Raw genomic sequence first — 72,089 nt, forward strand, 5'->3', positions numbered from 1 at the left:
ACTCGATAGACTCTGGAACGGTACCCATGGATTGGCGGGTAGCTAATGTTACCCCACTATTCAAAAAAGGTGGTAGAGAAAAAGCGGGGAATTATAGACCGGTAAGCCTGACATCGGTAGTGGGGAAAATGCTAGAGTCTATTATAAAAGATGTAATAGCAGAGCACTTGGAAAGCAGTGACAGGATCGGACAAAGTCAACATGGATTTACAAAAGGTAAATCATGCTTGACTAATCTACTGGAATTTTTTGAGGATGTAACTGGTAAAATAGATAAGGGAGAACCAGTGGATGTGGTGTATTTGAACTTTCAGAAGGCTTTCGATAAGGTCCCGCATAAGAGATTAGCGTGCAAAATTAAGGCACATGGGATTGGGGGCAAGGTATTGACTTGGATAGAGAACTGGTTGGCGGACAGAAAGCAAAAAGTTGGAATAAACGGGTCGTTTTCCGAGTGGCAGGCAGTGACTAGTGGGGTACCGCAAGGATCGGTCCTAGGACCCCAGCTGTTCACAATATATATTAATGATCTGGACGAGGGAATTGGATGTAATATCTCCAAATTTGCAGACGACACAAAGCTGGGCGGGAGGGTAAGCTGCGAGGAGGATGTCGGGAAACTCCAGTACGATTTGGACAGGTTGGGTGATTGGGCAGAAACATGGCAAATGCACTATAATGTGGATAAATGTGAGGTTATCCACTTTGGTGGCAAAAACAGGAAGGCAGATTATTATTTGAATGGCAATAGATTGGGAGAAGGGGAAGTGCAAAGAGACCTGGGTGTCCTTGTGCACCAGTCGCTGAAGGTAAGCATGCAGGTGCAGCAGGCGGTTAAGAAGGCAAATGGTATGTTGGCCTTCGTAGCAAGAGGGTTCGAGTACAGGAACAAGGATGTCTTGCTACAGTTGTACAGGGCCTTGGTGAGACCGCACCTTGAGTATTGTGTGCAGTTTTGGTCACCATACCTGAGGAAGGACGTTCTTGCCATGGAGGGAGTGCAGCGAAGATTCACCAGGCTGATACCTGGGATGGCAGGAATGACGTATGAGGAGAGATTGTGTCGATTGGGCTTATACTCACTGGAGTTTAGAAGATTGAGAGGGGATCTCATCGAAACCTATAAAATTCTGTCAGGTCTGGACAGACTAGATGAAGGAAGGATGTTTCTGATGGCCGGGGAGTCCAGAACCAGGGGTCATAGTCTAAGGATAAGGGGTAAGCCATTTAGGACTGAAATGAGGAGGAATTTCTTCACCCAGAGAGTGGTGAACCTGTGGAATTCTCTGCCACAGAGGGCGGTGGAGGCCAGTTCATTAAATATATTCAAGAAAGAGTTGGATATGTTTCTTGAGGCTAAAGGGATCAAGGGATATGGGGAAAAGGCGGGGACAGGGTACTGAATTTGGATGATCCGCCATGATCACATTGAATGGCGGAGCAGGCTCGAAGGGCCGAATGGCCTACTCCTGCTCCTATCTTCTATGTTTCTATGTTTCCGCCATTCAATGAGATCATGGTTGATCATCCAAATTCAATACCCTGTCCCTGCCTTCTCCCCATACCCCTTGATCCCTTTAGCCTTAAGAAATATATCCAACTCCTTCTTGAATATAATGTATTGGCCTCAACTGCCTTCTGTGGTAGAGAATTCCACAGGTTCACCACTCTTTGGGTGAAGAAATTCCTCCTCATCTCTGTCCTAAATGGCTTACCCCTTATCCTTAGACTGTGACCCCTTGGTTCTGGACTCCCCCGCCATCGGGAACATCCTTCCTGCATCTAGTCTGTCTAGTATTGTTAGAATTTTATATGTTTCAATGGGATCCCCTCTCATTCTTCTAAACTCCAGCGAGTATAAGCCCAATCGACCCAATCTCTCTAATCGCTCCTCGTAATCTAACCCTTGGAGTTCGAGTATCATTCTGGTAAATCTAATGGTGTGGTCTAACCAGGGCTTCGTATAGCTGTAGTATAACTTCTAACCCCCTTGTAATACTAGTCCTCTAGATATTAAGGCCGGAAATGTTATCGACCTGAAACGTTCACCCTGTTTTATCCCACCACAGATGCCACCTATTTTTAATTCATTCACGGGATGTGGGCGTCGCTGGCAAGGCCCAGCATTTATTGCCCGTCACTAGTTGCCCCTTGAGAAGATGGTGGTGAGCCGCCTTCTTGAACCGCTGCAGTCCGTGTGGTGAAGGTGCTCCCACAGTGCTGTTAGGGAGGGAGTTCCAGGATTTGGACCCAGCGACGATGAAGGAACGGACGATATATTTCCAAGTCAGGATGGTGTGTGACTTGGAGGGGAACTTGGAGGTGGTGGTGTTCCCACGCGCCTGGTGCCCTTGTCCTTCTAGGTGGAAGACTCTGATCAGCCCGCACTTGGAGCACTGTGCACAGGTCTGGTCTCCATATACCTTGGTTAGACCACACTTGGAGCACTGTGCACAGTTCTGGTCTCCATATACCTTGATTAGACCACACTTGGAGCACTGTGCACAGTTCTGGTCTCCATATACCTTGATTAGACCACACTTGGAGCACTGTGCACAGTTCTGGTCTCCATATACCTTGGTTAGACCACACTTGGAGCACTGTGCACAGTTCTGGTCTCCATATACCTTGGTTAGACCACACTTGGAGCACTGTGCACAGTTCTGGTCTCCATATACCTTGGTTAGACCACACTTGGAGCACTGTGCACAGTTCTGGTCTCCGTATTGTGGTAAACCACTGTTTGTATTCCTGTTTGTCCTGTTTGTATTCCACTGTGTACATGCCTGGACATGCCTCGGCTGACTCCTCCCACAGGTCCTAGTATAAAGGTGACTGCTCCCCAGCCCTTGGTATCCTGGACCGGTCGACCACTCGAGGCAGACCTCCATTCTGTTGTTAATAAAAGCCTTTAGTTACTCTTCTAACTCTCAGTCTTTTATGAGTAATTGATAGCGCATCAATTTTATTAACAACATTTTTATAATGGAGAAGATCCTCACACCAGCATGCCTGGACTTAGATCATCGGGAGGCGGACTCATCCACCAAGTTTACTCACTGGCTTAAGTGTTTCGAAAAATTCCTGACCGCCTCCGAAGCAATCAAATCGGACGAGGACAAACTGGATGTCCTGACCTCCAAAGTGAACCATCGAGTGTACTCGGTCATCCAAGACGCGACCTCGTACGCGGATGCTATCAAGCTCCTCAAGGACCAGTACACGCGCCCAGTGAACGAAGTGTACGCCAGGCACCTCCTGGGGAGTCGTAAACAACAACCTGGGGAATCGACCGTGGAATACCTTCAGGCACTGTCTGTGCTTGGCCGGGCCTGTGGTTGTAAGGATGTAAAGGCCGCCGTGTACACAGAGGAACTTATCCGGGACGCTTTTGTAGCGGGCCACAGATCCAATTACACATGACAGCGACTGTTGGAGCAGAGTAACCTCGACCTCAACAAGGCCTCTGAACTCGCACTATCGTTGGATGCAGCCTACCAGGGCATGGATGCCTACTCCTCTGCACCGTGGACGCCGCGGGGAATGACAGCCTGGGACACGGTAGGACCGCCTCATAGCGCCGTGCCACCCCAGCCACACCCCAACAACGGCCCAACTACCGCAGCAGTGTCCCAAGGCCAGACAGCAGTGCCCCAAGGCCAGAAATGCTACTTCTGTGGCCAGGCAAAACACCCCAGAGCGCGCTGCCCGGCGAAAAACGCGATCTGCTCGGGCTGCGGGAAGAAGGGACACTACGCTAGCGTCTGCAGGGCCAAAGCCACCCCGAACCCCAGCAGCGCCGCGTGTGGGCCATGCGGGCCGCCATTTTGGACCTCCCCGGCCGTGTGCGAATCACCGGTACAGCAGCCATTTTGGACACCTCCAGCCACATGGGGATCATGGATGCCGCCATCTTGGACGACAGCCGGGACGCAGCAGGCCCCCGACACCGCCTCATCTGATACCCGCAGCGACACACCGACCCCTACGCTGGCATCCGTTACACTGGACCAAGCGAGACCGCACCAACTGGCCAGTTCCACAATGGACATTAAGGTAAATGGTCACGATACAATCTGCCTTTTTGACTCTGGGAGCACGGAGAGCTTCATCCACCCCGACACGGTGCAGCGTTGCTCTCTCCCAGTCCTGCCTGCGCAACAGCGGATTTCTATGGCCTCCGAGTCCCAGTCGGCGGACATCAGCGGCTACTGCGTGGTGACACTCGTAGTAGACGGGACCGTGTACGATCATTTTAAACTTCTGGTCCTGCCTGACCTCTGCGCTGCCGTCCTGCTGGGGTTAGATTTTCAGTGCCACCTTAAAAGTGTTACGATGGCGTACGGTGGACCCCTACCCCCACTCACAGTCCGCAGCCAGCAGCTTCCAAATTGCCCGCTGCGCACCAGGTGCAACCTCTCCACACTCAGAGTCACCCCCCCACCACTGTTTGCTAACCTCACCCCCGACTGTAAGCCCATCGCCACAAAGAGCAGGCGATACAGTGCCGGGGACAGGGTTTTCATTAAAACCGAAGTGGAGCGGCTCCTGAAAGAAGGGATTATTGAGGGCAGCACCAGCCCCTGGCGAGCCCAGGCTGTGGTCGTTAAGACCAGCGAGAAGCAGCGCCTGGTCATCGACTACAGCCAGACAATAAATCGCTACACCCTGCTGGACGCCTACCCACTCCCCCGTATAGCTGATATGGTCAACCAGATCGCGCAGTACCGCGTCTTCTCGACCATTGACCTGAAATCAGCGTACCACCAGCTCCCCATCCGCCCTGAGGACCGCCAGTACACTGCCTTTGAGGCAAACGGCCGCCTCTATCACTTCCTTAGGGTTCCCTTTGGCGTCACCAACGGGGTCTCCATCTTCCAAAGGGAGATGGACCGGATGGTAGATCAAAATGCGTTGCAGGCCACTTTCCCATATCTGGACAATGTGACCATCTGCGGCCGTGACTTGCAGGACCATGACGCAAACCTCGAAAAATTCCTCCGCACCGCCCAACTCCTAAACCTGACATATAACAAGGAGAAGTGCATATTCCGCACAAACCGCCTCGCCATCCTTGGCTGTGTTGTGGAACACGGAGTCATCGGCCCCGACCCCGACCGGATGCGTCCCCTTATGGAACTTCCACTGCCCCACTGCCTCAAGGCCCTGAAGAGGTGCCTAGGGTTTTTCTCCTATTACGCCCAGTGGGTCCCCTACTATGCGGACAAGGCCCGTCCGCTGATCAAGTCCACCTCTTTTCCCTTGACGGCAGAGGCCCGCTTAGCCTTCCACCGTATCAAGGAGGACATTGCCAAAGCCACCATGCACGCAGTGGACGAATCCATCCCCTTCCAGGTGGAAAGCGACGCGTCCGACTTTGCCCTGGCCGCTACCCTCAATCAGGCGGGGAGACCCGTGGCCTTCTTTTCACGAACCCTCCAAGGCCCGGAGACCAGACACTCCGCTGTTGAGAAGGAGGCCCAGGCGATTGTGGAGGCTGTGCGTCATTGGAGGCACTACCTGGCCGGAAAACGATTTACCCTGCTCACTGACCAGCGTTCAGTTGCTTTTATGTTTAACAACAAGCAGAGGGGCAAAATCAAAAATGACAAGATCTTGAGGTGGAGAATCGAACTTTCCACCTACAACTACGAGATCTTGTACCGGCCCGGGAAGCTAAATGAACCCCCGGATGCGCTATCGCGTGGCACCTGCGCCAGCGCGCAGATCGATAGACTGCGGGTCCTCCACAATGACCTCTGCCACCCGGGGGTCACCAGGTTCTTCCACCTCATCAAGGCCCGCAACCTGCCTTACTCTATTGAGGAGGTCAGGACCATGACCAGGAACTGCCAAGTCTGCGCTGAGTGCAAACCACACTTTTATAGACCAGACAGGGCCCACCTGATAAAAGCCACTCGCCCCTTCGAGCGCCTGAGCGTTGATTTTAAAGGGCCTCTCCCCTCCTCCGACCGCAATGTGTACTTCCTCAATATTATTGATGAGTACTCCCGTTTCCCGTTCGCCTTCCCCTGCCCGGACATGACCAGTGCCACGGTCATTAAATGTCTGAACAACCTCTTCACCCTGTTCGGCTTCCCCAGCTATATCCATAGCGACCGGGGCTCATCGTTTATGAGCGACGAACTCCGTCAGTACCTGCTAACTAGGGGTATTGCCACAAGCAGGACCACCAGTTACAACCCCTGGGGGAACGGACAGGTGGAAAGAGAAAATGCGACAGTTTGGAAGGCCGTCCTGCTAGCCTTAAAGTCTAGGGGCCTTCCAACCTCCCGCTGGCAGGATGTGCTCCCCGATGCGCTCCACTCTATTCGGTCACTGCTCTGCACTGCCACTAACGCCACCCCTCATGAGAAAATGTTTGTCTTCCCAAGGAAGTCCACATCAGGGACATCGCTACCGCCATGGCTGACGTCCCCAGGGCCGGTCCTACTGAGAAGACACGTGAGGACCCATAAAACGGACCCCCTGGTCGAGAGGGTCGACCTCCTCCACGCCAACCCCCAGTATGCTTACATCGCATACCCGGACGGGCGGGAGGACACAGTCTCCATAAGAGACCTTGCACCCTCGGGGACCACAGTAACCCACTACCCACTACCACCCCCCCCCACGATCCGATATCCAGCCCCAGCAGACGGCAGGCCTGGGCCCCGCGACCCGCTCGACATCTACGAGGACGACACGCCTGTGCCACAGCCTACGCTGGACTCGACGCCGGAAGCTTCACTACCCCTGCCGTCGCCACGCCGACCACAGCGGCAGACAAGACCTCCGGAGAGACTCCAATACACTAACTTTTAATACACTTCACCCCGCCGGACTCAATTTTAAACAAGGGGTGAATGTGGTAAACCACTGTTTGTATTCCTGTTTGTCCTGTTTGTATTCCACTGTGTACATGCCTGGACATGCCTCGGCTGACTCCTCCCACAGGTCCTAGTATAAAGGTGACTGCTCCCCAGCCCTTGGTATCCTGGACCGGTCGACCACTCGAGGCAGACCTCCATTCTGTTGTTAATAAAAGCCTTTAGTTACTCTTCTAACTCTCAGTCTTTTATGAGTAATTGATAGCGCATCACGTATACCTTGGTTAGACCACACTTGGAGCACTGTGCACAGTTCTGGTCTCCATATACCTGGGTTAGACCACACTTGGAGCACTGTGCACAATTCTGGTCTCCGTATACCTTGGTTAGACCACACTTGGAGCACTGTGCACAGTCCTGGTCTCCATATACCTTGGTTAGACCACACTTGGAGCACTGTGCACAGTTTTGGTCTCCATATACCTTGGTTAGACCACACTTGGAGCACTGTGCACAGTTCTGGTCTCCATATCCCTTGGTTAGACCACACTTGGAGCACTGTGCACAGTTCTGGTCTCCATATATCTTGGTTAGACCGCACTTGGAGCACTGTGCACAGTTCTGGTCTCGATATCCCTTGGTTAGACCACACTTGGAGCACTGTGCACATTTCTGGTCTCCGTATACCTTGGTTAGACCACACTTGGAGCACTGTGCACAGTCCTGGTCTCTATATACCTTTGTTAGATCACACTTGGAGCACTGTGCAAAGTTCTGGCCTCCATATACATTGGTTAGACCACACTTGGAGCACTGTGCACAGTTTTGGTCTCCATATACCTTGGTTAGACCACACTTGGGGCACTGTGCACAGTTCTGGTCTCCATATACCTTGGTTAGACCACACTTGGAGCACTGTGCACAGTTATGGTCTCCATATCCCTTGGTTAGACCACACTTGGGGCACTGTGCACAGTTCTGGTCTCCATATACCTTGGTTAGACCACACTTGGAGCACTGCATAGTTCTGGTCTCCATATACCTTAGTTAGACCACACTTGGAGCACTGTGCACAGTTCTGGTCTCCGTATACCTTGGTTAGACTACACTTGGAGCACTGTGCACTGTTCTGGTCTCCGTATACCTTGGTTAGACCACACTTGGAGCATTGTGCACAGTTCTGGTCTCCATTTACATTAGTTAGACCACACTTGGAGCACTGCGCACAGTCCTGGTCTCCATATGCTTGGGTTAGACCACACTTGGAGCACTGTGCACAGTTCTGGTCTCCGTATACCTTGGTTAGACCACACTTGGAGCACTGTGCACAGTTCTGGTCTCCGTATACCTTGGGTAGACCACACTTGGAGCACTGTGCACAGTTCTGGTTCCATATACCTTGATTAGACCACACTTGGAGCACTGTGCACAATTCCGGCCTCCATATACCTTGGTTAGACCACACTTGGAGCACTGTGCACAGCCCTGGTCTCCATATACCTTGGTTAGACCACACTTGGAGCAACGTGCACAGTTCTGGTCTCCGTATCCCTAGGTTAGACCACACTTGGAGCACTGTGCACAGTTTTGGTCTCCATATACCTTGGTTAGACCACACTTGGAGCACTGTGCACAGTTCTGGTCTCCATATACCTTGGTTAGACCACACCTGGAGCATTGTGTACAGATCTGGTCTCCATATACCTTGGTTAGACTACACTTGGAGCACTGTGCACAGTTCTGGTCTCCATATACGTTGGTTAGACCACACTTGGAGCACTGTGCACAGTTCTGGTCTCCATATACCTTGGTTAGACCACACTTGGAGCACTGTGCACAGTTCTGGTCTCCATGTACCTTGGGTAGACCACACCTGGAGCACTGTGCACATTTGTGGTGTCTATATACCTTGGTTAGATCACACTTGGAGCACTGTGCAGATTTCTGGTCTCCGTATACCTTGGTTAGACCACACTTGGAGCACTGCGCACAGTTCTGGTCTCCATATACCTTGGTTGGACCACACTTGGAGCACTGTGCACAGTTCTGGTCTCCATATACCTTGGTTAGACCACACTTGGAGCACTGTGCACAGTTCCGGTCTCCATATACCTTGGTTAGACCACACTTGGAGCACTGTGCACATTTCCGGCCTCCATATGCCTTGGTTAGACCACACTTGGAGCACTGTGCACATTTCTGGTGTCCATATACCTTGGTTAGATCACACTTGGAACATTGTGCAGAGTTCTCGTCTCCGTATACCTTGGTTAGACCACACCTGGAGCATTGTGTACAGATCTGGTCTCCATATACCTTGGTTAGAACACCTGGAGCATTGTGTACAGATCTGGTCTCCATATACCTTGGTTAGACTACACTTGGAGCACTGTGCACAGTTCTGGTCTCCATATACCTTGGTTAGACCACACTTGGAGCACTGTGCACAGTTCTGGTCTCCATATAACTTGGTTAGACCACACTTGGAGCACTGTGCACAGTTCTGGTCTCCATATACCTTGGTTAGACCACACCTGGAGCATTGTGTACAGATCTGGTATCCATATACCTTGGTTAGACTACACTTGGAGCACTGTGCACAGTTCTGGTCTCCATATACTTTGGTTAGACCACACTTGGAGCACTGTGCACATTTGTGGTGTCTATATACCTTGGTTAGATCACACTTGGAGCACTGTGCAGAGTTCTGGTCTCCGTATACCTTGGTTAGACCACACTTGGAGCACTGCGCACAGTTCTGGTCTCCATATACCTTGGTTAGACCACACTTGGAGCACTGTGCACAGTTCTGGTCTCCGTATACCTTGGTTAGACCACACTTGGAGCACTGTGCACAGTTCTGGTTCCATATACCTTAGCTAGACCACACTTGGAGCACTGTGCACAATTCCGGCCTCCATATACCTTGGTAGGACCACACTTGGAGCACTGTGCACAGCCCTGGTCTCCATATACCTTGGTTAGACCACACTTGGAGCACTGTGCACAGTTCTGGTCTCCGTATCCCTAGGTTAGACCACACTTGGAGCACTGTGCACAGTTTTGGTCTCCATATACCTTGGTTAGACCACACTTGGAGCACTGTGCACAGTTCTGGTCTCCATATCCCTTGGTTAAACCACACTTGGAGCACTGTGCACAGTTCTGGTCTCCATATACCTTGGTTAGACCACACCTGCAGCATTGTGTACAGATCTGTTCTCCATATACCTTGGTTAGCCTACACTTGGAGCACTGTGCACTGTTCTGGTCTCCATATACTTTGGTTAGACCACACTTGGAGCACTGTGCACATTTGTGGTGTCTATATACCTTGGTTAGATCACACTTGGAGCACTGTGCAGAATTCTGGTCTACATATACCTTGGTTAGACCACACCTGCAGCATTGTGTACAGATCTGGTCTCCATATACCTTGGTTAGCCTACACTTGGAGCACTGTGCACAGTCCTGGTCTCCATATACCTTGGTTAGACCACCCTTGGAGCACTGCGCACAGTTCTGGTCTCCATATACCTTGGTTAGACCACACCTGGAGCATTGTGTGCAGATCTGGTCTCCATATCCCTTGGTTAGACCACACTTGGAGCACTGTGCACAGCTCTGGTCTCCATATACTTTGGTAAGACCACACTTGGAGCACTGTGCACATTTCTGGTGTCCATATACCTTGGTTAGATCACACTTGGAACATTGTGCAGAGTTCTGGTCTCCGTATACCTTGGTTAGACCACACTTGGAGCACTATGCGCAGTTCCGGCCTCCATATACCTTGGTTAGACCACACTTGGAGCACTGTGCACAGTTCCGGTCTCCATATACCTTGGTTAGACCAAACTTGGAGCACTGTGCACAGTTCTGGCCTCCATATACCTTGGTTCGACCACACTTGGAGCACTTTGCACAGTTCTGGTCTCCGTATACCTTGGTTAGACCACACTTGGAGCACTGTGCACAGTTCTGGTCTCCATATACCTTGGTTGGACCACACTTGGAGCACTATGCACAGTTCTGGTTCATATACCTTGGTTAGACCACACTTGGAACACTGTGCACAGTTCTGGTTTTGATATACCTTGGTTAGACCACACTTGGAGCACTATGCACAGTCCTGGTCTCCATATACCTTGATTAGACCACACTTGGAGCACTGTGCACAGTCCTAGTCTCCATATACCTCAGTTAGGCCACACTGGGAGCACTGTGCACACTTCTGATCTCCATATACCTTGGTTAGACCACACTGGGAGCGCTGTGCACACTTCTGATCTCCATATACCTTGGTTAGACCACACTTGGAGCACTGTGCACAGTTCCGGTCTCCATATCCCTTGGTTAGACCACACTTGGAGCTCTGTGCACATTTCTTGTCTCCGTATAGCTTGGTTAGACCACACTTGGAGCACTGTGCGCAGTTCTGGTCTCCATATACCTTGGTTAGACCACACTTGCAGCACTGTGCACAGTCCTTGTCTCTATATACCTTTGTTAGACCACACTTGGAGCACTGTGCACAGTTCTGGTCTCCATATACCTTGGTTAAACCACACTTGGAGCACTGTGCACAGTTTTGGTCTCCATATACCTTGGTTAGGCCACACTTGGGGCACTGTGCACAGTTCTGGTCTCCATATACGTTGGTTAGACCACACTTGGAGCACTGTGCACAGTTATGGTCTCCATATACCTTTGTTAGACCACACTTGGGGCACTGTGCACAGTTCTGGTCTCCATATACCTTGGTTAGACCACACTTGGAGCACTGCATAGTTCTGGTCTCCATATACCTTGGTTAGACCACACTTGGAGCACTGTGCTCAGTTGTGGTCTCCGTATACCTTGGTTAGACCACATTTGGAGCACTGTGCACAGTTCTGGTCTCCATATACCTTGGTTAGACCACACCTGGAGCATTGTGTACAGATCTGGTCTCCATATACCTTGGTTAGACTACACTTGGAGCACTGTGCACAGTTCTGGTCTCCATATACTTTGGTTAGACCACACTTGGAGCACTGTGCACATTTGTGGTGTCTATATACCTTGGTTAGATCACACTTGGAGCACTGTGCAGAGTTCTGGTCTCCGTATACCTTGGTTAGACCACACTTGGAGCACTGCGCACAGTTCTGGTCTCCATATACCTTGGTTAGACCACACTTGGAGCACTGTGCACAGTTCTGGTCTCCGTATACCTTGGCTAGACCACACTTGGAGCACTGTGCACAGTTCTGGTTCCATATACCTTTGTTAGACCACACTTGGAGCACTGTGCACAGTTCTGGTCTCCATATACCTTGGTTCGACCACACTTGGAGCACTGTGCACAGTTCTGGTCTCCGTATACCTTGGTTAGACCACACTTGGAGCACTGTGCACAGTTCTGGTTCCATATACCTTAGTTAGACCACACTTGGAGCACTGTGCACAATTCCGGCCTCCATATACCTTGGTTGGACCACACTTGGAGCACTGTGCACAGCCCTGGTCTCCATAAACCTTGGTTAGACCACACTTGGAGCACTGTGCACAGGTCTTGGCTCCGTATCCCTAGGTTAGACCACACTTGGAGCACTGTGCACAGTTTTGGTCTCCATATACCTTGGTTAGACCACACTTGGAGCACTGTGCACAGTTCTGGTCTCCATATCCCTTGGTTAAACCACACTTGGAGCACTGTGCACAATTCTGGCCTCCATATACCTTGGTTAGACCACACTTGGAGCACTGTGCACAGTCCTGGTCTCCATATACCTTGGTTAGACCACACTTGGAGCACTGTGCACAGTTCTGGTCTCCATATACCTTGGTTAGACCACACCTGCAGCATTGTGTACAGATCTGGTCTCCATATACCTTGGTTAGCCTACACTTGGAGCACTGTGCACTGTTCTGGTCTCCATATACTTTGGTTAGACCACACTTGGAGCACTGTGCACATTTGTGGTTTCTATATACCTTGGTTAGATCACACTTGGAGCACTGTGCAGAATTCTGGTCTACATATACCTTGGTTAGACCACACCTGCAGCATTGTGTACAGATCTGGTCTCCATATACCTTGGTTAGCCTACACTTGGAGCACTGTGCACAGTCCTGGTCTCCATATACCTTGGTTAGACCACCCTTGGAGCACTGCGCACAGTTCTGGTCTCCATATACCTTGGTTAGACCACACTTGGAGCATTGTGTGCAGATCTGGTCTCAATATACTTTGTTTAGACCACACTTGGAGCACTGTGCACAGTTCTGGTCTCCATATACTTTGGTAAGACCACACTTGGAGCACTGTGCACATTTCTGGTGTCCATATACCTTGGTTAGATCACACTTGGAACATTGTGCAGAGTTCTGGTCTCCGTATACCTTGGTTAGATCACACTTGGAGCACCATGCGCAGTTCCGGCCTCCATATACCTTGGTTAGACCACACTTGGAGCACTGTGCACAGTCCTGGTCTCCATACACCTTGGTTAGACCATACTTGGAGCACTGTGCACAGTCCTGGTCTCCATATACCTTGGTTAGACTACACTTGGAGCACTGTGCACAGTTCCGGTCTCCATATACCTTGGTTAGACCAAACTTGGAGCACTGTGCACAGTTCTGGCCTCCATATACCTTGGTTCGACCACACTTGGAGCACTTTGCACAGTTCTGCTCTCCGTATACCTTGGTTAGACCACACTTGGAGCACTGTGCACAGTTCTGGTCTCCATATACCTTGGTTGGACCACACTTGGAGCACTGTGCACAGTTCTGGTCTACATATACCTTGGTTAGACCACACTTGGAGCACTGTGCACAGTTCTGGTTTCGATATACCTTGGTTAGACCACACTTGGAGCACTATGCACAGTCCTGGTCTCCATATACCTTGATTAGACCACACTTGGAGCACTGTGCACAGTCCTAGTCTCCATATACCTCAGTTAGGCCACACTGGGAGCACTGTGCACACTTCTGATCTCCATATAACTTGGTTAGACCACACTGGGAGCACTGTGCACACTTCTGATCTCCATATACCTTGGTTAGACCACACTTGGAGCACTGTGCACAGTTCTGGTCTCCATATCCCTTGGTTAGACCACACTTGGAGCACTGTGCACATTTCTGGTCTCCGTATAGCTTGGTTAGACCACACTTGGAGCACTGTGCACAGTTCTGGTCTCCATATACCTTGGTTAGACCACACTTGCAGCACTGTGCACAGTCCTGGTCTCTATATACCTTTGTTAGACCACACTTGGAGCACTGTGCACAGTTCTGGTCTCCATATACCTTGGTTAAACCACACTTGGAGCACTGTGCACAGTTTTGGTCTCCATATACCTTGGTTAGGCCACACTTGGGGCACTGTGCACAGTTCTGGTCTCCATATACGTTGGTTAGACCACACTTGGAGCACTGTGCACAGTTATGGTCTCCATATACCTTGGTTGGACCACACTTGGGGCACTGTGCACAGTTCTGGTCTCCATATACCTTGGTTAGACCACACTTGGAGCACTGCATAGTTCTGGTCTCCATATACCTTGGTTAGACCACACTTGGAGCACTGTGCACAGTTCTGGTCTCCATATACCTTGGTTAGACCACACCTGGAGCATTGTGTACAGATCTGGTCTCAATATACCTTGGTTAGACCACACTTGGAGCACTGTGCACAGTTCTGGTCTCCGTATACCTTGGTTAGAGCACACTTGGAGCACTGTGCACAGTTCTGGTCTCCATATACCTTGGTTAGACCACACCTGGAGCATTGTGTACAGATCTGGTCTCAATATACCTTGGTTAGACCACACTTGGAGCACTGTGCACAGTTCTGGTCTCCGTATACCTTGGTCAGACCACACTTGGAGCACTGTGCACAGTTCTGGTCTCCGTATCCCTAGGTTAGACCACACTTGCAGCACTGTGCACAGTTTTGGTCTCCATATACCTTGGTTAGACCACACTTGGAGCACTGTGCACAGTTCTGGTCTCCATATCCCTTGGTTAAACCACACTTGGAGCACTGTGCACAGTTCTGGCCTCCATATCCCTTGGTTAAACCACACTTGGAGCACTGTGCACAATTCTGGCCTCCATATACCTTGGTTAGACCACACTTGGAGCACTGTGCACAGTCCTTGTCTCCATATACCTTGGTTAGACCACACTTGGAGCACTGTGCACAGTTCTGGTCTCCATATACCTTGGTTAGACCACATCTGCAGCATTGTGTACAGATCTGGTCTCCATATACCTTGGTTAGACCTCACTTGGAGCACTGTGCACAGTTCTGGTCTCCATATACTTTGGTTAGACCACACTTGGAGCACTGTGCACATTTGTGGTGTCTATATACCTTGGTTAGATCACACTTGGAGCACTGTGCAGAGTTCTGGTCTCCGTATACCTTGGTTAGACCACACTTGGAGCACTGCGCACAGTTCTGGTCTCCATATACCTTGGTTAGACCACACTTGGAGCACTGTGCACAGTTCTGGTCTCCATATACTTTGGTTAGACCACACTTGGAGCACTGTGCACATTTCTGGTGTCCATATACCTTGGTTAGATCGCACTTGGAACATTGTGCAGAGTTCTGGTCTCCGTATACCTTGGTTAGACCACTCTTGGAGCACTACGCCCAGTTCTGGTCTCCATATACCTTGGTTAGACCACACGTGGAGCACTGTGCACAGTTCTGGTCTCCATATACCTTGGTTAGACCACACCTGGAGCACTGTGCAATGTCCTGGTTTCCATATACCTTGGTTAGACCACACTTGGAGCACTGTGCACAGATCTGGTCTCCATATACCTTGGTTAGACCACACTTGGAGCACTGTGCACAGTTGCGGTCTCCATATACCTTTGTTAGACCACACTTGGAGCACTGTGCACAGTTCCGGCCTCCATATACCTTGGTTAGACCACACTTGGAGCACTGTGCACAGTCCTGGTCTCCATGTACCTTGGTTAGACCACACTTGGAGCTCTGTGCACAGTTCTGGTCTCCATATACCTTGGTTAGACCACACCTGGAGCACTGTGCACAGTTCTGGTCTCCATATACCTTGGTTAGACCACACCAGGAGCATAGTGTACAGATCTGGTCTCCATATACCTTGTTTAGACCTCACTTGGAGCACTGTGCACTGTTCTGGTCTCCATATACCTTGGTTAGACCACACTTGGAGCACTGTGCACATTTCTGGTGTCCATATACCTTGGTTAGATCACACTTGGAGCATTGTGCAGAGTTCTGGTCTCCGTATGCCTTGGTTAGACCACACTTGGAACACTGCGCACCGTTCTGGTCTCCATATACCTCGGTTAGACCACACTTGGAGCACTGTGCACAGTTCTGGTCTCCATATACCTTGGTTAGACCACACTTGGAGCACTGTGCAATGTTCTGGTTTCCATATACCTTGGTTAGACCACACTTGGAGCACTGTGCACATTTCTGGTGTCAATATATATTGGTTAGACCTCACTTGGAGCACTTTGCACATTTCTGGTGTCCATATACCTTGGTTAGATCACACTTGGAACATTGTGCAGAGTTCTGGTCTCCGTATACCTTGGTTAGACCACTCTTGGAGCACTATGCACAGTTCTGGTCTCCATATACCTTGGTTAGACCACACTTGGAGCACTGTGCACAGTTCTGGTCTCCATACACCTTGGTTAGACCACACTTGGAGCACTGTGCACAGTTCTGGTCTCCATATACCTTGGTTAGACCACACCTGGAGCATAGTGTACAGATCTGGTCTTCATATACCTTGTTTAGACCTCACTTGGAGCACTGTGCACAGTTCTGGTCTCCATATACTTTGGTTAGACCACACTTGGAGCACTGTGCACATTTCTGGTGTCCATATACCTTGGTTAGATCACACTTGGAGCATTGTGCAGAGTTCTTGTCTCCGCATGCCTTTGTTAGACCACACTTGGAGCACTGTGCACCGTTCTGGTCTCCATATACCTCGGTTACACCACACTTGGAGCACTGTGCACAGTTCTGGTCTACATATACCTTGGTTAGACCACACTTGGAGCACTGTGCACAGTTCTGGTTTCGATATACCTTGGTTAGACCACACTTGGAGCACTATGCACAGTCCTGGTCTCCATATACCTTGATTAGACCACACTTGGAACACTGTGCACAGTCCTAGTCTCCATATACCTCAGTTAGGCCGCACTGGGAGCACTGTGCACACTTCTGATCTCCATATAACTTGGTTAGACCACACTGGGAGCACTGTGCACACTTCTGATCTCCATATACCTTGGTTAGACCACACTTGGAGCACTGTGCACAGTTCTGGTCTCCATATCCCTTGGTTAGACCACACTTGGAGCACTGTGCACATTTCTGGTCTCCATATACCTTGGTTAGACCACACTTGGGGCACTGTGCACAGTTCTGGTCTCCATATACCTTGGTTAGACCACACTTGGAGCACTGCATAGTTCTGGTCTCCATATACCTTGGTTAGACCACACTTGGAGCAGTGTGCTCAGTTTGGTCTCCGTATACCTTGGTTAGACCACATTTGGAGCACTGTGCACAGTTCTGGTCTCCATATACCTTGGTTAGGCCACACTTGGAGCACTGTGCACAGTTCTGGTCTCCGCATACCTTGGTTAGACCACACTTGGAGCACCGTGCACTGTTCTGGTCTCCGTATACCTTGGTTAGACCACACTTGGAGCATTGTGCACAGTTCTGGTCTCCATTTACATTAGTTAGACCACACTTGGAGCACTGCGCACAGTCCTGGTCTCCATATGCCTGGGTTAGACCACACTTGGAGCACTGTGCACAGTTCTGGTATCCGTATACCCTGGTTAGACCACACTTGGAGCACTGTGCACAGTTCTGGTATCCGTATACCCTGGTTAGACCACACTTGGAGCACCGTGCACTGTTCTGGTCTCCGTATACCTTGGTTAGACCACACTTGGAGCATTGTGCACAGTTCTGGTCTCCATTTACATTAGTTAGACCACACTTGGAGCACTGCGCACAGTCCTGGTCTCCATATACCTTGGTTAGACCACACTTGGAGCACTGTGCACAGTTCTGGTCTCCGTATCCCTAGGTTAGACCGCACTTGGAACACTGCGTACAGTTCTTGTCTCCGTATCCCTAGGTTAGACCACACTTGGAGCACTGTGCACAGTTCTGGTCTCCGTATCCCTAGGTTAGACCACACTTGCAGCACTGTGCACAGTTTTGGTCTCCATATACCTTGGTTAGACCACACTTGGAGCACTGTGCACAGTTCTGGTCTCCATATCCCTTGGTGAAACCACACTTGGAGCACTGTGCACAATTCTGGCCTCCATATACCTTGGTTAGACCACACTTGGAGCACTGTGCACAGTCCTTGTCTCCATATACCTTGGTTAGACCACACTTGGAGCACTGTGCACAGTTCTGGTCTCCATATACCTTGGTTAGACCACACCTGCAGCATTGTGTGCAGATCTGGTCTCCATATACCTTGGTTAGACCACCCTTGGAGCACTGTGCACATTTGTGGTGTCTATATACCTTGGTTAGATCACACTTGGAGCAATGTGCAGAGTTCTGGTCTCCGTATACCTTGGTTAGACCACACTTGGAGCACTGCGCAAAGTTCCGGTCTCCATATACCTTGGTTAGACCACACTTGGAGCACTGTGCACAGTTCTGGTCTCCATATACCTTGGTTAGACCACACTTGGAGCAGTGTGCACAGTTCCGGTCTCCATATAGCTTGGTTAGACCACACTTGGAGCACTGTGCACATTTCCGGCCTCCATATACCTTGGTTAGACCACACTTGGAGCACTGTGCACAGTTCTGGTCTCCATGTACCTTGGTTAGACCACACTTGGAGCACTGTGCACAGTTCTGGTCTCCATATACTTTGGTTAGACCACACTTGGGGCACTGTGCACAGTTCTGGTCTCCATATACCTTGGTTAGACCACACCTGGAGCATTGTGTACAGATCTGGTCTCAATATACCTTGGTTAGACCACACTTGGAGCACTGTGCACAGTTCTGGTCTCCATATACCTTGGTTAGACCACACTTGGAGCACTGTGCACAGTTCTGGTCTCCATATACCTTGGTTAGACCACACCTGGAGCATTGTGTACAGATCTGGTCTCAATATACCTTGGTTAGACCGCACTTGGAGCACTGTGCACAGTTCTGGTCTCCGTATACCTTGGTTAGAGCACACTTGGAGCACTGTGCACAGTTCTGGTCTCCATATACCTTGGTTGGACCACACCTGGAGCATTGTGTACAGATCTGGTCTCAATATACCTTGGTTAGACCACACTTGGAGCACTGTGCACAGTTCTGGTCTCCGTATACCTTGGTCAGACCACACTTGGAGCACTGTGCACAGTTCTGGTCTCCGTATCCCTAGGTTAGACCACACTTGCAGCACTGTGCACAGTTTTGGTCTCCATATACCTTGGTTAGACCACACTTGGAGCACTGTGCACAGTTCTGGTCTCCATATCCCTTGGTTAAACCACACTTGGAGCACTGTGCACAGTTCTGGCCTCCATATCCCTTGGTTAAACCACACTTGGAGCACTGTGCACAATTCTGGCCTCCATATACCTTGGTTAGACCACACTTGGAGCACTGTGCACAGTCCTTGTCTCCATATACCTTGGTTAGACCACACTTGGAGCACTGTGCACAGTTCTGGTCTCCATATACCTTGGTTAGACCACATCTGCAGCATTGTGTACAGATCTGGTCTCCATATACCTTGGTTAGACCTCACTTGGAGCACTGTGCACAGTTCTGGTCTCCATATACTTTGGTTAGACCACACTTGGAGCACTGTGCACATTTGTGGTGTCTATATACCTTGGTTAGATCACACTTGGAGCACTGTGCAGAGTTCTGGTCTCCGTATACCTTGGTTAGACCACACTTGGAGCACTGCGCACAGTTCTGGTCTCCATATACCTTGGTTAGACCACACTTGGAGCACTGTGCACAGTTCTGGTCTCCATATACTTTGGTTAGACCACACTTGGAGCACTGTGCACATTTCTGGTGTCCATATACCTTGGTTAGATCACACTTGGAACATTGTGCAGAGTTCTGGTCTCCGTATACCTTGGTTAGACCACTCTTGGAGCACTACGCCCAGTTCTGGTCTCCATATACCTTGGTTAGACCACACGTGGAGCACTGTGCACAGTTCTGGTCTCCATATACCTTGGTTAGACCACACCTGGAGCACTGTGCAATGTCCTGGTTTCCATATACCTTGGTTAGACCACACTTGGAGCACTGTGCACAGATCTGGTCTCCATATACCTTGGTTAGACCACACTTGGAGCATTGTGCACAGTTCCGGTCTCCATATACCTTTGTTAGACCACACTTGGAGCACTGTGCACAGTTCCGGCCTCCATATACCTTGGTTAGACCACACTTGGAGCACTGTGCACAGTCCTGGTCTCCATGTACCTTGGTTAGACCACACTTGGAGCTCTGTGCACAGTTCTGGTCTCCATATACCTTGGTTAGACCACACCTGGAGCACTGTGCACAGTTCTGGTCTCCATATACCTTGGTTAGACCACACCAGGAGCATAGTGTACAGATCTGGTCTCCATATACCTTGTTTAGACCTCACTTGGAGCACTGTGCACAGTTCTGGTCTCCATATACTTTGGTTAGACCACACTTGGAGCACTGTGCACATTTCTGGTGTCCATATACCTTGGTTAGATCACACTTGGAGCATTGTGCAGAGTTCTGGTCTCCGTATGCCTTGGTTAGACCACACTTGGAACACTGCGCACCGTTCTGGTCTCCATATACCTCGGTTAGACCACACTTGGAGCACTGTGCACAGTTCTGGTCTCCATATACCTTGGTTAGATCACACTTGGAACATTGTGCAGAGTTCTGGTCTCCGTATACCTTGGTTAGACCACTCTTGGAGCACTATGCACAGTTCTGGTCTCCATATACCTTGGTTAGACCACACTTGCAGCACTGTGCACAGTTCTGGTCTCCATACACCTTGGTTAGACCACACTTGGAGCACTGTGCACAGTTCTGGTCTCCATATACCTTGGTTAGACCACACCTGGAGCATAGTGTACAGATCTGGTCTTCATATACCTTGTTTAGACCTCACTTGGAGCACTGTGCACAGTTCTGGTCTCCATATACTTTGGTTAGACCACACTTGGAGCACTGTGCACATTTCTGGTGTCCATATACCTTGGTTAGATCACACTTGGAGCATTGTGCAGAGTTCTTGTCTCCGCATGCCTTTGTTAGACCACACTTGGAGCACTGTGCACCGTTCTGGTCTCCATATACCTCGGTTACACCACACTTGGAGCACTGTGCACAGTTCTGGTCTCCATATACCTTGGTTAGACCACACTTGTAGCACTGTGCACAGTTCTGGTCTCCATATAACTTGGTTAGACCACACTTGGAGCACTGTGCACAGTTCTGGTCTCCATGTACCTTGGTTAGACCACACTTGGAGCACTGTGCACAGTTCTGGTCTCCATATACCTTGGTTAGACCACACTTGGAGCACTGTGCACAGTTCTGGTCTCCATATACCTTGGTTAGACCACACCTGGAGCATAGTGTACAGATCTGGTCTTCATATACCTTGTTTAGACCTCTCTTGGAGCACTGTGCACAGTTCTGGTCTCCATATACTTTGGTTAGACCACACTTGGAGCACTGTGCACATTTCTGGTGTCCATATACCTTGGTTAGATCACACTTGGAGCATTGTGCAGAGTTCTTGTCTCCGCATGCCTTTGTTAGACCACACTTGGAGCACTGTGCACCGTTCTGGTCTCCATATACCTCGGTTACACCACACTTGGAGCACTGTGCACAGTTCTGGTCTCCATATACCTTGGTTAGACCACACTTGTAGCACTGTGCACAGTTCTGGTCTCCATATAACTTGGTTAGACCACACTTGGAGCACTGTGCACAGTTCTGGTCTCCATGTACCTTGGTTAAACCACACTTGGAGCACTGTGCACAGTTCTGGTCTCCATATACCTTGGTTAAACCACACTTGGAGCACTGTGCACAGTTCTGGTCTCCATATACCTTGGTTAGACCACACTTGGAGCACTGTGCAATGTTCTGGTTTCCATATACCTTGGTTAGACCACACTTGGAGCACTGTGCACATTTCTGGTGTCCATAAAACTTGGTTAGACCACATTTGGAGCACTGTGCACAATTCTGGTCTCCATATACCTTGGTTAGATCACACTTGGAGCACTGTGCACAGTTCTGATCTCCATATACCTTGGTTGGACCACACAAGCCCAAAGTTGGAAAAAACAACCCCCATCATCTCCGTGTCCTCGTTTGAGAACTAGCACGTGCCGCTCCACCATTGGCGGCTGTGCCTTCAGCTGCCTGGGGCCCTGAGCTCTGGAATTCCCTCCCTAAACCTCTCCGCCTCTCTCTCCTCCTTTAAGACGCTCCTTAAAACTGACCTCTTTGACCCAGCTTTTAGTCACCTGCCCTAATATCTCCTTATGTGGCTCGGCGTTAAATATTTGTTTGATAATCGCTCCTGTGAAGCGCCTTAGGACGTTTTACTACATTAAAGGTGCTGTGTAAATACAAATTGTCGTGATAAAACAAGACAACTAAAAGAGAATGCGAGGGTTGTCCTATGAGGAGAGATTGAGTAGATTGGGCCGATACTCTCTGGAGTTTAGGAGAATGAGAGGTGATCTCATTGAAACATACAAGATTCTGAGGGGGATTGACAGGGTAGATGTTGAGAGGCTGTTTCCCCCTGGCTGGAGAGTCTCGAACCAGGGGTCACCGTCTCCGGATAAGGGGTCGGCCATTGAGGACTGGGATGAGGAGGAATTTCTTCACTCAGAGGGCGGTGAATCTTTGGAATTCTCTACCCCAGAGGGCTGTGGAGGCTCAGTCGTTGAGTATATTCAAGGCTGCGATCGAGAGATTTTTGGACTCTCGGGGAATCGAGGGATCTGGGGATCGGGCGGGGAAAGAGGAGTTGAGGTCGAAGATCAGCCATGATCTTATTGAATGGCGGAGCAGGCTCGAAACATAGAAACATAGAAACATAGAAGATAGGAGCAGGAATAGACCATTCGGCCCTTCGAGCCTGCTCCGCCATTCAATGAGATCATGGTTGATCATCCAAACTCAGTACCCTGTCCCTGCTTTCTCCCCATATCACTTGATCCCTTTAGCCTTAAGAAATATATCCAACTCCTTCTTGAATATATTTAATGAATTGGCCTCTACTGCCTTCTGTGGTAGAGAATTCCACAGGTTCACCACTCTCTGGGTGAAGAAATTCCTCCTCATCTCAGTCCTAAATGGCTTACCCCTTATCCTCAGACTGTGACTCCTGGTTCTGGACTCCCCGGCCATCGGGAACATCCTTCCTGCATCTAGTCTGTCTAGTCCTGTTAGAATTTTATAAGTTTCAATGAGATCCCCTCGCATTCTTCTAAACTCCAGCGAGTATAAGCCCAATCGACCCAATCTCTCCTCGTACGACATTCCTGCCATCCCAGGTATCAGTCTGGTGAATCTTCGCTGCACTCCCTCCATGGCAAGAACATCCTTCCTCAGATAAGGCGACCAAAACTGCACACAATAGTCAAGGTGTGGTCTCACCAAGGCCCTGTACAACTGCAGCAAGACATACTTGCTCCTGTACTCGAACCCTCTCGCTACCAAGGCCAACATGCCATTTGCCTTCTTAACCGCCTGCTGCACCTGCATGCTTACCTTCAGTGACTGGGGCACAGGGACACCCAGGTCTTGTTGCACTTCGAGGGGCCGAATGGCCCACTCCTGCTCCTAATTCTGGTGTTGTTTGAATAAAAGAAAGTCACGTCACGTTAGTGGTCAAATTGTGTGCTTTAATTCATTGAAAACAACAAGGTATCATAAGACGGAAACAATATCTGCATAAAATCTTCACATACCACCCCTCTCCCCCTCCCCCTCCCCTCCCCCATTCCCTCCCCCCCCGCCCCGGACCCCACCGCCCCACCCCAGCAACCATATTTCAAGTTTAAAAGAACGTCTCGGCGAGCTTAAAAAGCCGCGAGCCGAAATCCCGGTCTTACAAAGATTGAGACGAGAGAGAGAGAGCATAAAACGTAAAGCTTTGTTACAAAAGAATCCCTTCCGGCCGGCGCCACGGGAGGGCTTTTTTTTTTACAAAAAACAGGAAGTTTACCCCCCCCCCCAACCCCGCTCGAACCCGTTCCGCCCCGCTGCCAGGGGTCACAGTCTAAGGATAAGGGGTAAGCCATTTAGGACTGAGATGAGGAGGAATTTCTTCACCCAGAGAGTGGTGAACCTGTGGAATTCTCTACCACAGAAGGCAGTGGAGGCCAATTCATTAAATATATTCAAGAAGGAGTTGGATATATTTCTTAAGGCTAAAGGGATCAAGGGATATGGGGAGAAGGCAGGGACAGGGTACTGAATTTGGATGATCAGCCATGATCGCATTGAATGGCGGAGCAGGCGCGAGGGGCCGAATGGCCGACTCCTGCTCCTATCTTCTATGTTTCTATGTTCTTTGAGATGGGGTCTGCGTTCTGCTGATCGAGGGAGGAGGGCGGGTGGAGGAAGCGAGGTTGGAGGGCAGGCGGGCGAATGGTGTAGCGGAGGGAGCGATTGAGGCGCGGGGTGAGAGGGAGGTGAATCTCGCGGTAGGGTGAGGTTGGTGTCTTGTCCGGAAGCATTGGCGTTGCACCCTACTCCAGTGGTTAAGGTGTGTCGTCTATGCCCTGGTGGGGGTGGTGGGTGGATGGGTGGTGGGGGGCGGTGGTCGGATGTGCTTTGGAGGAGGAAGCGGGCGGGCAGGGGGTTAGTGAGCTATTCGACCGCAGGAGGGTAGAACCGTCACGGCCAAGGCGGCTCAGGAGGGGGCCAGTGTCTTGGAGGGGGCCCCTGGGGCAGGGATCCGGAGCTTCCCAGCCACCCCCCCGCCTTCGACTGAGACAACCGCGGCCCCCATCCAACGCCAATTCCGCTCGGGGGCATTCCTGGAGCTTAGCCACACGTGGGTCTCGCCGACTCCCCCCCGATCCCCACCCCACTGCCCCCCCGCCGCTGGCCCAACGGACCCCCCTCGCCATCACGCGCCCCACCGCCCCGCCCTCTACAGATTGGATAGCCGACTCTGTTACCCTTTTGGCCGATTCTTGGCTATCGGTCAAACAGCCCTTCCCCCCCGGCTCCCCGCCACCCCGCCCCACCAGTCTCCAGTAAGGAATGATGGAAAATGATTTTGGAAAGAAACCTCTCAGATGTTTTGTTTATTTTAATGCCCCCGATTGGTTTTTTTTTGTACCCGATTAATCTTTACATTTTTGAGAGGTTGGCATCCCGACCCCCCGACCCCAGGGCATAGGTCGAATCAAATCCGACTGTCCCCCCTTGTCCTGCTCTAAAATGGCCGACAGAGCCCCCCCCATCCTGCTCTAAAATGGCCGACAGGGCCAGCAACTTCCTCTAAAATGGCCGACAGAGCCGCCATCCAGCTTTAAGATGGCCGCCAGTGCCCCATCCTCCTCCAACTAGTCCAACAGTGCCCTTATCAGCCTCTAAAATGGGCAACAGTGCCCAACTGTGCTCTGAAATGACTGACAGTGCCCCAGCCCGCTCTAAAATGGCCGACAGGACTCCCAACCTCCCATTAAATGGCAGACAGGGGCCACAACCTCCTCTAAAATTACCGACAGGGCCTCCATCCACCTCTAAAATGACCGACGATGCCCCATCCTCCTCTGAAATGGCCGACAGGGCCCCATCCTCCTCTAAAATGGCCGACAGGATCACCATCATCACCTAAAATGGCCGACAGAGCTCCAACCTCAACTGAAATGACCAAAAGTGCCCCATCCTCCTCTGAAATGGCTGACAGGGCCTCCATCCACCTCTACAATGCCCGACAGGGTCCCATCCTGCTCAAAGATGGCTGACGGGGCCCCCTCCTGCTCTAAAATGGCTGACAGAGCCCCATCCTGCTCTAAAATGGCCGACAGAGCCCCATACTGCACTAAAATGGCCGACAGGACCTCCAACCTCTTCTAATATGGTTGACGGGGCCCCACTCCTGCTTTAAAATGGCTGACAGGGCCCCCCTCCTGCTGTAAAATGGCCGACAGGGTTCCCCCTCCTGCTCTAAAATGGCCGACAATGCCCAACTCCGCTCTAAAATGGCCGACAGGGCCCGACCCCCTCTAAAATGACTGATTTCACTCAACTCCTCCAAAATGCCCGACAGAGCCCCTATCCCGCTCCAAAATGGCCGAGAGAGCCGCCAGCCTTCTCTAAAATGGCCGACACTGTCCCCACCCTCTGCTAAAATGGCCGACACTCCCCTTTAAGCCCCTCCAGAAAGCCGACCGTGAGAGGGAAAAAGAAAAAGAAACCAAAAGTATGAAACCAGTGGGTACATGAGCGGAGATGAGGCTCAAATCTCTAGACGCGGTGGGAGGGGGCGGGGGGAGATGGAGAGAGACGGAGAATGGGGTGGCGTTAGCGCGGGGGGGTGGGGACGGACGGGTAGGAGGGCTCGGACGGGCATCAGACGGTCACCTCGGTCTTGGAGCCGGTGCGGATCTGCGGGTTGGGGTGACCGGGGATGAAGTGAAGCTGCTCGACGGTGCTGTGGCGCTTGGCGGCGAAGGCCAGCCGCCGGTCGGCGGTGCCGGCCTCCCCCCAGGCCGAACGGGGCGAGCCGGCCGCCACGGGGTGGGAGTTCATCTTGATGATCTGGTGGCGGTCCAGCCAGGGGGTGGCCCCCACGTTGGTCTGGGACAGGGCCTTCTTGGAGAGGGGCCGCTCGCCGAAGGCCGCCCCTGCCGCCGCTCCGACCGCCGCCACCCCCGCGCCCCAGCCGCCGCGGCGGGCCAGCCGGTCGGGCGAGAGCAGCCGCTCGCGGGAGATGGTGGCATAGGCCGCGTGGGGGGGGCGGGGGGGGAGGGGGGGGAGGCGGGGGGAGGGGCGGCAGGTCCTCGCAGAGCAGGCGGTCCTGGGACATCACGCGCCGGGGGTTGAGGGTCAGGTCGCGGCAGGTGTGATCCTGGTCGGTCTTCATGGCCCGCAGAGGGAGGGTCCCCCTGGCTGTGATCTCGGCCAAGTGACGTCTCTTGCAGTAGTCATCCATGTCCTTGGCAGCTGAGGCGGAGAGAGAGAGACGGAGGGGTGAGAAAAACAGAACCAGTCCCGGTTCCTGCTTGGTGCGCTCGCTAGCACTCCCTGCAAGTCAGAAGGTTCGAGCCCACACTCCAGAGACACAAGCTCCATAATCCAGGCCCACACACTCCCTGGTGCCAGTACTGAGGGAGCGCTACACTGTCGGAGGTAGATGTATATACACTAGGACTCCAGCCCCATAATCCAGGCCCACACTCCCCGGTGCCAGTATTGAGGGAGCGCTGCACTGTTGGAGGTAGATGTATATACTCTAGGACTCGAGCCCCATAATCCAGGCCCACACTCCCCGGTGCCAGTACTGAGGGAGCGCTACACTGTCGGAGGTAGATGTATATACTCTAGGACTCGAGCCCCATAATCCAGGCCCACACTCCCCGGTGCCAGTACTGAGGGAGTGCTGCACTGTCGGAGGTAGATGTATATACTCTAGGACTCGAGCCCCATAATCCAGGCCCACACTCCCCGGTGCCAGTACTGAGGGAGCACTGCACTGTCGGTGGTAGATGTATATACTCTAGGACTCGAGCCCCGTAATCCAGGCCCACACTCCCCGGTGCCAGTACTGAGGGAGCGCTGCACTGTCGGAGATAGATGTATATACTCTAGGACTGGAGCTCCATAATCCAGGCCCACACTCCCCGGTGCCGAACTGAGGGAGCGCTGCACTGTCGGAGGTAGATGTATATACTCTAGGACTCTAGCCCCATAATCCAGGCCCACACTCCCCGGTGCCAGTACTGAGGGAGCGCTGCACTGTCGGAGGTAGATGTATATACTCTAGGACTCGAGCCCCATAATCCAGGCCCACACTCCCCGGTGCCAGTACTGAGGGAGCGCTGCACTGTCGGAGGTAGATGTATATACTCTAGGACTCGAGCCCCATAATCCAGGCCCACACTCCCCGGTGCCAGTACTGAGGGAGCGCTGCACTGTCGGAGGTAGATGTATATACTCTAGGACTCGAGCCCCATAATCCAGGCCCACACTCCCCGGTGCCAGTACTGAGGGAGCGCTGCACTGTCGGAGGTAGATGTATATACTCTAGGACTCGAGCTCCATAATCCAGGCCCACACTCCCCGGTGCCAGTACTGAGGGAGCGCTGCACTGTCGGAGGTAGATGTATATACTCTCGGATTCGAGCCCCATAATCCAGGCCCACCTCCCCGGTGCCAGTACTGAGGGAGCGCTGCACTGTCGGAGGTAGATGTATATACTCTAGGGCTCGAGCTCCGTAAGCCAGGCCGACACTCCCAGGACCGTCTGACAGTCACTCCCCTCACAAGATTTGCGATTCCCCCCCCCGGCCAACCTGCCCCCCAGTTCCTGATTCTCCTCCGAGGTTCCTTCCTGCCAAGGGCCAGCGAGCTGCAATCCCGCCTCCACCCGACACACCTCGAGCCTGGAGGGCAGCTTGAAGGCAGCGCCACCAGGGAGAGAGTGACGCTGACTTGGACAAGGTGGCACTGAGGGTCCGGCAAGCGACGCAAGGAAATGGCGGGCGCGAGCATGCTGCCCATCCCAGCATGCATTGCCCCCCCTCCGCGCACGCCCATCCCAGCATGCATTGCCCCCACGCCCATCCCAGCATGCATCGCACCTGTACCCAGCCTAAAATGCATTGCACAGGTACCCGGTCCAGCATGCATTGCACAGGTGCCCAGTCCAGCATGCATTGCATAGGGGCCTGGTCCAGCATGCATTGCACCTGTACCCGGTCCAGCATGCATTGCTCCTGTACCTGGCCCAAAATGCACTGCAGAGGTGCCTGGTCCAGCATGCATTGCACAGGTGCGGCGGTCCAGCATGCATTGCACAGGTGCCCAGTCCAGCATGCATTGCACAGGTGCCCAGTCCAGCATGCATTGCACAGGTGCCCGGTCCAGCATGCATTGCACAGGTGCGGCGGTCCAGCATGCATTGCACAGGTGTGGCGGTCCAGCATGCATTGCACGGGTGCCTGGTCCAGCATGCATTGCACAGGTGCCCGGTCCAGCATGCATTGCGGTCTCACCTAGCCGTTTCAAGGAGGAATATCTGTTGAGCTCCGGCTTCATGGCGGATTCGTAGGAGGGAGGCAGGTGGGAGAGGTTATGGTAGGACCGGGCAGACAGCATGGCGGTCGGCCGAGTGCCGGGGTTTTGCAGGTTCAGGTTATTCTTCCGGGATCGATCTGGGAGCGAGGTAGAGGGGGGAAGGATTAGAGCGAACCACACAGGGAGACACCCACACACGTCAGCGGGAGGGAGAGGGTTAATCCCCCTCCCAGAAGGAACAGGCTGCCCCGGTGTCTGAATGTAAATGGGGAGAGGTGCGCGAGAGGGTTAATCCCCCTCCCAGAAGGAACAGGCTGCCCCGGTGTCTGAGTGTAAATGGGGAGAGGTGGGTGAGAGGGTTAATCCCCCTCCGATAGGGAACAGGCTGCCCCGGTGTCTGAGTGTAAATGGGGAGAGGTGGGTGAGAGGGTTAATCCCCTCCGATAGGGAACAGGCTGCCCCAGTGTCTGAGTGTAAATGGGGAGAGGTGGGTGAGAGGGTTAATCCCCCTCCGATAGGGAACAGGCTGCCCCGGTGTCTGAGTGTAAACGGGGAGAGGTAGGTGAGAGGGTTAATCCCCCTCCGATAGGGAACAAGCTGCCCCGGTGTCTGAGTGTAAATGGGGAGAGGTGGGTGAGAGGGTTAATCCCCTCCGATAGGGAACAGGCTGCCCCGGTCTGTGAGTGTAAATGGGGAGAGGTGGGTGAGAGGGTTAATCCCCTCCGATAGGGAACAGGCTGCCCCGGTGTCTGAGTGTAAATGGGGAGAGGTGGGTGAGAGGGTTAATCCCCTCCGATAGGGAACAGTCTGCCCTGGTGTCTGAGTGTAAATGGGGAGAGGTGGGTGAGAGGGTTAATCCCCTCTGATAGGGAACAGGCTGCCCCGGTGTCTGAGTGTAAATGGGGAGAGGTGGGTGAGAGGGTTAATCCCCTCCGATAGGGAACAGGCTGCCCCGATGTCTGAGTGTAAATGGGGAGAGGTGGGCGAGAGGGTTAATCCCCTCCGATAGGGAACAGTCTGCCCCGGTGTCTGAGTGTAAATGGGGAGAGGTGGGTGAGAGGGTTAATCCCCCTCCGATAGGGAACAGGCTGCCCCGGTGTCTGAGTGTAAATGGGGAGAGGTGGGTGAGAGGGTTAATCCCCTCCGATAGGGAACAGGCTACCCCGGTGTCTGAGTGTAAATGGGGAGAGGTGGGTGAGAGGGTTAATCCCCCTCCGATAGGGAACAGGCTGCCCCGGTGTCTGAGTGTAAATGGGGAGAGGTGGGTGAGAGGGTTAATCCCCCTCCGATCGGGAACAGGCTGCCCCGGTGTCTGAGTGTAAATGGGGAGAGGTGGGTGAGAGGGTTAATCCCCCTCCGATAGGGAACAGGCTGCCCCGGTGTCTGAGTGTAAATGGGGAGAGGTGGGTGAGAGGTTAATCCCCCTCCGATAGGGAACAGGCTGCCCCGGTGTCTGAGTGTAAATGGGGAGAGGTGGGCGAGAGGGTTAATCCCCTCCGATAGGGAACAGTCTGTCGATGGTGAGAGGTGGATGAAAGCGTTGATTTTATTGGCCCCCAGGGGCTCTGTTTGGTTTAATTGTCGGCGGTCGAATTGTTTCCAAAAGCTCCGCGAGTCACAGACGCGGGAGTGCAATTAGCGCCTCGGCAGGACCGGTCCGGTGGGGCTTTGCGAAACGCTCCGGCGACTGATCCTAAGTGAAATTAATTAGCTTGCCGTCGAATGCATGGCCGATAATCAGCTTGTACAGTCGCCCCTGGGGCTATGAATGTCTTTGGAGGCGCCAAGGTCGATTTCCCCCGATGGATTGCAGGCAACTCGCGGCAGACGCCATCGCAGAACCCAGCACGCGGGGCGAGGGGTGGGGCGGTGGGGCTCGGGACATCCCGTAACCCACCGCGGGAGTGGGAAATCCCAGAATGTACTCGGGTCATGGGTCAGATCGTTAAATTTGGATGACGACACAAAGCTAGGTGGGGACAGTAAGCCTGACATCGGTAGTGGGGAAAATGCTAGAGTCCATTATAAAAGATGTAATAGCAGAGCACTTGGAAAGCAGTGACAGGATCGGACAAAGTCAACATGGGTTTACAAAAGGTAAATCGTGCTTGACTAATCTACTGGAATTTTTTGAGGATGTAGCTGGTAAAATAGATAAGGGAGAACCAGTGGATGTGGTGTATTTGGACTTTCAGAAGGCTTTCGATAAGGTCCCGCATAAGAGATTAGCGTGTAAAGTTGAAGCACATGGGATTGAGGGTAAGGTACTGACTTGGATAGAGAACTGGTTGGCAGACAGAAAGCAAAGAGTTGGAATAAACGGGTCTTTTTCCAAGTGGCAGGCAGTGACTCGTGGGGTACCGCAGGGATCGGTCCTAGGACCCCAGCTATTCACAATATATATAAATGATCTAGACGAGGGAACTAAATGTAATATCTCCAAGTTTGCAGACGACACAAAGCTGGTGGACGTGTGTGCTGTGAGGAGGATGCCGAGAAACTCCAGTATGATTTGGACAGGTTGGGTGATTGGGCAGAAGCATGGCAGATGCAGTATAATGTGGATAAATGCGAGGTTATCCACTTTGGTGGCAAAAACAGGAAGGCAGATTATTATCTGAATGGCAATAGATTGGGAGAAGGGGAAGTGCAATGAGACCTGGGTGTCCTTGTGCACCAGTCGCTGAAGGTAAGCATGCAGGTGCAGCAGGCAGTTAAGAAGGCAAATGGTATGTTGGCCTTCGTAGCGAGAGGGTTCGAGTACAGGAACAAGGATGTCTTGCTGCAGTTGTACAGGGCCTTGGTGAGACCACACCTTGAGTATTGTGTGCCGATTTAGTCGCCTTTTCTGAGGAAGGATGTTCTTGCCATGGAGGGAGTGCAACGAAGATTCACCAGACTGATACCTGGGATGGCAGGAATGACGTATGAGGAGAGATTGGGTCGATTGGGCTTATTCTCGCTGGAGTTTAGAAGAATGAGAGGGGATCTCATTGAAACTTATAAAATTCTAACAGGACTAGACAGACTAGATGCAGGAAGGATGTTCCCGATGGCTGGGGAGTCCAGAACCAGGGGTCACAGTCTAAGGATAAGGGGTAAGCCATTTAGGACTGAGATGAGGAGGAATTTCTTCACCCAGAGAGTGGTGAACCTGTGGAATTCTCTACCGCAGAAGGCAGTGGAGGCCAATTCATTCAATATATTGAAGAAGGAGTTAGATGTATTTCTTAAGGCTAAGGGGATCAAGGGATATGGGGAGAAAGCAGGGACAGGGAACTGAATTTGGATGATCAGCCATGATCGCATTAAATGGTGGAGCAGGCTCGAGGGGCCGAATGGCCGACTCCTGCTCCTATTTTCTATGTTTCTAAGTTAAGCCGTGAGGTGGACACAGAGAGGCTGCAAAGGGATATAGAGAGACTGAGTGAGTGGGCAGTAAGTTGGCAGATGGAGTATAATGTAGGGAAATGTCAGGTTATTCACTTTGGCAGGAAGAATGGTAAAGCAGAATATGTTTTAAAAGGTGAGAGATTGGAAAATGTTGGTGTTCAGAGGTATTTGGGTGTCCTCGTGCAAGAAACACAGAAAGTTAGCATGTAGGTACAGCAAGCAATCAGGAAAGCAAATGGCATGTTGGCCTTTATTGCAAGGGGGTTGGAGTATAAGAGTGAGGAAGTCTTGCTACAATTGTACAGGGCCTTGGTGAGACCACACCTGGAGTACTGTGCACAGATATGGTCTCCTTATCTAAGGAAGGATATACTTGCCATAGAGGGAGTGCAACAAAGGTTCACTAGACTGATTCCTGGGATGAGAGCGTTGTTCTATGAGGAGAGGTTGTGTAGAATGGGCCGATACTCTCTGGAGTTTAGAAGAATGAGAGGTGATTGTGAGGGTGCCGGTTAGTTCCCTCAGTAACCCCTAGATGGCACCTTCACTTGTTTGTTTCCTTTTGCTAAGTTGTTACTAGTTTACTTAACTGCCTTTTATCAGGTTTATTGCTTTCACCTGTTTTTGCTTGTATTTAAGTTCTGTAGTTTCTTCCCTCTGTGCTCAATCTTGACAAGCCGTTTGCCTAGTGGTAGCTTGTCTTGAGCTCCTATGTTTGTAACTGTTTACCTGTGTGATTCTAGTAAAGTACTTTTATTTAAGGCTGCATACCTGCTTCTCGCCTCGTCTGTCTGCACTTGGGTCCAGAACCAGCCCTGACAGTGATCTCATTGAAACATACAAGATTCTGAAGGGGATTGACAGGGTAGATGCTGAGAGGTTGTTCAGTGTGCCAGTGCAGCCTTCGGTCACCTGAGGAAGAGGGTGTTTGAAGACCAGGACCTCAAACCCGGCACTAAGCTCATGGTCTACAGGGCAGCAGTGATACCCGCCCTGCTGTATGCCTCAGAGACATGGACCATGTACAGCAGGCACCTCAAAGCACTGGAGAGGTACCACCAACGCTGGCTCCGCAAGATCCTGCAAATCCATTGGCAGGATAGGCGCACCAACATCAGTGTTCTCGCTCAGACCAACATCCCCAGCATCGAAGCTCTGACCACGCTCGATCAGCTCCGATGGAAGGGTCACATCATCCGCATGCCTGATACGAGACTCTCAAAACAAGCGCTCTACTCGGAGCTCCTGCACGGCAAGAGAGTCCCAGGTGAGCAGAGGAAACGCTTCAAGGACACCCTCAAAGCCTCCTTGAAAAAGTGTAACATCCCCCACCGACACCTGGGAATCCCTGGCCCAAGACCGCACAAAGTGGAGGAGAAGCATCCAGGAAGGCGCCGAACACCTCGAGTCTCTTCGCCGGGAGCAAGCGGAAGCCAAGCGCAAGGAGCGCACGTCAACCCAAGCACCCCACCCACCCGCCCCTTCAACCACCGTCTGCCCCCACCTGTGACAGAGACTGTAGGTCCCGCATTGGACTCATCACTCACCTGAGAACTCATTTTTAATGTGGAAGCAAGTCATCCTCGGTTCCGAGGGACTGCCTAAGAGGAAGAGGAAGTTTCCCCCTGGCTGGAGAGTCTAGAACCAGGGGTCACAGTCTCAGGATAAGGGGTCGGCCATTGAGGACTGAGATGAGAAGGAATTTCTTCACTCAGAGGGCGGTGAATCTTTGGAATTCTCAACCCCAGAGGGCTGTGGAGGCTCAGTCGTTGAGTATATTCAAGGCTGAGATCGATAGATTTTTGGACTCTCGGGGAATCGAGGGATATGGAGATCGAGCGGGAAAGTGGAGTTGAGGTCGATGATCAGCCATGATCTTATTGAATGGCGGAGCAGGCTCGAGGGGCCGTTTGGCCCACTCCTGCTCTTAATTCTTACGTTCTGGGATGTGAAAACTATTAAATAAAACACACGCCCTTATACCTCCCCCCTTCCCACTGTCCAGGGCCCCAAACACCCCTTCCAGGTGAAACAGCGATTTACTTGTACTTCTCGCAATCTAGTATACTGTATTCACTGCTCACATAGAAACATAGAAGATAGGAGCAGGAATAGGCCATTCGGCCCCTCGAGCCTGCTCCGCCATTCGATGAGATCATGGCTGATCATCCAAACTCGGTACCCTGTCCCTGCCTTCTCCCCATATCCCTTGATCCCTTTAGCCTTAAGAAATATATCCAACTCCTTCTTGAATATATTTAATGAATTGGCCTCCACTGCCTTCTGTGGTAGAGAATTCCACAGGTTCACCACTCTCTGGGTGAAAAAATTCCTCCTCATCTCTGTCCTAAATGGCTTACCCCTTATCCTTAGACTGTGACCCCTGGCTCTGGACTCCCTGCCATCGGGAACATCCTTCCTGCATCTAGTCTGTCTAGTCCAGTTAGAATTTTATAAGTTTCAATGAGATCTCCTCTCATTCATCTCCTCTACATTGTGGGGGGGCGGGGGGGGAGACCGAACGCAGATCAGGCGACCGCTTTGCGGAACACCTCCGTTCAGTCCGTAAGGGGGACCCCCCGAGCTTCTGGTCGCCTGTCATTTTAATTCGCCGCCCCATTCCCACTCGGACCTCACCATCCTCGGCCTCTTGCACTGTTCCACGGAAGCTCAGCGTAATCTCGAGGAACAGGATCTCAACTTCCGATGAGGCACTTTACAGCCTTCAGGACTCAGCATATAGTTCAACAATTTCAGATCATAACCTCGGCCCCTATCACATATAAATATATTTTTTATCCACACTTCTTATCTGTGTCTTTTTCTCTTCTCTCCCACATGGCAGCTGTCTTTCATTCTGCCAGCGCAATTTACACTTCATCTAGATCCATCCTTTGCTTTTTAACCTGTTCCATTACCATTTCCTCTCGCCTTGAATATCTCTTAATGGGCCAGAAATCTGGGTCCCCGCGGGGGAGTACGCGCCGGGTACTCACCCGTAAGGCCAATGAAAGTGCCGGTTTCTTGCACGCACTGCGCCTGCGCGGGAAACCGGAACTTCCGTTCCCTTGAAGGAAGGGGTTCGGAGGTCGAACGCGTGCGCCGGAGAGGCAGTGCGTACGCCTGGAACTTCCGATTGTTTTCCCAGGTTTCTCCGGGAGGGTAAGTCTCCAGGAGTTACACATGTAAAAAGCAGGCACAAGGCCTGCTCATAACAAGGTAAGAGGTTAATTAAGTAAAATTAAAACATTTTTTCCCACAGGTTTATCATTTTAAAATACTTTAAACAAAGGTAAGTTTATTTTTAGCCCCGTTAAAAACTTGAATTAATTTTTTCAAAAATTTTAATTTTTGTTTAAAATAGTTCATTTATCACAGAATCACAGAAATCACAGAAACCCCACAGTGCAGATAGAGGCCATTTCGGCCCATCGAGCCTGCACCGACACATATCCCACCCGATCCCCGTAACCCCTACACCAACACATATCCCACCCGATCCCCGTAACCCCTACACCAACACATATCCCACCCTATCCCCGTAACCCCACGTATTTAATCCCCCCTAACACTAAGGGTCAATTTATCATAGCCAATCAACCTAACCTGCACATCTTTGGACTGTGGGAGGAAACCGGAGGACCCGGAGTAAACCCACGCAAACACGGGGAGAATGTGCAAACTCCACACAGACAGTCGCCCGAGGCCGGATTCAAACCCGGGTCCCTGGCGCTGTGAGGCAACAGTGCTAACCACTATGCCACCGTGCTGTAAGATTTAAGTAAAATTAAAACATTTTTTCCCACAGGTTTATCATTTTAAAATACTTTAAACAAAGGTAAGTTTATTTTTAGCCCCGTTAAAAACTTTAATTAATTTTTTCAAAAATTTAAATTTTTGTTTAAAATAGTTCATTTATGTAATTTATAGTTATTTTAAAAATGCGATTAAAAAAAAAATAATTATTTGACGTTTTAGTTATGTTTTGGGGCCGATCTCTATCCATAGATTTGACAGCCCTTCCTGTCAAATTTATGAATGGAGATTCCCTGCTCCGATTGGCTTGCCATGGCCCACGTGATCCCAGGGGACGCTTCGAACTAACTGCGCCCCTGGGATACACAAGCACCGTGCGCCGGCAGCTGGAGGAGGCCCAGGATCGGAATCCCACGCGGGCCCACAGCACAACGGCCGGCGCGCTAGGTAAGTGCAGGTCGGGGGGCTTGCGCCCGCGGGAAGCCCCCCGACCCGAATTTCTGGCCCATTGTCTCTTAATCTCTCCCACCTTCCATCCTATCACAGACCTTCCCTTTTGTTCTTTCGTCACCTACCCCCTTTTCCCAGCCCCCTACACTTGCTTAAAAATCTGTTCCATTTCCTGCTCTTTTCCAGTTCTGCAGAAAGGTCATCGACCTAAAACGTTGTCTCTGTTTCTCACTCTTCACAGATGCTGCCCTGACCTGCTGAGTATCTCCAGCATTCTCTGTTTTTGTTCATTACTAAATGTGGGCATTGAGAGAGACTTGGGAGATCTCGTACACGGAGAGTTAGCGTGCAAGTGCAGCAAGCAGTAAAGAAGGCAAATGGCACGTTGGCCTTTCTTGACCCCAGCTGTTCACAATATATATTAATGATCTAGACGAGGGAACTAGATGTCATATCTCCAAGTTTGCAGACGACACAAAGCTGGGTGGGCGTGTGTGCTGTGAGGAGGATGCCGAGAAACTCCAGTACGATTTGGACAGGATGGGTGATTGGGCAGATGCAGTATAATGGGGATAAATGCGAGGTTATCCACTTTGGTGGCTGAAACAGGAAGGCAGATTATTATCTCAACGGCAATAGATTGGGAAAGGGGGAAGTGCAACGAGACCTGGGTGTCCTTGTGCACCAGTCGCTGAAGGTAAGCATGCAGGTGCAGCAGGCGGTTAAGAAGGCAAATGGTATGTTGGCCTTCGTAGCGAGAGGATTCGAGTACAGGAGCAAGGATGTCTTGCTGCAGTTGTACAGAACCTTGGTGAGACCACACCTTGAGTATTGTGTGCAGTTTTGGTCGCCTTATCTGAGGAAGGATGTTCTTGCCATGGAGGGAGTGCAGCGAAGATTCACCAGACTGATACCTGGGATGGCAGGAATGACGTATGAGGAGAGATTGGGTCGATTGGGCTTATACTCGCTGGAGTTTAGAAGAATGAGAGGGGATCTCATTGAAACTTATAAAATTCTGACAGGACTAGACAGACTAGATGCAGGAAGGATGTTCCCGATGGTCGGGGAGTCCAGAACCAGGGGTCACAGTCTAAGGATAAGGGGTAAGCCATTTAGGACTGAGATGAGGAGGAATCTCTTCACCCAGAGAGTGGTGAACCTGTGGAATTCTCTACCACAGAAGGCAGTTGAGGCCAATTCATTAAATATATTCAAGAAGGAGTTGGATATATTTCTTAAGGCTAAAGGGATCAAGGGATATGGGGAGAAGGCAGGGACCGGGTACTGAATTTGGATGATCAGCCATGATCTCATTAAATGGCGGAGCAGGCTCGAGGGGCCGAATGGCCTACTCCTGCTCCTATCCTCTATGTTTCTATGGGAGGCGCTAAGGCTCCGAATTTCTGGAAGACTTGCTACAATTGTACAGGGCCTTGGTGAGACCACACCTGGAGTACTGGGCACAGTTATGGTCTCCTTATCTAAGGAAGGATATACTTGCCTTGGAGGCGGTGCAACGAAGGTTCACTAGATTGATTCCTGGGATGAGAGGGTTGTCCTATGAGGAGAGATTGAGTAGATTGGGCCGATACTCTCTGGAGTTTAGAAGAATGAGAGGGGATCTCATTGAAACATACAAGATTCTGAGGGGGATTGGAAATCGGGCTGGAAAGTGGAGTTGAGGTCGATGATCAGCCATGATCTTATTGAATGGCGGAGCAGGCTCGAGGGGCCGAATGGACGACTCCTGCTCCTAATTCTCATGTCCTTAGGTTCTTGTGAAAGGTGGTGCGTTGGGCTCAGACGATCTGGCGGACTCACCTAGGGGCAGTGTTCCCGCGTGGGTCGGACTCTTGGTCGGCAGGTGCACGAAGTTCTGCTGAGCATTACCTGGCGGAAGAGCAGAGATGGAAAGAGTCAGCGGGGGGAGGGGAGGGGGGTCCCTAACCAGCCAGATCTCCGCGCCCGCTCCCCGCCCCTGGTTCCCCGAGGCTTTGAGCTAGGAGGTCGTGAGTTCGAGCCCCCACACTCCAGAGACTTGAGCTCCATAATCCAGGCCCACACTCCCCGGTGCCAGTACTGAGGGAGCGCTGCACTGTCGGAGGTAGATGTATATACTCTAGGACTCGAGCTCCATAATCCAGGCCCACACTCCCCGGTGCCAGTACTGAGGGAGTGCTGCACTGTCGGAGGTAGATGTATATACTCTAGGACTCGAGCCCCATAATCCAGGCCCACACTCCCCGGTGCCAGTACTGAGGGAGCGCTGCACTGTCGGAGGTAGATGTATATACTCTAGGACTCGAGCTCCATAATCCAGGCCCACACTCCCCGGTGCCAGTACTGAGGGAGCGCTGCACTGTCGGAGGTAGATATATATACTCTAGGACTCGAGCTCCATAATCCAGGCCCACACTCCCCGGTGCCAGTACTGAGGGAGCGCTGCACTGTCGGAGGTAGATGTATATACTCTAGGACTCGAGCCCCATAATCCAGGCCCACACTCCCTGGTGCCAGTACTGAGGGAACGCTGCACTGTCGGAGGTAGATGTACATACTCTGGGACTTGAGCCCCATAATCCAGGCCCACACTCCCTGGTGCCAGTACTGAGGGAGCGCTGCACTGTCGGAGGTAGATGTACATACTCTAGGACTTGAGCCCCATAATCCAGGCCCACACTCCCCGGTGCCAGTACTAAGGGAGCGCTGCACTGTCGGAGGTAGATGTATATACTCTGGGACTTGAGCCCCATAATCCAGGCCCACACTCCCCGGTGCCAGTACTGAGGGAACGCTGCTCTGTCGGAGGTAGATGTATATACTCAAGGACTTGAGCCCCATAATCCAGGCCGACACTCCCCGGTGCCAGTACTGAGGGAGCGCTGCACTGTCGGAGGTAGATGTATGTACTCTAGGACTCGAGCCCCATAATCCAGGCCCACACTCCCCGGTGCCAGTACTGAGGGAGCGCTGCACTGTCGGAGAAAAATGTATATATTCTAGGACTCGAGCCCCATAATCCAGGCCTGCACTCCAAGGTGCCAGTACTGAGGGAGCGCTGCACTGTCAGAGGTAGATATATATACTCTAGGACTCGAGCTCCATAATCCAGGCCCACACTCACCGGTGCCAGTACTGAGGGAGCGCTGCACTGTCGGAGGTAGATGTATGTACTCTAGGACTCGAGCCCCATAATCCAGGCCCACACTCCCCGGTGCCAGTACTGAGGGAGCGCTGCACTGTCGGAGGTAGATGTATATACTCTAGGACTCGAGCTCCATAATCCAGGCCCACACTCCCCGGGGCCAGTACTGAGGGAGTGCTGCACTGTCGGAGGTAGATGTATATACTCTAGGACTCGAGCTCCATAATCCAGGCCCACACTCCCCGGTGCCAGTACTGAGGGAGCGCTGCACTGTCGGAGGTAGATGTATATACTCTAGGACTCGAGCTCCATAATCCAGGCCCACACTCCCCGGTGCCAGTACTGAGGGAGCGCTGCACTGTCGGAGGAAAATGTATATACTCTAGCACTCGAGCCCCATAATCCAGGCCCACACTCCCCGGTGCCAGTACTGAGGGAGCGCTGCACTGTCGGAGGTAGATGTATATACTCCAGGACTCGAGCCCCATAATCCAGGCCCACTCTCCCCGGTGCCAGTACTGAGGGAGCACTGCACTGTCGGAGGTAGATGTATATACTCTAGGACTCGAGCCCCATAATCCAGGCCCACACTCCCCGCTGCCAATACTGAGGGAGCGCTGCACTGTCGGAGGTAGATGTATATACTCGAGGACTCGAGCCCCATAATCCAGGCCCACACTCCCCGGTGCCAGTACTGAGGGAGCGCTGCACTGTCGGAGGTAGATGTATATACTCTGGGACTCGAGCCCCATAATCCAGGCCCACACTCCCCGGTGCCAGTACTGAGGGAGCGCTGCACTGTCGGAGGTAGATGTATTTTCTCTAGGACTTGAGCCCCATAATCCAGGCCCGCACTCCCCGGTGCCAGTACTGAGGGAGCGCTGCACTATCGGAGGTCGATATAGGTGCACGGGGAACACCACCACCTCCGAGCTCCCCTCGTCGCTGTGTCCAAATCATGAACCTAACAGCTTCACCACACGGGACTGCAGCGGTTCAAGATCGCGGCTCACCACCACCTTCTCCATAGGGAAACTTGGGATGGGCGATAAATGCCGGCTTTGTCAACGACACCCTCATCCCAAGGATTGATTTGAGGTGGGCAAAAATATTCTGGAGGCCGGAGAAGGGTTTTAATATTGCATGAGGCTAGCCAGCAAACAATAACAACAAAAGGTCGCTTTTATATTTCTTTGAATTCCACAGAAACAGGCCATTCGGCCCAACTGGCCCGTGCTGGTGTGTCTGCTCCAAACCAGCCTCCTCCCACCCCTCGTCATCTCACCCCGTCAACACCAGCCTCCTCCCACCCCTCTTCATCTCACCCCGTCAACACCAGCCTCCTCCCATCCCTCTTCATCTCGCCCCATCAACACCAGCCTCCTCCCACCCCTCTTCATCTCACCCCATCAACACCAGCCTCCTCCCACCCCTCTTCATCTCACCCCGTCAACACCAGCCTCCTCCCACCCCTCTTCATCTCACCTCGTCAACACCAGCCTCCTCCCACCCCTCTTCATCTCACCCCGTCAACACCAGCCTCCTCCCACCCCTCTTCATCTCACCCCGTCAACACCAGCCTCCTCCCACCCCTCTTCATCTCACCCCGTCAACACCAGCCTCCTCCCACCCCTCTTCATCTCACCCCGTCAACACCAGCCTCCTCCCACCCCTCTTCATCTCACCCCGTCAAAACCAGCCTCCTCCCACCCCTCTTCATCTCCCCCCATCAACACCAGCGTCCTCCCACCCCTCTTCATCTCACCCCATCAACACCAGCCTCCTCCCACCCCTCTTCATCTCAACCCGTCAACACCAGCCTCCTCCCACCCCTCTTCATCTCACCCCGTCAACACCAACCTCCTCCCACCCCTCTTCATCTCACCCCATCAACACCAGCCTCCTCCCACCCCTCTTCATCTCACCCCATCAACACCAGCCTCCTCCCACCCCTCTTCATCTCACCCCGTCAACACCAGCCTCCTCCCACCCCTCTTCATCTCGCCCCATCAACACCAGCCTCCTCCCACCCCTCTTCATCTCCCCCCGTCAACACCAGCCTCCTCCCACCCCTCTTCATCTCACCCCATCAACACCAGCCTCCTCCCACCCCTCTTCATCTCACCCCGTCAACACCAGCCTCCTCCCACCCCTCTTTATTTCACACCATCAACACCAGCCGCCTCCCACCCCTCTTCATCTCACCCCGTCAACACCAACCTCCTCCCACCCCTCTTCATCTCACCCCGTCAACACCAGCCGCCTCCCACCCCTCTTCATCTCACCCCGTCAACACCAGCCTCCTCCCACCCCTCTTCATCTCACCCCGTCAACACCAGCCTCCTCCCACCCCTCTTCATTTCACCCCATCAACACCGGCCTCCTCCCACCCCATTTCATCTCACCCCTTCAACACCAGCCTCCTCCCACCCCTCTTTATTTCACACCATCAACACCAGCCTCCTCCCACCCCTCTTCATCTCACCCCATCAACACCAGCCTCCTCCCACCCCTCTCCATCTCACCCCATCAACACCAGCCTCCTCCCACCCCTCTTCATCTCAACCCGTCAACACCAGCCTCCTCCCACCCCTCTTCATCTCACCCCGTCAACACCAGCCTCCTCCCACCCCTCTTCATCTCACCCCGTCAACACCAGCCTCCTCCCACCCCTCTTCATCTCGCCCCATCAACACCAGCCTCCTCCCACCCCTCTTCATCTCCCCCCGTCAACACCAGCCTCCTCCCACCCCTCTTCATCTCACCCCATCAACACCAGCCTCCTCCCACCCCTCTTCATCTCACCCCGTCAACACCAGCCTCCTCCCACCCCTCTTTATTTCACACCATCAACACCAGCCGCCTCCCACCCCTCTTCATCTCACCCCGTCAACACCAACCTCCTCCCACCCCTCTTCATCTCACCCCGTCAACACCAGCCGCCTCCCACCCCTCTTCATCTCACCCCGTCAACACCAGCCTCCTCCCACCCCTCTTCATCTCACCCCGTCAACACCAGCCTCCTCCCACCCCTCTTCATTTCACCCCATCAACACCGGCCTCCTCCCACCCCATTTCATCTCACCCCTTCAACACCAGCCTCCTCCCACCCCTCTTTATTTCACACCATCAACACCAGCCTCCTCCCACCCCTCTTCATCTCACCCCATCAACACCAGCCTCCTCCCACCCCTCTCCATCTCACCCCATCAACACCAGCCTCCTCCCACCCCTCTTCATCTCAACCCGTCAACACCAGCCTCCTCCCACCCCTCTTCATCTCACCCCGTCAACACCAGCCTCCTCCCACCCCTCTTCATCTCGCCCCATCAACACCAGCCTCCTCCCACCCCTCTCCATCTCACCCCATCAACACCAGCCTCCTCCCACCCCATTTCATCTCACCCCTTCAACACCAGCCTCCTCCCACCCCTCTTCATCTCACCCCATCAACACCAGCCTCCTCCCACCCCTCTTCATCTCACCCCATCAACACCAGCCTCCTCCCACCCCTCTCCATCTCACCCCGTCAACACCAGCCTCCTCCCACCCCTCTCCATCTCACCCCATCAACACCAGCCTCCTCCTGCCCCTCTTCATCTCACCCCGTCAACACCAGCCTCCTCCCACCCGTCTTCATTTCACCCCATCAACACCAGCCTCCTCCCACCCCTCTTCATCTCACCCCATCAACACCAGCCTCCTCCCACCCCTCTCCATCTCACCCCGTCAACACCAGCCTCCTCCTGCCCCTCTTCATCTCACCCCGTCAACACCAGCCTCCTCCCACCCGTCTTCATCTCACCCCATCAACACCAGCGTCCTCCCACCCCTCTTCATCTCACCCCATCAACACCAGCCTCCCCCCACCCCTCTTCATCTCACCCCATCACCATATCCTTCTATTCCTTTCTCCCTCATGTGTTTATCCAGCTTCCCCTTAAATGCATCTGTGCTCTTCGCCTCAACCACTCCCTGTGGTAGCGAGTTCCACATTCTCCCCACTTTCTGGGTAAAGAAGTTTCTCCTGAATTCCCCATTGGATTTATTAGTGACTATCTTCTATTGATGGCTCCTGGTTCTGGTCTCCCCCACAAGGGGAAGCATCTTTGCTACGTCTACCCTATCGAAACCCCTTCATAACCTTAAAGACCTCTATTATGTCACCCCTCGGCTATCTCTTCTCCAGAGAAAGGAGCCCCAGCCTGTTCAACCTTTCCTGACAGGGATAACCAAGTACCTTTAACATAGTAAAATATCCCAAGGCAATTTGCAGGAGGGTATATCTATTGACTAGGCTTGTATTCCCTTGAATATAGAAGATTAAAGGGTGATCTGATTGTGGTGTTCAAGATGATCAAAGGAGTTGATAGGGTAGAGGGGCTGAATGGGCCTCCTCCTGTTCCTGTGTAACAGGCTCGAGGGGGCTGAATGGGCCTCCTCCTGTTCCTGTGTAACAGGCTCGAGAGGGCTGAATGGGCCTCCTCCTGTTCCTGTGTAACAGGCTCGAGGGGGCTGAATGGGCCTCCTCCTGTTCCTGTGTAACAGGCTCGAGAGGGCTGAATGGGCCTCCTCCTGTTCCTGTGTAACAGGCTCGAGGGGGCTGACTGGGCCTCCTCCTGTTCCTGTGTAACAGGCTCGAGGGGCTGAATGGGCCTCCTCCTGTTCCGCTGTAATAGGCTCGAGGTGGCTGAATGGGCCTCCTCCTGTCCTGTGTAACAGGCTCGAGGGGCTGAATGGCCTCCTCCTGTTCCTGTGTAACAGGCTCGAGGGGACTGAATGGGCCTCCTCCTGTTCCTGTGTAACAGGCTCGAGGGGCTGAATGGGCCTCCTCCTGGTCCTGTGTAACAGGCTCGAGGGACTGAATGGGCCTCCTCCTGTTCCTGTGTAACAGGCTCGATGGGCTGAATGAGCCTCCTCCTGTACCTGTGTAACAGGCTCGATGGGCTGAATGGGCCTCTTCCTGTTCCTGTGTAACAGGCTCGAGGGGCTGAACGTGCCTCCTCCTGTTCCTGTGTAACAGGCTCGAGGGGCTGAACGTGCCTCCTCCTGTTCCTGTGTAACAGGCTCAAGGGGGCTGAATGGGCCTCCTCCTGTTCCTGTGTAACTGGCTCGAGGGGCTGAACGGGCCTCCTCCTCTTCCTGTGTAACAGGCTCGAGGGGCTGAATGGGCCTCCTCCTGTTCCTGTGTAACAGGCTCGAGGGGGCTGAATGGGTCTCCTCCTGTTCCTGTGTAACAGGCTCGAGGGGGCTGAATGGGCCTCCTCCTGTTCCTGTGCAACAGGCTCGAGGGGCTGAACAGGCCTCCTCCTGTTCCTGTGTAACAGGCTTGAGGGGCTGAATGGCCTCCTCCTGTTCCTGTGTAACAGGCTCGAGGGGCTGAATGGGCATCCTCCTGTTCCTGTGTAACAGGCTCGAGGGGCTGAATGGGCCTCCTCCTGTTCCTGTGTAACAGGCTCGAGGGGCTGAATGGGCCTCCTCCTGTTCCTGTGTAACAGGCTCGAGGGGGCTGAATGGGCCTCCTCCTGTTCCTGTGTAACAGGCTCGAGGGGCTGAATGGGCCTCCTCCTGTTCCTGTGTAAGCGAGTCAAAATTTGACACCGAGCCACATAAGGAGATATTAGGACAGGCGACCAAAAGCTGGGTCAAAGAGGTCGGTTTTAAGGAGCATCTTAAAGGAGGAGAGAGAGGCGGAGAGGTTTAGGGAGGGAATTCCAGAGCTCAGGGCCCCAGGCAGCTGAAGACACGGCCACCAATGGTGGAGCGATGGAAATCGGGGATGCGCAAGAGGCCAGAATTGGAGGAGCGCAGAGATCTCGGAAACCGAAAGCGATTATTGGTCTTCAAACCGCCTCGAAGGGTGCGAGATTGGGCGGTTGTCAGTGCCCGCTTCCCTTCGGGTGCACCATGGGTTAACGGAAGCTGGGGCCCGATGCCCTGAAGCAATTTGAGGGCTCTTGGCCAACGGTTGCCACAGCGACACACGCAGACACTTCTCCGAAAAAGCCAAATTTATTCATGTTCCGGGATCTGCTTTAATTATTCATCACAACGGCCCTCCTGTTGGGTTTTTTACTGAAGAGGTTCAGTATCAATCGCTCGAGGTTCTGAAGGACGCCATGTGGCCTGCACTGGCACAGAAGCCTCGGCCTAGTATGATTCCGAAGGCCTGCTTCACCCATCGAATGTCAACATCAATCACTCCCAGGGCAGGTACAGCACGGGTTAGATACAGAGTAAAGCTCCATCTACACTGTCCCATCAAACACTCCCAGGGCAGGTACAGCACGGGTTAGATACAGAGTAAAGCTCCCTCTACACTGTCCCGTCAAACACTCCCAGGGCAGGTACAGCACGGGGTTAGATACAGAGTAAAGCTCCATCTACACTGTCCCATCAAACACTCCCAGGGCAGGTAAAACACGGGTTAGATACAGAGTAAAGCTCCCTCTACACTGTCCCATCAAACACTCCCAGGGCAGGTACAGCACGGGGTTAGATACAGAGTAAAGCTCCCTCTACACTGTCCCATCAAACACTCCCAGGGCAGGTAGAACATGGGTTAGATACAGAGTAAAGCTCCCTCTATACTGTCCCATCAAACACTCCCAGGGCAGGTACAGCACAGGGTTAGATACAAAGTAAAGCTCCGTCTACACTGTCCCATCAAACACTCCCAGGGCAGGTACAGCACGGGTTAGATACAGAGTAAAGCTCCCTCTGCACTGTCCCATCAAACACTCCCAGGGCAGGTACAGCACGGTTTAGATTCAGAGTAAAGCTCCCTCTACACTGTCCCATCAAACACTCCCAGGGCAGGTACAGCACGGTTTAGATACAGAGTAAAGCTCCCTCTACACTGCCCCATCAAACACTCCCAGGGCAGGTACAGCACGGGTTAGATACAGAGTAAAGCTCCCTCTACACTGTCCCATCAAACACTCCCAGGGCAGGTGCAGCATGCGTTAGATACAGAGTAAAGCTCCCTCTACACTGTCCCATCAAACACTCCCAGGGCAGGTACAGCGCGGGGTTAGATACAGAGTAAAGCTCCCTCTACACTGTCCCATCAAACACTCCCAGGGCAGGTACAGCACGGGGTTAGATACAGAGTAAAGCTCCCTCTACACTGTCCCATCAAACACTCTCAGGGCGGGTACAGCACGGGGTTAGATACAGAGTAAAGCTCCGAGATCTCTGTGCTCCTTCAGTTCTGGCCTCTTGTACATCCTCGATTTTCTTCGCCCCACCATTGCCGGCCATGTTTTCAGCCGTCTAGGTCTTAAGCTCTGGAATTCCCTCCCTAAACCCTTTCATAATCTTAAAGACCTCTATCTGGTCACCCCTCAGCCTTCTCTTTTGTAGACATAAGCGACCCAACCTGTTTAGCCCTTCCTAATAGGTATAACCTCTCAGTTCTGGTATCATCCTTGTAAATCTTGTTTACACCTTCCACGGTGTCTCTATATCCTTTTTATAATATGGAGACCAGAACTGTGCACAGTGCTCCAAGTGTGGTCTAACCAAGGTTTACGGAGACCAGAACAGTGCACAGTGTTCCAAGTGTGGTCTACCCAAGGTATATGGAGACTGGGACTGTGCACAGTGCTCCAAGTGTGGTCTAACCAAGGTATATGGAGACTGGGACTGTGCACAGTGCTCCAAGTGTGGTCTAACCAAGGTATATGGAGACCAGGACTGTGCACAGTGCTCCAAGTGTGGTCTAACCAAGGTATACAGAGACCAGAACTGTGCACAGTGCTCCAAGTGTGGTCTCACCAAGGTATATGGAGACCAGAACTGTGCACAGTGCTCCAAGTGTGGTCTCACCAAGGTATATGGAGACCAGAACTGTGCACAGTGCTCCAAGTGTGGTCTAACCCAGGTATATGGAGACCAGAACAGTGCACAGTGTTCCAAGTGTGGTCTACCCAAGGTATATGGAGACTGGGACTGTGCACAGTGCTCCAAGTGTGGTCTAACCAAGGTATATGGAGACCAGGACTGTGCACAGTGCTCCAAGTGTGGTCTAACCAAGGTTCGATACAGGTTTAACATAAGGTCTCTGCTTTTGAATTCTATCCCTCTAGAAATGAACCCCAGTGCCTGGTTTGCTGTGCTTTATGACCTTATTAACCTGCGTCACTCCCTTTAGTATTCTGTGTATCTGTACCCCCAAAACCCTCTGTTCCACTGCACTATTTAAACTCTTATTTTTCCCAAGGAGTATGTGGACTCCTTATTCCGAAAGCGCACTGCCTCGCAATCATCCACCTTGAGATTTGTTCGCGTGGCTTACCGGGGTTGGTGGCAGGCGCCTTCACCGGAGTGTAGTGGTTCTTGGTCACGTGCGGCTTGGTGTCCTTCTGCGCAGCCGTGGTGCCGGTGCCAGTGCTGGTGAGGTTGTTCCTCTCCGTGTTGGCCACCGAGACGGCCTGATGTCTGAGGATGTCCACCAGAGCTCTGCGCCGGGAGAGAGAAGACGGAGACGCCTTTAGCGCGGGTTAAAACCCACACCGAAGTAGGGGCAACCTGCAGACGGGCAGCGGTAGGGAGTTACCTATAGATTCGGCCCCACCTGGAGTATTGAGTCCCAATTCTGGGCACCACACACTTTAGGAAGGACGTCAGGGCCTTGGAGAGGGTGCAGAAGAGGTTGACCAGACTGGTGCCAGGGATGAGGGACTTCAGTGATGTGGAGAGTCTGGAGAAGCTGGGATTGTTCTCCTTAGAGCAGAGAAGGTTAAGGGGAGATTGACCAGAATGGTACCAGGGATGAGGGACTTCAGTGATGTGGAGAGACTGGAGAAGCTGGGGTTGTTCTCTTTGGAGCAGAGAAGGTTAAGGGGAGATTGACCAGAATGGTACCGGGGATGAGGGACTTCAGTGATGTGGAGAGACTGGAGAAGCTGGGGTTGTTCTCCTTGGAGCAGAGAAGGTTAAGGGGAGATTGACCAGAATGGGACCAGGGATGAGGAGAGACTGGAGAAGCTGGGGTTGTTCTCCTTAGAGCAGAGAAGGTGGAGAGGAGATTGACCAGAATGGTACCAGGGATGAGGGACTTCAGTGATGTGGAGAGACTGGAGAAGCTGGGGTTGTTCTCCTTAGAGCAGAGAAGGTTAAGGGGGAGATTGACCAGAATGGTGCCAGAGATGAGGGACTTCAGTGATGTGGAGAGACTGGAGAAGCTGGGGTTGTTCTCCTTGGAGCAGAGAAGCTTAAGAGGAGATTGACCAGAATGGTGCCAGGGATGAGGGACTTCAGTTATGTGGAGAGTCTGGAGAAGCTGGGATTGTTCTCCTTAGAGCAGAGAAGGTTAAGGGGAGATTGACCACAATGGTACCAGGGATGAGGGACTTCAGTGATGTGGAGGGACTGGAAAAGCTGGGATTATTCTCCTTGGAGCAGAGAAGGTTAAGGGGAGATTGATCAGAATGGTATCAGGGATGAGGGACTTCAGTGATGTGGAGAGACTGGAGAAGCTGGGATAGTTCTCCTTAGAGCAGAGAAGGTTAAGGGGGAGATTGACCAGGATGGTACCAGGGATGAGGGACTTCAGTTATGTAGAGAGTCTGAAGAAGCTGGGATTGTTCTCCTTAGAGCAGAGAAGGTTAAGGGGGACATTGACCAGAATGGTACCAGGGATGGGGAACTTTAGTGATGTGAAGAGACTGGAGAAGCTGGGGTTGTTCTCCTTAGAGCAGAGAAGGTTAAGGGGGAGATTGACCAGAATGGTACCAGGGATGAGGGACTTCAGTGATGAGGAGAGACTGGAGAAGCTGCGATTGTAGATTGGGAAGGAGTTCCCGGGAGATGGCCGGAGTGGCTCACCTGGAGACGTTGAGGTCCCGGGGCTGCTGCGCGGCCTTCTTGAAGACGAGCTTGACGGTGATGCCCACTGCCAGGGTGATGGTCAGCACGCCACAGATGATGTAGACCGTGCTGTTGGTGCGGTCCTTAGCCGGGTCGTACTCGTCCCGGTTGGTGACGGTGGAGCTGGTCATCGGGATGTTGGCCCAGTCCGGACTGTCGTAGTTATTGCAGCTGCCCTGGACCAGCTGGTAGGAGCGGAACTCGCAGCAGAAGCGGTAGTGGCAAGTGCCGCAGCAGTACAGGTAGGTGCCCGTGCTGCAGTTGAAGGGCGGGTCGTACTGGCCCATCACGTCATAGTAGCCGCGGCAGGTGTCGCCCACGTTGGCCGGCGCCCGCTCGCCCTTCAGCTCCGCCGAGCGGCTGGCGTTGCGGCCCCCCTTGGCCGGCACCGGGTTGGGCAGCGCCCCCTTGGCGTGACTGGCGTTGTGAGCGACCAGCGCCCGGCCCACGCCCAGCCCGGTTTGGGCGCTCACGTGATCGGAGGCGATATAAAACAGCAGCATCACAAGGTGTTGCGGGGACATCTGCCCGGGTTAAAAAAAAAACAGAACGAACTAATCCTGGCTCTCGGTAAGAGATTATCAAAGGACCACAGACACGCACTCACACACACACACACACAAATAATCTCTTCTTTTTCAAAATTTTCTCGAAAGCTTCCGGTCTTCAAAGGTGGAGAAAAATGCCTCGAGCGTCCCGTACGAAAATTCTGTTTATGTTTTATAAAAGTTACCCGTTTCGAACCTGCAAGACAGAGAGAAGAGAGCTGGGGTTAGTGGCGGGGTACTGGGAAGGGGTGGAGGTGTAGGGGTAGGGTGGGCAGGGCATAGGAACATCAGAAATAGGAGCAGGAGTCGGCCATTCGGCCCCTCGAGCCTGCTCCGCTATTCAATAAGATCATGGCTGATCTTCGACCTCAACTCCACTTTCCCGCTCGATCTCCATATCCCTCGATTCCCCGAGAGTCCAAAAATCTATCGATCTCAGCCTTGAATATACTCAACGACTGAGCCTCCACAGCCCTCTGGGGCAGAGAATTCCAAAGATTCACCGCCCTCTGAGTGAAGAAATTCCTCCTCATCTCAGTCTTCAATGGCCGACCCCTTATCCTGAGACTGTGACCCCTGGTTCGAGATTCTCCAGCCAGGGGGAAACAGCCTCTCAGCATCTACCCTGTCAATCCCCCTCAGAATCTTATACATTTCAATGAGATCACCTCTCATTCTTCTAAATTCTAGGGAAATATAGAAGACTAGCTGGGGGGGCCCCGCGTTGCCAGGGCTGTTTTGGGCCGGGCGGTTTAAATCGAGTCCCAGGCTTTCGGGCCTGTCTCTGTGTCCCTCTGTGAATCTGCTGCCGGGCAACATTTCTACCTTTTAATACCTTGAAAGATGAAAGTGAAAGTACTTATAAAACGTTTTTGGTAAATGTTATGTTATTTTTAAAAGACATACTAACTTTTTCGAAGCTGGATTAGCAGATTTTGAGCTGGAAGTAGTTGAAGCAATGGCTGCCAGATCCCTGAGATGAAAACGATTAGTCCCACCCACACACGCACCGATTGGCCAACCATCAGGTGACTGAACTGTAGGATTGGTCAATCATGATGGCACAGGATTGGTCGACCTTGACGTCAGTCAATCAATGCTAATTAGCAGATAATGAGTTTAATTTTTAAGGTTTTTTTGTATAACGCGCGAACAATTTTTGTCCGACCGAAAAGTAAATACACTTACGACCGTCCTGGAATGGTAAGCTTTCTTTGGACGTAACGCACGCGTAGGTACGCTCTATAACTTTTCAGTGTATAGCCGGACAGACACACCGAAGTACAGACAGACAGACAGACAGATAGACAGACAGACAGACTGACAGATCAATCCTCACAGACAGACAGACAGATCAATCCTTTTATATATATAGATAGGAGCAGGAGTAGGCCATTCGGCCCCTCGAGCCCGCTCCACCATTCAATGCGATCATGGCTGATCATCCAAGTTCAGTACCCTGTCCCTGCCTTCTCCCCATACCCCTTGATGGGCCTAGTCTACTCAATCTCTCCTCATAGGACAATCCCCCCATCCCAGGAATCAGTCTGGTGAACTCTCTCTCCCGCTCTGAGTCAGAAGGTTGTGGGTTCAAGCCCCACTCCAGAGACTTGAGCCCCATAATCCAGGCCCACACTCCCCGGTGCCAGTACTGAGGGAGCGCTGCACTGTCGGAGGTAGATGTATATACTCTAGGACTCGAGCTCCATAATCCAGGCCCACACTCCCCAGTGCCAGTACTGAGGGAGCGCTGCACTGTCGGAGGTAGATGTATATACTCTAGGACTCGAGCCCCATAATCCAGGCCCAAACTCCCCGGTGCCAGTACTGAGGGAGCGCTGCACTGTCGGAGGTAGATGTATATACTCTAGGACTTGAGCCCCATAATCCAGGCCTACACTCCCCGGTGCCAGTACTGAGGGAGCGCTGCACTGTCGGAGGTAGAGGTATATACTCTAGGACTCGAGCCCTATAATCCAGGCCCACACTCCCCGGTGCCAGTACTGAGGGAGCGCTGCACTGTCGGAGGTAGATGTATATACTCTAGGACTTGAGCCCCATAATCCAGGCCTACACTCCCCGGTGCCAGTACTGAGGGAGCGCTGCACTGTCGGAGGTAGATGTATATACTCTAGGACTCGAGCCCCATAATCCAGGCCCACACTCCCCGGTGCCAGTACTGAGGGAGCGCTGCACTGTCGGAGGTAGATGTATATACTCTAGGACTCGAGCCCCATAATCCAGGCCCACACTCCCCGGTGCCAGTACTGAGGGAGCGCTGCACTGTCGGAGGTAGATGTATATACTCTAGGACTCGAGCCCCATAATCCAGGCCCACACTCCCCGGTGCCAGTACTGAGGGAGCGCTGCACTGTCGGAGGTAGATGTAAATACTCTAGGACTCGAGCCCCATAATCCAGGCCCACACTCCCCGGTGCCAGTATTGAGGGAGCGCTGCACTGTCGGAGGTAGATGTATATACTCTAGGACTCGAGCCCCATAATCCAGGCCCACACTCCCCGGTGCCAGTGCTGAGGGAGCGCTGCACTGTCGGAGGTAGATGTATATACTCTAGGACTCGAGCCCCATAATCCAGGCCCACACTCCCCGGTGCCAGTACTGAGGGAGCGCTGCACTGTCGGAGGTAGATGTATATACTCTAGGACTCGAGCCCCATAATCCAGGCCCACACTCCCCAGTGCCAGTACTGAGGGAGCGCTGCACTGTCGGAGGTAGATGTAAATACTCTAGGACTCGAGCCCCATAATCCAGGCCCACACTCCCCGGTGCCAGTACTGAGGGAGCGCTGCACTGTCGGAGGTAGATGTATATACTCTAGGACTCGAGCCCCATAATCCAGGCCCACACTCCCCGGTGCCAGTACTGAGGGAGCGCTGCACTGTCGGAGGAAGATGTATATACTCTAGGACTCGAGCCCCATAATCCAGGCCCACACTCCCCGGTGCCAGTGCTGAGGGAGCGCTGCACTGTCGGAGGTAGATGCATATACTCTATGTTGTGTTTTGAGTTTTGCTTCAATTAAGTTTGTCCCCATTCCCGGGTGTCACCTGAAGACACGTATGCTCCGTACAGAGGCAGCACCATCTCAGGCCGCTGAGGAGGTGCACAAGACCGCACACGCAGCTGCTGCTGCGAGAGACATGGAGGCAACGAAAGAGACAGGAAGAAAATGTTTCCGCTGTGGGGCTTGCCATGGTTCCACTACATGCAAATTTGTGTCAGCGGTATGTCATTTCTGTAAGAGAAGAGGACACATAGCTCGTGTCTGCATGAAGAAAGCTCAGGCTGCTGCAGCAGAGCAAACACAAGCATCGCAGACACACACCCTGACACTGGAGGACAACGATGAGTACACAGTGAGTCAGGAGCAGCCCGACCAGAGCGGGCCTGCGTGGGAACACTGAGCATCGGCGGCAGTAAAACCGGCGGCAGTCAGGAGCGGCCCGACTAATTCAACAGCAGGGGAGAGAGGTCAAAAGTAATCAAAGTGTGACGTCACCAGGAAGCAGGTAAGTGATTGTTTGGTGAGTATTTCTCTCTTTTTTTAAAACTTTAACTCTGGTTTATAGGGCTAGAAATTCAGTGGCCTGCGCCACCAGTTTGCACCCAAAGAGGGCTTTTGCGCCACTGTGCAAACCTACCGCGATATTTAGCGGGGCGCTAATGGCGGCGTTAGCCAGTAGCGCTGCGCCGCCACCGATGACGTCATCGGTGTGCGCAGCGCCCCGCTATCGCCCCGCATGACCATATTTGGTTGCTGCCGCCTCCCCCGCGCCGGCCGCAAACAGCGACCGGTACACAGGGGCCTACCTGTGCCGGTAGTGGGGCGAGTTAAGGTGGAGGTGCGGCCGGCTGCTTTTTCGGCGGCCGCCTGCCCGCACCTCCGTCCCCGGCCTCCTCCACCACCCCCCCGCGGCATTGCCGGCTGTTTCCAGAGAGCCCGGCACTTCTCCTTGGTGCCGGGCTCATTTGCCGGCACTCGCGAGCGGGGATCGCGCTGTTGCAGGCACCTCCCCCTTAAGAGTGGGAGGAAGGCCTGCAGTACCGCAGGCTGCCATGCCACAGCGGGTGGCGCTGCGGCACTTTGCACGCCGATATTCAGTTTCAGCGCCCCAAGCGGGGCGCCGAAACCTTTGTTTAGCGGCCGGCTTCCACTTGGGGCGCTGAAACTGAATTTCCCGCTGGCGCAAGTGGCTCCGCGCGCAGCGGTAATTCCGGCGCCCAGGCGACCTGGGCGCCCCTAACTGAATTTCTAGTTTCTAAGGTCTTTCTAGTGTAGCAGGGACTGTTGGTAAACCAGGGACATAGACAGGCTAAGTAAGTGGGCAGAGATTTGGTAGATGGAATACAATACTGGAAAGTGTGAGGTTATGCACTTTGGCAGGAAAAATCATAGAGCAAGTTATTATCTTAATGGCAAGAAACTGGAAAGTACTGTAGTACAAAGGGATCTGGGGGTCCTGGTGCACGAAACTCAAAAAGTTAGTATGCAGGTGCAGCAAGTGATTAAGAAGGCCAATGGAATGTTGGCTTTTATTGCTAGGGGGTTGGAATATAAAAACAGGGAGGTATTGCTGCAGTTGTACAAGGTATTGGTGAGGCCGCACCTGGAATACTGCATACAGTTTTGGTGTCCATACTTAAGAAAAGACATACTTGCTCTCGAGTCAGTACAAAGAAGGTTCACTCGGTTAATCCCGGGGATGAGGGGGTGGTCATATGAGGAGAGGTTGAGTAGATTGGGACTCTACTCATTGGAGTTCAGAAGAATGAGAGGCGACCTTATTGAAACATATAAGATTGTGAAGGGGATGGATCGGGTGGATGCGGTGAGGATGTTCCCAATGATGGGTGAAACTAGAACTAGGGGGCATAATCTTAAAATAAGGGGCTGCTCATTCAAAACTGAGATGAGGAGAAACTTCTTCACTCAGAGGGCGGTAGGTTTGTGGAATTTGCTGCCCCAGAAAGCTGTGGAAGCTACATCATTAAATAAATTTAAAACAGAAATAGATAGTTTCCTAGAAGTAAAGGGAATTAAGGGTTACAGGGAGCGGGCAGGAAATTGGACATGAGTCTGGGTTCGGAATGGTCATGGCCCTGTGGGTAGTGGAGTGGGCCCAGGGGCCATGTAGCCTTGTTCTGCTCCTACTGTGTTCTAATTCTGTTAGATTTCAGGAGATGGTTTTATTCCTGTTCCTGGCTGGGGTGGAGATCGCCTTTACAGAAGGTAAGTACTGTAGAAAATATAGGGACAGAGTGATCTCCTGGAAGAATTTCGATCGCCTAGATGGGTCAGAGAGGAATTTCCCAGATTTTTTTCTCCCAAATTGGCCATTGGGTCTTTATCTGGTTTTTCGCCTCTCCCGGGAGATCACATGGGTTCGGGTGGATGCAGAGTGATAGAAGATTTGAGGTTAGGATCAGATCAGCCATGATCTTATTGAATGGCGGAGCAGGCTCGAGGGGCCGATTGGCCTACTCCTGCTCCTATTTCTTATGTTCTTATGTTCTTATGTTAACTGTAGTGTAATTAGTGGGATTGATTGATTTAATTTAAATTCAATTAATTAAAGGGTAAGTCATGGCAGGACAGCCCGGCCCCATGATCTGCTCCTCCTGCGAGATGTGGGAACTCAGGGACACTTCCTGTGTCCCTGACAACTACGTGTGCAGGAAGTGCATCCAGCTGCAGCTACTGACAGATGGCATTGCGGCGCTGGAGCTGCGATTGGATACATACTGGAGCGTTCACGATGCTCAGGACATCGTGAATAGCACATTTACGGAGTTGGACACACCGCAGGTAGAGGTTGGACAGGAAGAAAGGGAACGGGTGACCAACAGGCAGAGTACTAGGTGCAGGCAGGTAGTGCAGGGGTCCCCTGTGGCCATCCCCCTCTCCAACAGATACACCACTTTGAGTACTGTTGGGGGGGATGGCTTATCAGAGGAAGGCAGCAGCAGCCAACTTCCTGGCACCAGGGGTGGCTCTGCTGCACAGAATGGGAGGAAAAAGAGTGGTAGAGCTATAGTAATAGGGGATTCAATTGTAAGGGGAATAGATAGGTGTTTCTGCGGCCGCAAACGAGACTCCAGGATGGTGTGTTGCCTCCCTGGTGCAAGGGTCAAGGATGTCTCCGAGCAGCTGCAGAACATCTTGGAAGGGGAGGGTGAACAGCCAGTTGTCGTGGTGCATATAGGCACCAACGATATAGGTAAAAAGCGGGATGAGGTCCTAAAAGCGGAATATAGGGAGTTAGGAGATAAATTAAAAAACAGGACCTCAAAGGTAGTAATCTCAGGATTGCTACCAGTGCCACGTGCTAGTCAGAGTAGAAATAAAAGGATACTTCAGATGAATACGTGGCTAGAGGAATGGTGCCAGGGGGAGGGATTCAAGTTCCTGCGACATTGGAACCGGTTCTGGGGGAGTTGGGACCAGTTCAAACCAGACGGTTTGCACCTGGGCAGGGCTGGAACCGATGTCCTAGGGGGAGTGTTTGCTAGTGCTCTGGGGGAGAGTTTAAACTAAAATGGCAGGGGGTTGGGAACCTGAGCAGGGAGACAGAGGAAAGGGAAACAAGGATAAAAGCAAAAGATAGGAAGGAGAAAAACAAAAGTGGCAGTCAGAGAAATCAACGGTTTAAATCAAACATGGCCACAGTAAATAATAATTCTAATAGGTCTAAGAGCATTAAAAAAACAAGCCTGAAGGCTTTGTGTCTTAATGCGAGGAGCATTTGTAATAAGGTGGATGAATTGGCTGCGCAAATAGAAGTAAACAAATACGATTTGGTTGCGATTACGGAAACATGGCTCAAGGAAGGCCAGGACTGGGAACTCAACATCCAGGGGTATTCGATATTCAGGAAAGATAGGCAAAAAGGAAAGGGAGGTGGGGTAGCATTACTGGTTAAAGAAGGGATTAACACAATTGTAATGAAGGATATTAGCTCTGATGAGGTGGAATCTGTATGGGTAGAATTGAGAAATATTAAGGGGAAAAAACATTAGTGGGTGTGGTTTATAGACCTCCAAACAGTAAGGCGGAGGTTGGGGATGGCATTAAAAGAGAAATTAAAGAAGCGTGCAATAAGGGCACAGCAGTCATCATGGGTGACTTTAATCTACATATAGATTGGGCCAACCAAATTAGTAACAATACTGTGGAGGAGGAATTCCTGGAGTGTTTATGGGATGGTTTCCTGGACCAATATGTCGAGGAACCAACCAGAGATCAGGCCATCTTAGACTGGGCATTATGTAACGAGAAAGGATTAATTAGCAATCTTGTTGTACGAGGCCCCTTGGGTCGGAGCGATCATAATATGATCAAATTCTTCATTAAGGTGGAGAATGAAATAGTTGAATCGGAGACTAGGGTCCTCAATTTAAATAAAGGAAACTACGATGGTCTGAGGAGCGAGTTGGGTAGGATTGATTGGGGAATGGCACTCAAAGGGTTGACGGTGGATAGGCAATGGCAAACATTCAAAGACCGAATGGATGAACTACAGAATTTGTTCATCCCAGTTTGGCATAAAAATAAAACAAAAAAGGTGACCCAACCATGGCTAACAAGGGAAATTAGGGATAGCATAAGGTCCAAGGAGAGGGCATATAAATTGGCCAGAAAAAGCAATAATCCTGAGGATTGGGAGCAGTTTAGGATTCAACAAAGGAGGACAAAGGGATTAATTAAGAAAGGGAAAATAAAATATGAGAGTAAGCTAGCGGGGAACATAAAAACTGACTGTAAAAGCTTTTATAGATATGTGAAGAGAAAAAGATTGGTGAAGTCAAGCGTAGGTCCCTTGCAGTCAGAATCGGGGGAATTTATAATGGGGAACAAAGAAATGGCAGACCAACTAAATACATATTTTGGTTCTGTCTTCACAAAGGAGGACACAAATAACCTCCCAGAGATGCCGGGGAACATAGGGTCTGATGAAAGGGTGGAACTGAAAGAAATCAGTATTTGTAGGGAAATGGTGTTAGGAAAATTGATGGGACTGAAGGCCGATAAATCCCCAGGGCCTGATAAGCTACATCCCAGGGTACTTAAGGAAGTGGCCCTAGAAATAGTAGATGCATTGCTGGTCATCTTCCAGAACTCGATAGACTCTGGAATTGTACCCATGGATTGGCGGGTAGCTAATGTTACCCCACTATTCAAAAAAGGTGGTAGAGAAAAGGCGGGGAATTACAGACCGGTAAGTTTGACATCGGTAGTGGGGAAAATGCTAGAGTCCATTATAAAAGATGTAATAGCAGAGCACTTGGAAAGCAGTGACTGGATCGGACAAAGTCAACATGGATTTACAAAAGGTAAATCATGCTTGACTAATCTACTGGAATTTTTTGAGGATGTAACTGGTAAAATAGATAAGGGAGAACCAGTGGATGTGGTGTATTTGGACTTTCAGAAGGCTTTCGATAAGGTCCCGCATAAGAGATTAGCGTGCAAAATTAAGGCACATGGGATTGGGGGCAAGGTATTGACTTGGATAGAGAACTGGTTGGCGGACAGAAAGCAAAGAGTTGGAATAAACGGGTTGTTTTCCGAGTGGCAGGCAGTGACTAGTGGGGTACCGCAAGGATTGGTCCTAGGACCCCAGCTGTTCACAATATATATTAATGATCTGGACGAGGGAATTGGATGTAATATCTCCAAATTTGCAGATGACACAAAGCTGGGTGGGAGGGTATGCTGTGAGGAGGATGTCGTGAAACTCCAGCGCGATTTGGACAGGTTGGGTGATTGGGCAGAAACATGGCAAATGCACTATAATGTGGATAAATGTGAGGTTATCCACTTTGGTGGCAAAAACAGGAAGGCAGATTATTATTTGAATGGCAATAGATTGGGAGAAGGGGAAGTGCAAAGAGACCTGGGTGTTCTTGTACACTAGTCGCTGAAGGTAAGCATGCAGGTGCAGCAGGCGGTTAAGAAGGCAAATGGAATGTTGGCCTTCGTAGCAAGAGGGTTCGAGTACAAGAACAAGGATGTCTTGCTGCAGTTGTACAGGGCCTTGGTGAGACCACACCTTGAGTATTGTGTGCAGTTTTGATCGCCTTACCTGAGGAAGGACGTTCTTGCCATGGAAGGAGTGCGGCGAAGATTCACCAGGCTGATACCTGGGATGGCAGGAATGACATATGAGGAGAGATTGTGTCGATTGGGCTTATACTCACTGGAGTTTAGAAGATTGAGAGGGGATCTCATCGAAACCTATAAAATTCTGTCAGGCCTGGACAGACTAGGGCCTAGAAATTGAGTGGGCTTTGCGCCCATTTTGCGGTGCTAGAGGTCATTGTGCTGGACTTACAGCCGGTTCAGAAATTCCCTGGGGCCCTACCATCGGCGGTAGACCGGTTGCGCTGCGCCGGCACCGATGACGTCATCGGTGTGCGCAGCGTCCCGGTTGCCGTGGTGACGGGCCCCAGCGCTGAAATTGAGTTGCGGCCGCCTCGCCCGTGGCAGCCGCAACTAAGACTCTGGCAACCGAGTCTTACAGGAGTTTGCGCCGGCGCATTAAGGTCGCGCGGCGGCCGGCCGCTTTCCCGCCGGCCGCCTGCCCGCACCTCCCTCCCCGGACTCCTCCACCCCCCCCCCGCGGAACAGATGCTTCTGGGCTGCGAGCCCGGCACTTCCCCGAGGTGCCGGGCTCATTTTTGTGAAGATTTTACCGGCCAGCGGGCGGGTGCAGGCAGCTCCTCCTTAACTGAAGGAGGAGGCCTGCACTTCCCGAGCCTGCCGCACCGCATCGGGCACCGCAGCGCCGGAATAGCGCCGCAATGCGGTAGGTAGCGCCCATTTTCAGGCGCAAACACCCTTCAGTAGCGCCGGCAGCCGTTTGGGCGCGGCGCTACTGAATTTTTGGCGCGCGCAGGGGGACTTAGCGCCGGCGCTAATTTTCCGGCGCTAAAGCCCTGGCGCGGCGCCAACTGAATTTCTAGGCCCTGATGTTTCTGATGGCCGGGGAGTCCAGAACCAGGGGTCATAGTCTAAGGATAAGGGGTAAGCCATTTAGGACTGAAATGAGGAGGAATTTCTTCACCCAGTGAGTGGTGAACCTATGGAATTCTCTGCCACAGAGGGCGGTGGAGGCCAGTTCATTAAATATATTCAAGAAAGAGTTGGATATATTTCTTAAGGCTAAAGGGGTCAAGGGATATGGGGAGAAGGCAGGGACAGGGTACTGAGTTTGGAGGATCAGCCATGATCTCATTGAATGGCGGAGCAGGCTCGAGGGGCCGAATGGCCTACTCCTGCTCCTATCTTCTATGTTTCTATGATTCTATACCACGGAAGCTGAGCAGCTACCCCACAGACGGTGGGGATACACGGCAAATGTGATCATGAATGGGGCACCACTCTGCATGGAGGTGGATTCAGGCTCAGCGTATTCGTTGATAAGTGAAGAGACTTACAATAGGCTGTGGCCAAGTGAACCCCCGGCAATGGCTCAGGTCAGTGGCGTGCTACGGCGGTGGTCCCAAGCTCAACTCCAGGTGCTGGGTATGATTCATGTGGAAGTTAAGTGTTAGGCAGTCAAGGACACACTTCCACTTTATGTGGTGGCGGGGCAGGGCACAAGCCTGCTGGGCAGAGATTGGTTTGAGCCCCTCGGTATTGAAGTGACAGGAGTACACACGGTACAGCGACAGCCCATAATGCCTATGTTGGAGAACTATGAAGAGGTTTTTGGTGAGTTCGGGGCCTGTCGGGGACCGCCAGTCTCAATCGAAGTGGACCCAGGGGTAGCGCCTAAGTTCTTCAAGGCGCGACCAGTTCCTTTTGCTTTGCGCAACGAAGGTGGATGAGGCCCTGGTTAAGCTGGTGAACCAAGGGGTTCTCTTGCCAGTGAAGAACTCCCGTTGGGCCACCCCTATCGTGCCCATTGCAAAGAAAGATGGGGGCCTGCGAATCTGTGGAGATTACAGATGTACGGTTAATACTGCTGTGTTACCAGATGTGTATCCCTTACCAACAGTTACAGAGCTGTTTTCAACACTGGCTGGAGGCACTCTGTTCACCAAGCTGGATCTCAAGCAAGCATACCAGCAACTGGTCCTGGATGAAGAGTCAGCCGAGCTGTTGACAATCAACACCCACAGAGGACTTTTCCGAGCCACACGGCTGCAGTTTGGGGTGTGTACGGCTGTGGCAATCTTTCAGAGGTTCATGGACACCCTGTTGGCTGGTGTTCCGGGAGTTCAGCCTTACTTGGATGACATACTGATTGCAGGCAAGACACAGGAAGCCCATGATGAGCGGCTGCAGGAAGTACTACGCCGGCTGGCTGAGGTAGGACTACGCCTTCAGAAGGAGAAACGTGCGTTCGCTGCCAATGGGGTGGAGTTCTTGGGATTCCGAGTGGACAAAGACGGTGTGCATCCGACTACGGAGAAGGTGGAGGCTATCAGGAGCGCTCCCACCCCCAAGAACAAATCCGAACTGCAGGCATTCCTCGGACTGTTAAACTTCTACAGTTGTATTCTCAAGGGCAAAGCCACAATCTTAGAGCCACTGCACAGGCTGTTAGACCAAGCAACAGTGTGGAACTGGACCTCAGCTCATGAAACAGCCTACAGACAGGCAAAGGAACTGCTACAAGCAGATAAGGTTCTGGCACACTATGATGAAAACAAGCCATTAGTGTTGGTGTGTGATGCCTCACCATACGGGCTGGGAGCTCTGTTGGGTCACACAGAGCCAGATGGCCGGGAAGCGCCTATCAGTTTTGCCTCAAGAACACTCTCAACAACAGAACGTAATTACGCCCAGATTGACAAGGAGGCCCTAGCCATCATATTTGGGGTAAAGAAGTTCAGCCAGTACCTGTTAGGGAGACAGTTCGTCATCTACACAGACCACAAGCCACTCTTGGGGCTCCTGCATCACTCCAAGCCCATGCCCCAGATCATATCACCGCGTATGCTTCGGTGGAGTCTGATGTTGGGGGCCTACAGTTATGAACTTTGCTACAGGCCTGGGAAGATGCTGGCTAATGCTGATGCTCTGAGTCGCTTGCCTTTGAACCGGCCGATGGCTGAGACGCCACCACCCCTGGAGGTGCTGCTACTGGAGGAGGTTCCGGAGGCCCCACTCCATGCCCAGTGGATTGGCAGCCTCACACAGAAAGATCCAGTCTTATCACGGGTGCTACGCTGGCTGCTGCATGGCTGGCCCTCCGAGGTCCAGGAGGAGCATTTCAAGCCCTTCGTTCAGAGGCGCCATGAAATGTCTGCACACAAGAACTGCGTGCTCTGGGGAAGCCGTGTGGTGGTTCCTGCCGCCGCAAGAGAGGAGGTGCTGAAAATGCTGCATGACTCACACCCTGGGATTGTGCATGTGAAGGCGTTGGCGAGAAGCTACGTCTGGTGGCCGGGGTTGGACCGAGACATGGAGGAGGTGGTAAAGAGCTGTGGGACATGTCAGCTGACTCGCCATAGCCCATCCAAGGCTCCCCTTCACCCCTGGGAGTGGACCGCTCGTAAATGGTCAAGACTCCACATTGATTTTGCAGGGCCATTTCAGGGGAAGGTCTTTTTGATAAGTGGTGGATTCTCATTCGAAATGGCTGGAGGTGGCTATCATGAGCTCCATGACATCCAGTGCAGTGATCAACGCGTTGCGTTTGCTGTTTGCCACACATGGGGTCCCCGACGTGCTGGTTTCGGACAATGGAGCAGCCTTCACGTCAGCGGAGTTCAAGGCTTTTGCAGGCAGAAACTGGATCCGCCGCGTGACCACAGCGCCCTATCACCCCTCCTCTAACGGGCAGGCAGAGAGGATGGTGCAAACCACAAAAGAGGCACTGGTGAGGATATCGGTGGGGGACTGGCAAACCAGATTGGCCAGGTTCTTGTTATCACAGCATACCACACCAAACTCAGCAACGGGGAAGAGTCCTGCCGAGATGCTGATGGGTCGCCGGCTGGCGACTGCACTGGATCGGCTACACCCGGACGACAGGGATGAGATGCACACAAAGCAAGAGGAGCTGGCTAAGAAGCACCAGGGCACCGCCAGGCAGTTCGAGCCGTCAGAGACTGTGTTTGCCCGTTGCTATGCAGGAGGAGACAAATGGATGCCTGCCGTGGTGGAGCAGGCCACGGGTCCCCTGTCGTACAGCGTCCGTACACCTGATGGCCAGCTACGCAGACGCCATGTAGACCAGCTACGGGGTCGTACTCCGGTGAGAGTAACAGAGACGTCACAGGCTAGGCCATTGTCTCCGCCACCTCTGCCAGGCAGTGACGGCCTGCTTCCTGCAACAACGACGGAAGCCACAGCGACAGAAGGCGTCACGGAGTCATCCGCCACGGAGGAAGCTTTTCCTGCGGCTAGCAGTGGCACCCCGACTATGCCTGTCCAGCGGCGCTCAAGTCGGGTTAGATTCCGTCCCAGACGCCTGGAGGACTAAGGGGTTTTATCTGGGGGAAAGGAGTGTTGTGTTTTGAGTTTTGCTTCAATTAAGTTTGTCCCCGTTCCCGGGTGTTACCTGAAGGGGGTGCTGGGGGGCTCGGCTTTACTTTGTCTTTCACTTTCAGTTTCGCGTTCTGCCATGCAGACAATGTGCTGTAATGTCCACCCATTTACTCAGTAAATAGTAAAAGGTACATTCCGTCTCCTCTATTCATTACTGTTCGGTCAAGGTGCAATACTCTAGGACTCGAGCCCCATAATCCAGGCCCACACTCCCCAGTGCCAGTACTGAGGGAGCACTGCACTGTCGGAGGTAGATGTATATACTCTAGGACTCGACCCCCATAATCCAGGCCCACACTCCCCGGTGCCAGTACTGAGGGAGTGCAGCACTGTCGGAGGTAGATGTATATACTCTAGGACTCGAGCTCCACAATCCAGGCCCACACTCCCCGGTGCCAGTACTGAGGGAGCGCTGCACTGTCGGAGGTAGATGTATATACTCTAGGACTCGAGCCCCATAATCCAGGCCCACACTCCCCGGTGCCAGTACTGAGGGAGCGCTGCACTGTCGGAGGTAGATGTATATACTCTAGGACTCGAGCTCCATAATCCAGACCCACACTCCCCGGTGCCAGTACTGAGGGAGCGCTGCACTGTCGGAGGTAGATGTATATACTCTAGGACTCGAGCCCCATAATCCAGGCCCACACTCCCCGGTGCCAGTACTGAGGGCGCGCTGCACTGTCGGAGGTAGATGTATATACTCTCGGATTCGAGCCCCATAATCCAGGCCCACACTCCCCGGTGCCAGTACTGAGGGAGCGCTGCACTGTCGGAGGTAGATGTATATACTCTAGGACTTGAGCCCCATAATCCAGGCCCACACTCCCCGGTGCCAGTACTGAGGGAGCGCTGCACTGTCGGAGGTAGATGTATATACTCTCGGACTCGAGCCCCATAATCCAGGCCCACACTCCCCGGTGCCAGTACTGAGGGAGCGCTGCACTGTCGGAGGTAGATGTATATACTCTAGGACTCGAGCCCCATAATCCAGGCCCACTCTCCCCGGTGCCAGTACTGAGGGAGCGCTGCACTGTCGGAGGTAGATGTATATACTCTAGGACTTGAGCCCCATAATCCAGGCCCACACTCCCTGGAGCCAGTATTGAGGGAGCGCTGCACTGTCGGAGGTAGATGTATATACTCTCGGACTCGAGCCCCATAATCCAGGCCCACACTCCCTGGAGCCAGTACTGAGGGAGCGCTGCACTGTCGGAGGTAGATGTATATACTCCAGGACTCGAGCTCCATAATCCAGGCCCACACTCCCTGGTGCCAGTATTGAGGGAGCGCTGCACTGTCGGAGGTAGATGTATATACTCTCGGACTCGAGCCCCATAATCCAGGCCCACACTCCCTGGAGCCAGTACTGAGGGAGCGCTGCACTGTCGGAGGTAGATGTATATACTCTAGGACTCGAGCCCCATAATCCAGGCCCACACTCCCCGGTGCCAGTACTGAGGGAGTGCTGCACTGTCGGAGGTAGATGTATATACTCTAGGACTCGAGCCCCATAATCCAGGCCCACACTCCCCGGTGCCAGTACTGAGGGAGCGTTGCACTGTCGGAGGTAGATGTATATACTCTAGGACTCGAGCCCCATAATCCAGGCCCACACTCCCCAGTGCCAGTACTGAGGGAGCGCTGCACTGTCGGAGGTGCCGCCTTTCGGATGAGACGTTAAACTGAGGCCCCGTCTGCCCTCTCAGGTGGACATAAAATATCCCACGGCCACTATTGGAAGAAGAGCGGTGGAGGGAGTTCTCCCTGGTGTCCTGGGCCCGATATTTATCCCTCAACGAACATCACTAAAAAACAGATGATTGGCCATTATCTCTTAAATTTGTGGGAGCTTGCTGTGCGCAAGTTGACTGCCTACTTTACATCCGTGATCACATTTACAGAATCCTGGCATGAGAGGGTTGATCCAGAACCAGGGGTCACAGTCTAAGGATAAGGGGTAAGCCATTTAGGACAGAGATGAGGAGGAATTTCTTCACCCAGAGAGTGGTGAACCTGTGGAATTCTCTACCACAGAAGGCAGTGGAGGCCAATTCATTAAATATATTCAAGAAGGAGTTGGATATATTTCTTAAGGCTAAAGGGATCAAGGGATATGGGGAGAAGGCAGGGACAGGGTACTGAGTTTGGATGATCAACCATGATCTCATTGAATGGCGGAGCAGGCTCGAGGGGCCGAATGGCCGACTCCTGCTCCTATCTTCTATGTTTCTATGAGTCCCAGATACACGGAGATGGTCCACCCCAGATACACGGAGATGGTCCACCCCAGATACACGGAGAGAGTCCACCCCAGATACACGGAGAGCGTCCGCCCCCCTGTCTATGTCAGGGAGAGAGTCCATCCACGATGCACGATGGGCAGAATCCACTCCAACTGAGTGGCTCCCGGTGCTGTCCCACTTCGCCCCGCCCCGACCTCCGCCGCGACGCCACCATTCTCCGCGGGATGCAGGAAATCATGAGCGTTATCGACCGTCCCGTTGAGAAAGGCTTGAAACAGCCCACCGCGAAAGCTACTGTTCACAACTTACAACGACTTAGACTTTGGAATCAGAAACACAATTTTTCAGTTTTGCTCTCCATATTTAAGGAGGCAATGCAGAGAAGGTTCACTGGGTTGATTCCTGGGATGAGGGGGTTGACGTATGAGGAAAGGTTGAGCAGGTTGGGCCTATACTCATTGGAATTCAGAAGAATGAGAGGCGATCTTATCGAAACATTGAGGGGGATTGACAGGGTAGTGGGGAAATGTAGAACTCGGGGGCACAGTCTTAGAATAAAGGGTCGCCCATTTAAGGCTGAGATGAGGAGGAATTTCTCCTCTCAGAGGGTCGGGAATCTTTGGAATTCTCGACCCCAGAGAGCCATGGAGGCTGGGTCATTGAATACATTCAAGGCGGAGATTGGCAGACATTTGAACTACAAGTGAGTCAAGGGGTATGGGGGAGAGAGCGGGAAACTGGTGTTGAGGCCAAGATTGGAACAGCCATGATCTTATTGAATGGCGGAGCAGGCTCGAGGGGCCGAATGGCCGACTCCTGCTGCTAATTCTTATGTTTTTCTAAATTTGCGGATGACACCAAATTGGGGGGGGTAGTCAATACTGAGGAGGACTGCGACAAGTTACAGGAGGGCATTAATAAACTTGCAGAATGGCCATAGAATTGGCAAATGAAGTTCAACACAGATAAATGTGAGCTGTTACATTTTGGTCGGAAGAATAGGGAGGTCACTTCTCACTTGGAGGGTGCGAGTCTGGGTGGGGTAGAGGAACAAAGGGATCTCGGAGTACAAATACACAAATCACTAAAAGTTGCGACACAGGTTAGCAAGGCCAGAAAAAAAGCAAATCAAGCACTAGGGTTTATTTCTAGAGGGATAGAATTGAAAAGTAGGGAAGTTATGGTAAACCTGTATCGAACCTTGGTTAGACCACACTTGGAGCATTGTGCACAGTTCCGGTCTCCATATCCCTTGGTTGGACCACACTTGGAGCACTGTGCACAGTTCTGGTCTCCGTATACCTTGGTTAGACCGCACTTGGAGCACTGTGCACAGTTCTGGTCTCCGTATACCTTGGTTAGACCGCACTTGGAGCACTGTGCACAGTTCTGGTCTCCGTATACCTTGGTTAGACCACACTTGGAGCACTGTGCACAGTCCTGGTCTCCGTATACCTTGGTTAGACCACACTTGGAGCACTGTGCACAGTTCTGGTCTCCGTATACCTTGGTTAGACCACACTTGGAGCACTGTGCACAGTTCTGGTCTCCATATACCTTGGTTAGACCACACTTGGAGCACTGTGCACAGTTCTGGTCTCCGTATACCTTGGTTAGACCACACTTGGAGCACTGTGCACAGTTCTGGTCTCCGTATACCTTGGTTAGACCACACTTGGAGCACTGTGCACAGTTCTGGTCTCCGTATACCTTGGTTAGACCACACTTGGAGCACTGTGCACAGTTCCAGTCTCCGTATACCTTGGTTAGACCACACTTGGAGCACTGTGCACAGTTCTGGTCTCCATATACCTTGGTTAGACCACACTTGGAGCACTGTGCACAGTTCCGGTCTCCGTATACCTTGGTTAGACCACACTTGGAGCTCTGTGCACAGTTCTGGTCTCCATACACCTTGGTTAGACCACACTTGGAGCACTGTGCACAGTTCTGGTCTCCATATACCTCAGTTAGACCACACTTGGAGCACTGTGCACAGTCCTGGTCTCCATATCCCTTGGTTAGACCACACTTGGAGCACTGTGCACAGTTCCGGTCTCCATATACCCTGGTTAGACCACACTTGGAGCACTGTGCACAGTTCTGGTCTCCATATCCCTTGGTTAGACCACACTTGGAGCACTGTGCACAGTTCCGGTCTCCATATACCTTGGTTAGACCACACTTGGAGCACTGTGCACAGTTCCGGTCTCCATATACCCTGGTTAGACCACACTTGGAGCACTGTGCACAGTTCCGGTCTCCATATACCTTGGATAGACCACACTTGGAGCACTGTGCACAGTTCCGGTCTCCATATACCCTGGTTAGACCACACTTGGAGCACTGTGCACAGTTCCGGTCTCCATATACCTTGGTTAGACCACACTTGGAGCACTGTGCACAGTTCCGGTCTCCATATACCTTGGTTAGACCACACTTGGAGCACTGTGCACAGTTCCGGTCTCCATATACCTTGGTTAGACCACACTTGGAGCACTGTGCACAGTTCTGGTGTCCATACACCTTGGTTAGACCACACTTGGAGCACTGTGCACAGTTCCGGTCTCCATATACCTTGGATAGACCACACTTGGAGCACTGTGCACAGTCCTGGTGTCCATACACCTTGGTTAGACCACACTTGGAGCACTGTGCACAGTTCCGGTCTCCATATACCTTGGTTAGACCACACTTGGAGCACTGTGCACAGTTCTGGTCTCCATATACCTTGGTTAGACCACACTTGGAGCACTGTGCACAGTTCTAGTCTCCATATACCTTGGTTAGACCACACTTGGAGCACTGCGCACAGTTCTGGTCTCCATATACCTGGGTTAGACCACACTTGGAGCACTGTGCACAGTTCCGGTCTCCATATACCCTGGTTAGACCACACTTGGAGCACTGTGCACAGTTCCGGTCTCCATATACCCTGGTTAGACCACACTTGGAGCACTGTGCACAGTTCCGGTCTCCATATACCCTGGTTAGACCACACTTGGAGCACTGTGCACAGTTCTGGTCTCCGTATACCTTGGTTAGACCACACTTGGAGCACTGTGCACAGTTCTAGTCTCCATATACCTTGGTTAGACCACACTTGGAGCACTGTGCACAGTTCTGGTCTCCATGTACCTTGGTTAGACCACACTTGGAGCACTGTGCACAGTTCCGGTCTCCATATACCTTGGTTAGACCACACTTGGAGCACTGTGCACAGTTCTGGTCTCCATATACCTTGGTTAGACCACACTTGGAGCACTGTGCACAGTTCTGGTCTCCATATACCTTGGATAGACCACACTTGGAGCACTGTGCACAGTCCTGGTCTCCATATACCTTGGATAGACCACACTTGGAGCACTGTGCATAGGTCTAGGGGTCGATTTTAACTCAGGTGCGGGCAATTGTCGGGTTCCCCGAATTTCGTGATTCCCACACGAATCTAAATGGATGTGTGAGATTGATGCAATTTTAACTCAATTGGCCAATTGATTTCCAACGTGTGGGAAGCCTTTGCAAATGGGTTTTTCATGACTGAAAGTCCCCTCCGATGACGTCATCATTGTTGCTGCCTTTACGGTCCACAGCAAGCCTTGCTTCTTCTGTCGGCTTCCAAGCTTTCCCCTTATGATGGCACAGGAGCCTGCAGGAACAATGGCCAGCGGGAGGGCAAGAGCTGTGCCTAAATTCGATGAGGCTGCACTCCAGGCATTGTTGGATGGGGCTAGGGCCCACAGGGAGGTCCTGTTCCTTTCTTCAGGGAGGAAGAGGCCTCCCAGTCAGACCAAGGCTGTGTGGCTACAGGTGGCTGGGGAAGTCAACTCCTTGGGGCTCACACGGCACACCTGGATGCAGTGCAGGAAAAGATTCCATGACCTTCATCGCACTGGAAAGGTAAGTATGAAGTTTCCATCACCCTCAATCTGATCCCCATTGCCTTTCCTCACCAGCACTCAGCTTTAGCAATCTCTTCCTCCACATCCCACTTGACACTCACATCCATGCACCCTTACCCATTCCCTCTCTCTCTATGCTCACATTCACAGAACTACTCCACCATGCAGCCCTCACACTCCCTATCACGCTGATGCTTTGAACACAACTGACAACACACAGGGAGGGGCCCTTGGTCTTGCAACCTCACTCCATCTTTGTCTCCTTCTAAGTATCTATGCTATGGATTCTCTACACTCACTCCTTCATTCTCACTCAACCTCCACTTGTCTCCCTCATTGCAGGAGAAGAGAGCTCACAACAGGAGAGAGCGAGCCAGGACAGGAGGAGGGCCGCCCTCATTAGCCCAGCTCACCCCCTAGGAGGAAGCCGTCCTGGAGATTGTCGGGGCTGACCGAGATGTGGACGTTGGGGAAGGACAGACAGGAGCATCCCCGCAAGCTGGTGACAGAATAGTTTTCCATCTCTCTCATTGACATTGCACGAGTCGCTGATAATGATTCTGAAGCTATATCATATGGACTTATGATGATCTGCAAAATGCAATGTGCATGTAACCTTGACCTCACATCTCTAACTTTTTCCTTGACTCCCCCACAAGACCATCGAGAGTCCCCGTCCCCAGTGTGCAGGAGGAAGAGCCTGAGATTCCAAACTCCTCAGAGGAAGCTGCAACCTCTGAGGGCGCAGCGTCAGCAGAATTCAGCGCACCCAGCACCAGCGCAGACACTCACACCTCGGGGGGACCTTCGGGACATAGAGTAGAGTTGTCACCTGGTGTATCACAGCTCACAAGTGAGCATCAGCAGATTGTGGAGACAGGGACAGCAGTGGAGAGTCCTCGTCGGAGGGCGCAGGACTCTGCCAGCTCGGCTCAGCTGCATGTCGACCCTCTGCCTCTGGGTCCATCCGTAAGATCAGAGGTGATGGAACTCCATGCACAGGTGCAGGAGTCTCTGGCAGGTTTTGTCTCCAGGGTCGCTGCGAGTGTGGAGCGAATGGAGGCGTCCCTAGTGAACATGAGCAGAGCCTTTGTGGAGTCAGTGGCGCATGAACGCATCAGCACGGAAAGGATGGCTACCTACGTGGAAAGGATTGCTGCCTCCATGGTAAGGCTGGCTACGGTAGAGGAGAGGAGGGCTACAGTAGAGGAGAGTAGGGCTACGGCCATGGAGGAGGTTAGTCGCCAGGGTATGGAAAACATGGTGAGTGTTCAGAATAGAATGACATCTCTTGAGGAGCGATGGGCATCTATTGAACAGAGAAACCAGACCTTCATGGAAGTCCTTCTGAGTAGGACTGCCATTGCAGATACGGGTCCCCATGGCCCCCCTGATGTGCAGCAAGGTGCTCTCCAGCCACTTGCAGGCGCGGAGGGGGACCTGACCCATGAGAGGGAGGTTGGTGGCAGACCGCAAGGAAGTGGGGGCTCCTCTCCAAGCGCTCACACTTCCATGCCACTGCAGAGCCCTCGGTCAGAGCCCCGCCAGGGTCCACACCCAGCGGAGATAGAGGTCTCAACCCCTGCACAGCCGCAGGAGCAGCAGACTGCTGGCGAGCCCTCACAGGCTCGCCACCCCCAGAGGACGCCCGCCAAAGGTGTCGAGACCGGAGCAGCAGGAAAGCGAGCAAGGGGCCTCCACATCTGCTGAAGCCACAGGGGAAGCACTATGTAGGAGCACGCGTAAGAGGAAAATAAAGCACAAGTAGTCACAAGGGTAGTCACTTGGGTGAAATTTTATGTATTGTTACAAAAAGCCATCAGATGAATTCAATAAAAAGTCTGATGGCTACTGCTGTATTTGTGGCGTGTCCCGTGTGTCATTTCGCGAATGGGACTTTCACATTGAGGGCTTAGGATTACTTGCAGTTGTCAGGATGCTGGTCAAATAGCTCGGAATCCGTAGGGTTTGGCCATTATCGATGCTCAGGTAAGAAGCTGCGAGGCAAAAGAGTTTGATTGACTAGGCTAAGCAAATCTGGCCAGGATGAGTGCGTTCCTTGCATCCCGGACAGCAATGTTCTCGCGTAATGCCGCCGCT

General features: G+C 52.3%; 1 protein-coding gene across 2 annotated transcripts; it reads right to left on the bottom strand.

Moving 5' to 3' along the window:
• Positions 1 to 25,156: 25,156 nt before the first annotated feature.
• LOC147084858 (protein shisa-6-like) lies at positions 25,157 to 50,512 on the bottom strand. 2 transcript variants are annotated; one of them, XM_085979566.1, is made up of 5 exons: positions 49,730 to 50,512; positions 48,198 to 48,361; positions 38,575 to 38,643; positions 29,130 to 29,288; positions 25,157 to 27,078 (listed from the first exon to the last, which is right to left on the bottom strand). In XM_085979566.1, exons 1-5 carry the CDS (start codon positions 50,293 to 50,295, stop codon positions 26,372 to 26,374), a joined length of 1,665 nt encoding a protein of 554 aa, XP_085835692.1. In that variant the 5' UTR covers positions 50,296 to 50,512; the 3' UTR covers positions 25,157 to 26,371. The 2 variants fall into 2 exon arrangements, with proteins under 2 accessions (XP_085835692.1, XP_085835693.1); XM_085979567.1 differs by lacking the exon at positions 29,130 to 29,288.
• Positions 50,513 to 72,089: the final 21,577 nt, after the last annotated feature.

This window comes from Somniosus microcephalus, unplaced genomic scaffold, assembly GCF_052327205.1.
Source record: "Somniosus microcephalus isolate GS21.2 unplaced genomic scaffold, FLI_Smic_1.0 unresolved_chr9, whole genome shotgun sequence".
Taxonomy (NCBI): Eukaryota; Metazoa; Chordata; class Chondrichthyes; order Squaliformes; family Somniosidae; genus Somniosus; species Somniosus microcephalus.

Bases quoted from the DNA above. Each gene is read 5' to 3' on its own strand.
- LOC147084858 (XM_085979566.1), bottom strand. From the start codon at position 50,295: ATGTCCCCGCAACACCTTGTGATGCTGCTGTTTTATATCGCCTCCGAT. The intron at 38,644-48,197 runs GTAAGCCACGCG...CTCTTCCGCCAG, and splicing joins GGCGCCTGCCACCAACCCCG to GTAATGCTCAGCAGAACTTC. The intron at 27,079-29,129 runs GTGAGACCGCAA...TCTCCGCCTCAG, and splicing joins TTCCTCCTTGAAACGGCTAG to CTGCCAAGGACATGGATGAC.